Source organism: Pinus tabuliformis, chromosome 4_2 (genome assembly GCF_031772625.1).
Source record: "Pinus tabuliformis cultivar Carrire ecotype Pingquan chromosome 4_2, CPIR1, whole genome shotgun sequence".
Classification (NCBI taxonomy): domain Eukaryota; kingdom Viridiplantae; phylum Streptophyta; class Pinopsida; order Pinales; family Pinaceae; genus Pinus; species Pinus tabuliformis.
The window spans coordinates 387,844,307-387,916,395 of record NC_142304.1 but is presented as its reverse complement, the minus strand read 5'-3'; the positions used below and the strand labels follow the sequence as shown (position 1 = coordinate 387,916,395).

The following is a 72,089-nucleotide window of genomic DNA, read 5'->3' as shown; positions in this document are numbered from 1 at the left end:
TGATGTCGGGGGGTTAAACATCTTGATCCTTTATGAAGCAATATGTATCTCTAGCGTAGGATTTAAAAATAAAATTGGATGGCTTTGATTAAAAATCAAATCAAGGGTTTGCTGGCACGGGTTTTTGTAGGGAGGGCTCATGTGCCCTGCGACTTCGGTAGCTTGTTGTTGTCGGTACTCAAAAGTGTTTAGCGGGAACTTTTTGGAGTTGGAGGGCTTAGATTCTATAGGAATTCTTCCTATTTTTCCTTGTACCACACAATTTGGTGGAAATGTGTAAATATTGTAAATTATGTTTGATTTAATGAAAAAGAAGGCATGACTCTTGCTTTAGCAAAAAAAAAAGAAATTAGTGCCAACTGGCCGCACGAGGTGATCCAGGTGGATATTGGTGGCCAACCGCCAATTCCACTTGGACCCCCACCATTGATTTTTTTAGTTTTTCAGTTTCCTTAATTATAGCACAGTTTACTATTTTTAGCAGTTTTTTTGGGTCCTAAACTTTCGGAGTCGTTTTGAGGCCCTAAACGACGTTTTTTGGGAAATATGTATTCGCCGCACTTTCTTCACCTTCCAAGGTCAATTCTTTGAGCAAACATCTGGAGTAGGTATGGGGTCTCATCTATCCCCTACAATAGCCAATCTATTTATGAAACAATTTGAAAAGAAAGCTCTTGACACCTTCTTGTTAACGCCAAAATTCTAGACTAGCTTCTTTGATGAAATTAGTGCCAATTGGCCGCACGAGGTGATCCAGGTGGATATTAGTGGCAACCCGAAATTCCACTTGGACCCCCACCATTGCTACTTTCAGTTTTTCAGTTTCTTAATTATAGCACAGTTTACTATTTTTAGTAGTTTTTCGGATCCTAAACTTCCGGAGCCATTTTGAGGCCCTAAACGACATTTTTTGGGAAATATGTATTCGCTCCACTTTCGTCACCTTCCGAGTTGAATTCTTCGAGCAAACATCTAGAGTAGGTATGGGGTCTCCTCTATCCCCTATAGTAGCCAACCTATTTATGGAGAAATTTGAAAAGAAAGCTCTTGACACTTTCCTATTAACGCCAAAATACTAGAATAGCTTTTTTGATGAAATTAGTTCCAATTGGTTGCATGAGGTGATCTAGATGCATATTGGTTGCCACCCACCAATTCCACTTCGACCCCCACCATTGCATCTTTTAGTTTTTTAGTTTATGTAATTATAGCACAGCTTACTATTTTTAGCAGTTTTTCAGGTCCTAAACTTTCAGAGCCGTTTTGACGCCCTAAATGAAATTTTTTGGGAAATATGTATTCGCCCCACTTTCTTCACCTTCCAAGGTTAATTCTTCGAGCAAACATCTAGAGTAGGTATGGGGTCTCCTCTATCCCCTATAGTAGCCAACCTATTTATGGGCAAATTTGAAAAGAAAGCTCTTGACACTTTCCTGTGAACGCCAAAATTCTAGATTAGCTTCTTTGATGAAATTAGTGCCAATGAGTCGCACGAGGTGATCCAGACGGATATTGGTGGCCACCCGCCATTTCCACTTGTACCCCCATGATTGCTTCTTTCAATTTGGAGTTTCATTAATTATAGCACATTTTACTATTTTTAGTAGTTTTTCAGGTCCTAAACTTCCAAGGTGAATGATTCGAGCAAACATCTGGAGTAGGTATGGGGTCTCCTCTATCCGCTATAGCAGCCAACCTATTTATGGAGAAATTTGAAAAGAAAGCTCTTGACACTTTCCTGTTAACGCCAAAATTCTAGATTAGCTTCTTTAATGAAATTAGTGTTAATTGGACACACGAGGTGATCCAGTTGGATATTGGTGGCCACCCGCCAATTCCACATGAACCCCCACCATTGCTTCTTTCAGTTTTTCAATTTCCTTAATTATAGCACAGTTTAGTATTTTTAGTAGTTTTTCGGGTCCTAAATTTCCGAAGTCGTTTTGAGGCCCTCAACGACTTTTTTTGGGAAATATGTATTCGCTCCACTTTCTTCACCTTGCAAGTTGAATTCTTCGAGAAAACATCTGGAGTAGGTATGGGGTCTCCTCTATCCCCTATTGTAGCCAACCTATTTATCGAGAAATTTGAAAAGAAAGCTCTTGACACTTCTCTGTTAATGCCAAAATTCTAGATTAGCTTCTTTGATGAAATTAGTACCAATTGGCCACACGAGGTGATCCAAGTGGATATTGGTGACCATTCGCCAATTCCACTTGGACCCCCACAATTGCTTCTTTCAGTTTTTCAGTTTCCTTAATTATAGCACAGTTTACTATTTTTAGCAGTTTTTCAGGTCCTAAACTTCCAGAGCCGTTTTGAGGCCCTAAACAACGTTTTTTGGGAAATATGTATTTGCTCCACTTTCATCACCTTCCAAGGTGAAATCCTCGAGAAAATATCTGGAGTGGGTATGGCGTCTCCTCTATCCGTTGTAGTAGCCAACCTATTTATGAAGAAATTTGAAAAGAAAGCTCTTGACACATTCTTGTTAACGGCAAAATTTTAGATTAGCTTCTTTGATGAAATTAGTGCCAATTGGCCGCAAGAGGTCATCCAGGTGGATAAATGTGGCCACTGGCCAATTCCACTTGGTCCCCCACCATTTCTTATTTTAGTTTTTCAGTTTCCTTAATTATAGCACAGTTTACTATTTTTAGCAGTTTTTCGGGTCCTAAACTTCCGGTGCTGTTTTGAGGCCCTACACGATATTTTTTAGGAAATATGTATTCGCTCCAATTTCTTCACCTTCCAAGGTGAATCCTTCAACCAAACATTTGGAGTAGGTATGGGGTCTCCTCTATCCCCTATAGTAGCCAACCTATTTATGGAGAAATTTGAAAAGAAAGCTCTTGACACTTTCTTGTTAACGCTAAAATTATAGATTAGCTTCTTTGAAGAAATTAGTGCCAATTGGCCGCACGAGGTGATCCAGGTGGATATTGGTGTCCACCGTCCAATTCCACTTGAACCCCCACCATTGATTCTTTTAGTTTTTCAGTTTCCTTAATTATAGCTCAGTTTACTGTTTTTAGCAATTTTCTAGGTCCCAAACTTCTTGAGTAGTTTTGAGGACCTAAACGACGTTTTTTGGGAAATATGTATTCGCTCCACTTTCTTCACCTTCCAAGGTGAATTCTTCGAGCAAACATCTAGAGTAGGTAACAGGTCTACTCTATCCCCTATAGTAGCCAACCTATTTATGGAGAAATTTGAAAAAGAAAGCTCTTGACACTTTCCTGTTCGCGCCAAATTTCTAGATTAGCTTCTTTGATGAAATTAGTGTGAATTGGTTGCACGAGGTGATGCAGGTGGATATTGGTGGCCACCTGCCAATTCCGTTTGGACCCCCATCATTGCTTCTTTCAGTTTTTCAGTTTCCTTAATTATAGCACAATTTACTATTTCTAGCAGTTTTTCGAGTCTAAAACTTCCGCAGCCATTTGAGGCCCTAAACGACGTTTTTTGGGAAATATGTATTCGCTCCACTTTCTTCACCTTCTAAGTTGAATTCTTCCGGCAAACATCTGGAGTAGGTATGGGATCTACTCTATCCCCTATAGTAGCCAACCTATTTATGATGAAATTTGAAAAAAAATCTCTGGACACTTTACTGTTAACGTCAAAATTCTAGATTAACTTCTTTGATGTAATTAGTGCAAATTGGCTGCACGAGGTGATTCAGGTGGATATTGGTGGCCACCCACAAATTCCACTTGGACCCCCACCATTACTTCTTTCAGTTTTCTAGTTTCCTTAATTATAGCACAATTTACTATTTTTAGCAGTTTTACAGGTCCTAAACTTCTGGGGCCGTCCTGAGGTGTTGAACGACGTTTTTTGAGAAATATGTATTCACTCCACTTTCTTCTCCTTGCAATTTGAATTCTTCGAGAAAACATCTGGAGTAGGTATGGGGTCTCCTCTGTCCCCTATAGTGGCCAACCTATTTAAAGCGAAATTTCAAAAGAAAGCTCTTGACACCTTCCTGTTAACGCCAAAATTATAGATTACATTATTTGATGAAATAACTGCCAATTGGCCGCACAACGTGATCCAGGTGTATATTGGCGGCAACCCACTAATTCCACTTCGACCCCCACCATTGCTTCTTTCAGTTTTTCAGTTTCCTTAATTATAGCACAGTTTACTATTTTTAACAGTTTTTTGGGTCCTAAACTTCCGGAACTGTTTTGAGGCCCTAAAAAATGTTTCTTGGGAAATACGTATTTGCCCCACTTTCTTCACCTTCCAAGGTGAATTCTTCGAGCAAACATCTGGAGTAGGTATGGGGTCTCCTCTATCCCCTATAGTAGTGTTACACAGTAATTTGTCACCATTTGTCACCGTCCTTGTTACCCCTCTCCCATACACTGGAGGACTCATTCCGGGACCTGTGAAATGTGACATGACCTGAAACCACTTGCATCATATTCCTGTAAGTATGAGCTTCATATGCCCTGAAGACATCTCCTGCAGAATACCCATAAAAAGACCTCTTTTTGCATTGGCGCGGTTCCACAGTGTACTGCTCGCGCCAATGGGGGAAATCCTCTAAAGAGGGCGCGCCATTGGCACTCTGTCTCAGAGTCGCACTCGCGCCAACCGAATTGGGTAAAGTTTTTAACAAACAAGCTTCTGAAGGTTCTCCTTAACCCATTCACCAACTGAATCTATGTTGAGCTAGGATGGTTTGGCTTCGAATCTCCATAGAAGGGAAGTGGTTTGCCACCTTTCATGGAAGTTTCTAAGTGATAAAGCCAATTCCATTGAAATTGTGATTGATCTTATCTCCTTCCCCTCTATCTATAAAAGCTTGTCTCTATGCCTTGAGCAAGCTAGTTCCAGTAGGGTGCTAGTGATAGTAAGAGTTCCAGGAGTTCAAGAGATTGAAGTTGCAAGAGCCTTCTTTGCATCCATAAGGCAAAATCTAAGTAAGGAGATTCTTGTCACCAAGGAGAGAGAGGCTTGTTTCCCATCCCAACAAGCTTTGCAAGACTTGTGTAGCTGATCACCCAGCCAAAGGAGGGTTTGACGTCAGAACTATGGTTGTATTCTTCTTTGTTGTTTATCAATAATAGATGACTATCATTATGGTTCCACTCTCATTGTCTTTTGTAATGATTGATGTTGAGTTATATCTTTTCTGACTGATATATAATTGCATCTATTGGATTTTATGCTTGTATTCGTGTTGTTCTTTGCATGTGCAGGTGTCCAATCACGAAGATCATGGGGATCGTGACCAGCCGAAGCAAAGGAACGAGGGCGACGTCTCTTCTACGAATATTAGCGTTGGAATCCAAGTAGGTCCTCATCATCCACCTTTAATTTGTAGGTTTTAACCCTGTACAGAAATTACCTGCATACGAATTCTTAAACAAAGAAAATAAACAATGCGAGAGCATAACCCATAAAACAGATATGCACAGAGATTTTTCCCCGGATCCCAAAACCGGGACTACCAGCTTGATTTTTCATTATGTTCCTTTCAATGTTACAATACATATTTATACATGCCGAAGCATCCAATACCATGGACCGAAAAACCATCGCGTCCAATACCATGTGTGAAAATCATGCACAAAACCATAGGTAGGTTCGCCCAACCTAATATAGGGTTAGTCGTGGAAAGAATATAACACAACCCAACATAATTTGCAATTAGGAACTTGCGTGATAGCATTGTTTGATTGTTGCTAGACCTGGTCTGGGCTAGTAGGGATCACCTCTGTCCGTAGAGGGGATTTACCTCCACAACAAGTAGCCAACCTATTTATGGAGAAATTTGAAAAGAAAGCTCTTAACACTTTCTTGTTAACGCCAAAATTCTAGATTAGCTTCTTTGATGAAATTAGTGCCAATTGGTCGCACGAGGTGATCCAGGTGGATATTGGTGGCCACCCGCTAATTCCACTTGGACGCCCACCATTTCTTCTTTTAGTTTTTCAGTTTGCTTAATTTTAGCGCAGTTTACTATTTTTAGCAGTTCTTCGGATCCTAAACTTCCAGAGCCGTTTTGAGGCCTTAAACGACGTTTTTTGGCAAATTTGTATTCGCTCCACTTTCTTCACCTTCTAAGGTGAATTCTTTGAGCAAACATTTGGAGTAGGTATGGGGTCTCCTCTATCTCCTATAGTAGCCAACCTATTTATGGAGAAATTTGGAAAAAAACTCCCGACACTTTCGTGTTAACGCCAAAATTATAAATTAGCTTCTTTGATGAAATTAGTGCCAATTGGCTACATGAGATGATCCAGGTGTATATTGATGGGCACCTGCCAATTCCACTTGGACCCCCACCATTGCTTCTTTCAGTTTTTCAGTTTCCTTAGTTATAGCGTAGTTTACTATTTTTAGCAGTTTTTCGGGTCCTAAACTTCCGGAGCCGTTTTGAGGCCTTAAACGTCGTTTTTTGGGAAATATGTATTTGCTCCACTTTCTTTACCTTCCAAGGTGAATTCTTCGAGCAAATATCTTGAGTAGGTATGGGATCTCCTCTATCCCCTATAGTAGCCAACCTATTTTTGGATAAATTTGAAAAGAAAGCTCTTGACACATTCCTGTTAACGCCAAAATTCTATATTAGTTTCTTTGATGAAATTAGTGCTAATTGGCCGCATGAGGTGATCTAGGTGGATATTCTGGCCACCTGCCAATTCCACCTGGACCCCCACCATTGCTTCTTTCAGTTTTTCAGTTTCCTTAGTTATAGAATAGTTTAGTATTTTTAGAAGTTTTTTGGGTCCTAAAGTTCCAGAGCCTTTTTGAAACCTTAAACGACATTTTTTGGAAAATATATATTCACCCCACTTTCTTCACCTTCCAAGGTGAATTCTTCGAGCAAACATCTGGAGTAGGTATGGGGTCTCTTGCATCCCCAATAGTAGCCAACATATTTATGGAGAAATTTGAAAAGAAAACTCTTGACACTTTCCAGTTAACGCCAAAATTCTATATTACCTTCCTTGATGAAATTAGTGCCAATTTGCAGCAGAGGTGATCCAGGTGGATATTAGAGGCCACCTGCCAATTCAATTTGGACCCCCACCATTCCTTTTTTTCCTCAGTTTTTCAGTTTACTCAATTATAGCACAATTCAATATTTTTAACAGTTTTTCGGGTCCTAAACTTTCGGAGCCATTTTCAGGCCCTAAACGACATTTTTTGAGAAATATGTATTTGCTCGACATTCTTCACCATCCAAGGTGAATTCCTCGACCAAACATCTTGAGTAGGTACAGGGTCTCCTCTATCCCCTATAGCAGCCAACCTATTTGTGGAGAAATTTGAAAAGAAAGCTCTTAACACTTTCCTGTTAACGCCAAAATTCTAGATTAGCTTCCTTGATGAAATTAGTGCCAATCGGCCGCACGAGGTGATCCAGGTGGATATCGATGGCCTCCCACCAATTCCACTTGGACAACCACCATTTCTTCTTTCAGTTTTTCAGTTTCCTTAATTATAGCACAAATTATTATTTTTAGCAGTTTTTTGGGTCCTAAACTTGCGGAGCCATTTTGAGGCCCTGAACTACGTTTTTTGTGAAATATGTATTCACTCCACTTTCTTCACTTTCCAAGGTGAATTCTTCAAGAAAACATCTAGAGTAAGTATGGTGTCTCCTCTATCTCCTATAGTGGCCAACCTATTTATGGAGAAATTTGAAAAGAAAGCTCTTGACACTTTCCTGTTAAAGCCAAAATTCTAGATTAGCTTCTTTGATGAAATTAGTGCCAATTGCCCACACAAGGTGATCTAGGTGGATATTGGTTGCCACCCACAAACTCAACTTGGACCCCGACCATTGCTTACTTCAGTTTTTTAGTTTCCTTAATTATAGCATAATTTACTATTTTTAGCAGTTTTTTGGGTCCTAAATTTCCGGAGCCATTTTGAGGCCTTAAATGACGTTTTTTGGAAAATATGTATTCGCCCCACTTTTTTCACCTTCTAAGGTGAATTCTTCGAGCAAACATCTGGAGTACGTATGGGGTCTCCTCTATCCCCTATAATAGCCAACCTATTTATGGAGAAATTTTAAAAGAAAGCACTCGACACTTTCCTCTTAACAACTAAATTCTAGATTAACTTCTTTGATGAAATTAGTGCCAATTTTATGCACGAGGTGATCCAAGTGGTGCCACCAATTCCACTTGGACCCCCACAATTTATTCTTTCAGTTTTTCAATTTCCTTAATTATAGCATAGTTTACTATTTTTAACAGTTTTTCGGGTCCTTCACTTCCGGAACCGTTTTGAGGCTCTAAATGATGTTTTTTGGGAAATATGTATTTGCCCCACTTTCTTCACCTTCCAAGGTGAATTCTTCGAGCAAACATCTAGAGTAGGTATCGGGTCTCCTCTATCCCCTATAGTAGCCAACCTATTTATGGATAATTTTGAAAACAATGCTTTTGACAGTTTCCTGTTAACGCCAAAAATCTAGATTAGCTTCTTTGATTAAATTAGTGCCAATTTGACACATGAGGTGATCCAAGTGGATATTATTGGTCACCCAAAAATTCCACTTCGACCCCCACCATTGCCTCTTTCAGTTTTTCAGTTTCCTTAATTATAGCATAGTTTACTATTTTTAGCAGTTTTTCGGGTCCTAAACTTCCGAAACCGTTTTGAGGCCCTAAACAACCTTTTTCGGGAAATACTTATTCACCCCAATTTCTTCACCTTCCAAGGTGAATTCTTCGAGCAAACATGTGGAATAGGTATCGGGTCTCCTCTATCTCCTATAGTAGCCAACCTATTTATGGAGAAATTTGAAAAGAATGCTCTTGACACTTTCCTATTAATGCCAAAATTCTAGATTAACTTCTTTGATTAAATTAGTGCCAATTAGCCACACGAGGTGATCCAGGTGTATATTGGTGGCCCAGCCAATTCCAATTCGACCCCCACCATTGCTTCTTTCAGTTTTTCAGTTTCCTTAATTATATCACAGTTTACTATTTTTCGTTGTTTTTCGGGTCCTAAACTTCCGGAGCCGTTTTAAGGCCCTAGACAACGTTTTTCTGGAATTATGTATTCGCTCCACTTTCTTCACCTTCTAATAGGAATCCTTTGAGTGAACATCTAGAGTTAGTATGGGGTCTCCTCTATCCCCTATAGTAGCCAACCTATTTATGGAGAAATTTGAAAAGGAATCTCTTGAAAATTTCTTGTTAACGCCAAAATTCTAGAGTAGCTTCTTTGTTGAAATTAGTGCCAATTGGCCGCAAAAGGTGATCCAGGTGGATATTGGTGGCCACCAGCCAATTCCACTTGGACCCCACCATTCTTTTTTTATTTTTTCAGTTTCCTTAATTATAGTATAGTTTACTATTTTTAGCAGTTTTTCGGGTCCCAAACTTCCGTAGCTGTTTTGACGCCCTAAATGACGTTTTTTGGGAAATATGTATTCACTCCACTTTCTTCACCTTCCAAAGTGAATTCTTCGAGCAAACATCTAGATTAGGTATGGGGTCTCCTCTATCCCCTATAATAGCCAACCTATTTATGGAGAAATTTGAAAAAAAAGCTCTTGACACTTTCCTGTTAACTCCAAAATTCTAGATTAGCTTCTTTGATGAAATTAATACCAATTGAACACACAAGGTGATCCAGGTGGATATTGGTGGCCACCCACCAATTGCACTTAGACCCCCATCATTGCTTTTTTCAGTTTTTCAGTTTCCTTAATTATAGCACAGTTTACTATTTTTAGCAGTTTAATGGGTCCTAAACTTCCGCAGACGTTTTGATGCCCTAAACTACGTTTTTTGGGAAATATGTATGTGCTCCACTTTCTTCACCTTCCAAGGTGAATTATTCAAACAAACATCTGGAGTAGTTATGGGTTCTCCTCTATCCACTATAGTAGCCATCCTATTTATGGAGAAATTTGAAAAGAAAACTCTTGACACTTTCCTGTTAACGCCAAAATTCTAGATTAGCTTCTTTGATGAGATTAGTACAAACTGGCCACATGAGGTAATCCAGGTGGTTATTGGTGGCCACCCGCCAATTCCAATTGGACCCCCACCATTTATTCTTTCAGTTTTTTAGTTTCCTTAATTATAGCATAATTTACTATTTTTAGCAGTTTTTTGGGTCCTAAACTTTCGGTGCCATTCTGAGGCGCTAAACGATTTTTTTTGGGAAATATGAATTCGCTCCACTTTCATCACCTTCCAAGGTGAATTTTTCGAGAAAAAATCTAGAGTAGGTATGGGGTCTCCTCTATCCCCTATAGTGGCCAACCTATTTATGGAGAAATTTGAAAAGAAAGCTCTTGACACTTTCCTATTAACGCCGAAATTTTAGATTAGCGTCTTTAATGAAATTAGAGCCAATTGGCCGCACGAGGTGATCCAGGTGTATATTGGTGGCCACCTGCCAATTCCTATTCGACCCCCACCATTGCTTCTTTCAGTTTTTCAGTTTTCTTAATTATAACACAGTTTACTATTTTTAAGAGTTTTTCGGGTCCTAAACTTACGGAGCCGTTTCTAAGCCCTAAACGACATTTTTTGGGAAATATGTATTTTCCCCACTTTCTTCACCTTTGAAGGTGAATTCTACGAGCAAACATCTAGAGTAGGTATGGGGTCTCCTCTATCCCCTACAGTAGCCATCCTATTTATGGTGAAATTTTGAAAAGAAAGCTCTTGACACTTTCTTGTAAACGCCAAAGTTCTAGATTAGCTTCCTTGATGAAATTAGTGGTAATTGGCCACACGAGGTGATTCATGTGGATATTGGTGGCCACTCACCAATTCCTCTTGGAACTCACCATTTCTTCTTTTAGTTTTTCAGTTTCCTTAATCATAGCACAGTTTACTATTTTTAACAGTTTTTTCGGGTCCGAAACTTCTGGTGCCGTTTTGAGGCCCTAAAAAAAGTTTTATGGGAAATATGTATTCGCCCCACTTTCTTCACCTTCCAAGGTGAATTCTTTGAGAAAACATCTGGAGTAGGTATGGGGTCTCCTCTATCCCCTAGAGTAGCCAACCTATTTATTGAGAAATTTGAAAAGAAATCTCTTGACACATTCCTGTGAACGCCAAAATTCTAGATTAGCTTCTTTGACCAAATTCGTGTCAATTGGCTGCACAAGGTGATCTAGGTGGATATTGGTGGCCACCCACCAATTCCACTTGGACTCCCATCATTGCTTCTTTCAGTTTTTCAGTTTCCTTAATTATAGCACAGTTTACTATTTTTAGCAGTTTTTCGGGTCCTAAACTTCCGGAGCCGTTTTGAGGCCCTAAACGACGTTTTTTGGGAAATATGTATTCACTCCACGTGCTTCACCTTCCAAGGTGAATTCTTCGAGCAAACATCTGGAGTAGGTATGGGGTCTCCTCTATGCCCTATAGTAGCCAACCTGTTTATGGAGAAATTTGAAAAGAAAACTCTTGACACTTTCTTGTTAATGCCAAAATTCTAGATTAGCTTCTTTGATGAAATTAGTGCCAATTGGTAGAACGAGGTGATTTAGGTCGATATTTGTGGCCACCTGCCAATTCCACTTGGACTCCCACCATTTCTTCTTTCATTTTTTCAGTTTCCTTAATTATAGCACAGTTTACTATTTTTAGTAGTTTTTCGGGTCCTAAACTTCCAAAGCCGTTTTGAGGCCTTAAACGACGTTTTTTGGAAAATATCTATTCGCTCCACTTTCTTCATCTTTCAAGGTGAATTCTACGAGAAGACATCTGGAGTAGGTATGGGGTCTCCTCTATCCCCTATAGTAGCGAACCTATTTATGGAGAAATTTGAAAATAAAACTTTTGACACTTTCCTCTTAATGCCAAAATTCTAGATTAGCTTCTTTGATGAAATTAATGGCAATTGGCCGCACAAGGTGATCCAGGTGGATATTGGTGGCCACCCACCAACTCCACTTGGAACCCCACCATTGCTTCTTTCAAGAGAAAGGTCGCGAACAATAACCGTTCTGGATGCAACAATTCCCATTTTTCCCAGTGTTGGGAGACGAAACCACCTCTCGTGTGGTTTCGGTGCGATCGCACCGCTTTCAAGCCGAAGGTGGTTTCGAATTCTAAGCAGTGATACCTTACAACACTTGACACGTCGATGAGGGATGGGTCTGAAAACCACCCTCATCACACAATAAACTTCGATGATTTATGGCGCGCGATTTTCAGCTCCATCGTTCGATCTTTTGAAGCCTGATCTACAATCAGGATTGTGCGTACGGTTTGATGGTGTCGGGGGGTTAAACATATTGATCCTTTATGAAGCGATATGTATCTCTAGCGTAGGATTTAAAAAGAAAATTGGATGGCTGTGATTAAAAGGCAAATCAAGGGTTTGCTAGCACGGGTTTTTTTAGGGAGGGCTCATGTGCCCTGCGACTCCGGTAGCTTGTTGTTGTCGGTACTTAAGTGTTTAGCGGGAAATTTTTCGGATGGAGGTCTTAGATTCTATAGGACTTCTTCCTATTTTCCTTGTACCACACAATTTGGTGGAAATGTGTAAATATTGTAAATTATGTTTGATTTAACGAAAAAGAAGGCATGACTCTTGCTTTAGCAAAAAAAAAAGAAATTAGTGCCAATTGACCGCACGAGGTGATCCAGGTGGATATTGGTGGCCAACTGCCAATTCCAATTGGACCCCCACCATTGCTTCTTTCAGTTTTTCAGTTTCCTTAATTATAGCACAGTTTACTATTTTTAGCAGTTTTTTGGGTCCTAAACTTCCGGAGCCGTTTTGAGGCCCTAAACGATGTTTTTTGGAAATATGTATTCGCCGCACTTTCTTCACCTTTCAAGGTCAATTCTTCGAGCAAACATCTGGAGTAGGTATGGGTTCTCATCTATCCCCTACAATAGCCAATCTATTTATGGAAAAATTTGAAAATAAAGCTCTTGACACCTTCTTGTTAATGCCAAAATTCTAGATTAGCTTCTTTGATGAAATTAGTGCCAATTGGCCGCAGGAGATGATCCAGGTGGTTATTGGTGGCAACCCCAAATTCCACTTGGATCCCCACCATTGCTTATTTCAATTTTTCAGTTTCTTAATTATAGCAAAGTTTACTATTTTTAGTAGTTTTTCGGATCCTAAACTTCCGGAGCCGTTTTGAGGTCCTAAACGACATTTTTTGGGAAATATGTATTCGCTCCACTTTCGTCACCTTCTGAGTTGAATTCTTCTAGCAAACATCTAGAGTAGGTATGGGGTCTCCTCTATCCCCTATGGTAGCCAACCTATTTATGGAGAAATTTGAAAAGAAAGCTCTTGACACTTTCCTATTAACGCCAAAATACTATATTAGCTTTTTTGATGAAATTAGTGCCAATTGGCCGCACATGGTGATCTAGATGCATATTGGTCGCCACCCACCAATTCCACTTCGACCCCCACCATTGCTTCTTTTAGTTTCTTAGTTATTTAATTATAGCACAATTTACTATTTTTAGCAGTTTTTCAGGTCCTAAACTTTCAGAGCCGTTTTGAGGCCCTAAATGACATTTTTTGGGAAATATGTATTCGCCCCACTTTCTTCACCTTCCAAGGTTAATTCTTCGAGCAAACATCTAGAGTAGGTATGGGGTCTCCTCTATCCCCTATAGTAGCCAACCTATTTATGGGTAAATTTGAAAAGAAAGCTCTTGACACTTTCTCGTTAACGCCAAAATTCTAGATTACCTTCTTTGATGAAATTAGTGCCAATGAGCCGCACGAGGTGATCCAGATGGATATTGGCGGCCACCCGCCATTTCCACTTGGACCCCCATCATTGCTTCTTTCAATTTTAGACTTTCCTTAATTATAGCATAGTTTACTATTTTTAGCAGTTTTTTGGGTCCTAAACTTCCAAGGTGAATGATTCGAGCAAACATCTAGAGTAGGTATGGGGTCTCCTCTATCCGCTATAGTACCCAACCTATTTATGGAGAAATTTAAAAAGAAAGCTCTTGACACTTTCCTATTAACGCCAAAATTCTAGATTAGCTTCTTTAATGAAATTAGTGCTAATTGGTCACACGAGGTGATCCAAGTGGATATTGGTGGCCACCCGCCAATTCCACATGAACCCCTACCATTGCTTCTTTCAGTGTTTCAGTTTCCTTAATTATAGCACAGTTTACTATTTTTAGTAGTTTTTCGGGTCCTAAATTTCCGAAGTCGTTTTGAGGCCCTCAACACCGTTTTTTGGGAAATATGTATTCGCTCCACTTTCTTCACCTTGCAAGTTGAATTCTTCGAGCAAACATCTGGAGTAGGTATGGGGTCTCCTCTATCCCCTATAGTAGCCAACCTATTTATGGAGATATTTGAAAAGAAATCTCTTGACACTTCCCTGTTAACGCCAAAATTCTAGATTAGCTTCTTTAATGAAATTAGTACAAATTGGCCGCACGAGGTGATCCAAGTGGATATTGGTGACCACCCGCCAATTCCACTTGGACTCCCACAATTGCTTCTTTCAGTTTTTCAGTTTCCTTAATTATAGCACAGTTTACTATTTTTAGTAGTTTTTCAGGTCCTAAACTTCCAGAGCCGTTTTGAGGCCCTAAACAACGTTTTTTCGGAAATATGTATTTGCTCCACTTTCTTCACCTTCCAAGGTGAAATCCTCAAGAAAAAATCTGGAGTGGGTATGGCGTCTACTCTATTCGTTGTAGTAGCCAACCTATTTATGAAGAAATTTGAAAAGAAAGCTCTTGACACATTCCTGTTAACGCCAAAATTTTAGATTAGCTTCTTTGATGAAATTAGTGCCAATTGGCCGCAAGAGGTCATCCAGGTGGATAAATGTGGCCACTGGCCAATTCCACTTGGACCCCCACCATTGCTTATTTCATTTTTTCATTTTCCTTAATTATAGAACAGTTTACTATTTTTAGCAATTTTTCGGGTCCTAAACTTCCAGAGCCGTTTTGAGGCCCTAAACGATGTTTTTCAGGAAATATGTATTCGCTCCAATTTCTTCACCTTCGAAGGTGGATCCTTCGACCAAACATTTGGAGTAGGTTTGGGGTCTCCTCTATCCCCTATAGTAGCCAACCTATTTATGGAGAAATTTGAAAAGAAAGCCCTTGACACTTTCCTGTTAATGCTAAAATTCTAGATCAGCTTCTTTGATGAAATTAGTGAGAATTGGCTACACGAGGTGATCCAGGTGGATATTGGTGGCCACCCACAAATTCTGCTTGGACCCCCATCGTTGCTTCTTTCAGTTTTTCAGTTTCCTTAATTATAGCACAGTTTACTATTTCTAGCAGTTTTTCGAGTCTAAAACTTCCGGAGCCATTTGAGGTCCTAAACGACATTTTTTGGGAAATATGTATTCGCTCCACTTTCTTCACCTTTTAAGTTGAATTCTTCGAGCAAACATCTGGAGTAGGTATGGGGTCTACTCTATCCCCTATAGTAGCCGACCTATTTATGAAGAAATTTGAAAAAAAAAACTCTCGACACTTCACTGTTAACGTCAAAATTCTAGATTAACTTCTTTGATGAAATTAGTGCAAATTGGCCGCACGAGGTGATTCAGGTGGATATTGGTGGCCACTCGAAAATTCCACTTGGACCCCCACCATTATTTCTTTCAGTTTTCTAGTTTTTTTAATTATAGCACAGTTTACTATTTTTAGCAGTTTTACAGGTCCTAAACTTCCGGGGCCGTCCTGAGGCGCTGAACGACGTTTTTTGGGAAATATGTATTCACTCTACTTTCTTCTCCTTGCAATTTGAATTCTTCGAGCAAACATCTGGAGCAGGTATGGGGTCTCCTCTGTCCCCTATAGTGGCCAACCTATTTAAAGCGAAATTTCAAAAGAAAGCTCTTGACACCTTCCTGTTAACGCCAAAATTATAGATTAGATTATTTGATGAAATAACTGCCAATTGGCCGCACGACGTGATCCAGGTGTATATTGGCGGCAACCCACTAATTCCACTTGGACCCCCACCATTGGTTCTTTTAGTTTTTCAGTTTCCTTAATTATAGCACAGTTTACTATTTTTAACAGTTTTTTGGGTCCTAAACTTCCGGAACTGTTTTGAGGCCCTAAACAATGTTTTTTGGGAAATACGTATTTGCCCCACTTTCTTCACCTTCGAAGGTGAATTCTTCGAGCAAACATCTGGAGTAGGTATGGGGTCTCCTCTATCCCCTATAGTAGCCAACCTATGGGATGACTAATACTTGCATGCAGGACTTCAGTTAAAACTCAAGTGAGTTGAGTTTAGTGGACTGGAGGTGCAGTTAATGGAGTTGTGTTCAGTTTGACTTGGTTAAACTAGTTGTATTTAGTCTAACTGATCAATAGACTAGAGATGAGTTGGGTGAATTAGTTATTAATTAATTCACAAGTTATTAACTCATAATGCAACTATAGAATACATCAGTTAACTCAGTTGCATGTCAGTGCATGTTCAGTTCAGCAGGGACAAGTGTTAGAGGATTAGATTGCTATCAGTTGTGACTATAGTTGTGCATGATGATTTGCACAATCAGAGGGATTGAGTATGCCAATGAATTGGCCAATATCAAGAATTGTAGCCTGTGCTCACGTCCAACAGAGTGTGAGTGATTATTTGCAGGTCAAATACGAGTTTGGTAAGCCATTCTCATCAGTTCTTGAGTAGGTATTGAGCTGGAGAGGCAGGCAAGTAGTGGAATAGATTTGGAGATCAAATCTGAGCTGTATTGATCTGAATTTGAAACTACTTGAAATTTGTTTGCAAGGTATTCAATTCAGAATTAAACATGTTTAAAAGATTTCCATGTCTTGCAGAAAGAAAACACATGAAATTTTCAGCTGTTCATGACCCATTTAAGCATAGCAGAGTTATTTCGTTTTACTGTTTAACACATTAAAACGAATTTGATCTGCAAAATAAATCAACCACAAATGCAAAAGAAGTTGATAAAGCAGTTCACCCCCTCCAGGGCTACGTCTGCTGGGTCCAAAGCTCCCAACCGGGCTTGTCCTTGTTTTTATTAAATGCTCAAATTGAAAATACAGCTGAATAGAAGCATCTACAGGAGAAATAGATGGTAAAAATGAATTTAGAACACTTGAATCCTTCAGGATTGACTATTGGATCAGCTCCAATGGATACCTGCAACCCTATACAGTCTTCACAAAACTGGGCCCTGGTGGCTCCTAGAACTTTCATGGCTCCAAAACCTCTACAAATGACCTCATATGGCTATAAGACCTGCACCAATGGCTTCCGAAAGTCGAAAATACCAAAAAAAAAAAAAAAATTCGTCCAAAACCAACATTCCTAGCCAAAGTTATGGCCATTTAAAGTTTCTCCAGTTTGCCCTAGAAAAACTCCAGCTAACTTTAGTTAACTCCAGATAGCTCCGCCAATTATGGCTGGTCCGCCAAATTTGGCGCTCTGCCAAAATTCCGCCAACTTAACTACAGTTACATTCAATGTTTGGGGTTTGCCTCGGATTTCGTGCACGCAGAATATTCCTTTTTTTATTTTTTTTTTGAAAAATTAAAATTTCTAATGTTATGGACAAATTCTTCTTTTTGCCATAACTTCCTCATACGGCGACCGTTTTTCGAACCGTTTGCGGCGCCGGAATTGGGAAGAAGAGAAATTTCTAGTCATTCAACTTCAAACCAGTTCTAAGCACTTTAAATTTTGACCATTTTACGACACTTAGGACATGAGCACCTGATCACGCCTCCCCATTGGGAAGCTTTTGGACCCCAAAAGCCTTCAACTACCTGTTAAAGAGGTGAGGGTACAGCTCCCTCACTCTGTCCACCTCCATCCACTTTGCCTTGTTCCGTTTGTTGCCTTTGAAACCAACCCGAACATAATCTACACTGCCTCTCCTTGAAGTGCGTGTCCTTTTGTCAAGGATTGCATCTTCTTTCAGCTCATCTAGGAATTCTGGTGAGAAATCTTCTATAGATGGCAGCTGAACAACATTTTCATGATCAGCAATCAAAGGAAGTTCATACAAACGTAAGTTCTCCACATTGACAACAGAATATGTTTGCATGTAGGAAGGCAAATCTAATTGAAAAGCATTATTTCCAACCTTCTTGAGGATTTTGAATGGACCATAACGAATAGGCTTCAGCTTTTTACCTTCTCCTTGCATCCTTTCCTTACTAATGTACAGCCATATCGCATCTCCTTCTTGAAACTTGTGATCGACTCTATGCTTGTCGTGTCTTTCCTTGTACTTGCCTTGACTCTTCTCAAGCTGTTCTTGAATTTGCTGATGTATTTTCTGAATTCTTTCAATGAATGAACGAGCTTTGTCAATGTCACTATGTCCCTCAATGGCAACATCTTTCTCAAGAATGAAATCAAGAGGTGATTTTGGCAAATAACCAAAACAAGCTTCAAACGGTGAGGTGTTTGTGGAAGAGTGCTTGGCACGATTGTAAGCATGCTGTATGTAGTGCAAATGTTCATCCCAAAGCTTGGGATGCTTGCTGCAATAACCTCTCAAGAGGTGCACAATGGTTCTGTTCATAACTTCGGTTTGTCCATCTGTTTGCGGATGGAAATCAATACTTTTCTTCAACTTTGTGTCCATCATCTCCCATAGGTTGGACCAAAAATTCCCCACAAATCTTGAATCCCTATCACTAATAATGGAAGTAGGCAAACCAAAGTGAATCCATACATGATGAAAAAATAATTCAGCAGTTTGTTCAGCAGTTATAGTTTTCTTACAAGGCATAAGTATACACATTTTGCTGAAACGATCAACTACTACATATAAATAATCATGCTGCTTTCGAGATTTTGGCAAACCTCTTACAAAATCCATAGAGATGCTCTCCCATGGTCTAGAAGGTACCGGCAAAGGAGTATACAAACCAAGCTTCCTGTTGCTAGGCTTGCTTGTAGCACATAATGAACAACCTCTTATGAACCTTGAAACAGAATCTACCATGTGAGGCCAATAGCAATACCTCTGTAGATGTGCAACTGTTTTTCTCACACCAAAATGGCCAGCAATAAGAGAAGAATGAGCTTCTCTTATGACATTTATCCTCTCCCCCTGTGGTATACACAACTTGCCCAAATGAAACAACAAATTGTTATGCATGTGATAGTCATTTTCCTCTACATGATTCCCTTTACTCAAGTTAGCATACACATCTTTAAAGTCATCATCAGATGCATATTTTTCTATGTAACTATCATGTACAATGGAATCATTCTTAAGTGAAATAACAACACCAATAATAGGCCTTGAAAGCATATCAGTAACCTTATTCAATGTACCTTTCTTATACCTTATTACCAAATGGAACTGTTGCAAGAAGCCCATCCATCTGAAGTGTCGTGACTATTCTAACTTGCTTTGTGATTGCAAGTACTGTAAGGGCTGATGGTCGGTATGTATAATAGTTTCTTTGCCCATCAAGTAGTGTTTCCACTTTTTGACGCTTTGTACCAATGCATACAACTCCTTATCATATGTAGGATAATTTACAACAGCACCATTAAAAGTTTCAGAATGAAAACCAATAGGCTTACCATACTGTAGAAGAACTGCACCCATAGCATAATCACTAGCATCAGTTTGTATCTCAAATGGTTGTCTCAAATCCGGTAATGCAAGGACTGGAGCTAAACTAATCTTCTCTTTCAAAGATTCAAAATATTTTTGCTGCTTGCCTCCCCATTGGAAAGCATGCTTCACACTTGTCACCGCATGCATAGGAGCTGCTATAGAAGAGAAGTTAGAGATAAACTTCCTCCAATATTGAGCTGCACCCAAAAAACTTCTTACCTCTGTTATGGATTTGGGAGTAGGCCACTTCACAATAGCCTCAATCTTAGCAGGATCAATTCTCAAATAACCTCCTCCTACTATGTGTCCCAAATAAACCAAAGAAGTCTTTCCAAATTCACACTTTGACATTTTAAGAAATAACTGATTCTTCTTCAAAACATCAAGTACTTTTCTAACATGCATGACATGATCTTCTCTAGACTTGCTGAAAATTAAGATGTCATCTAAGTAGACAATAATGAAATCATCAAGAAAAGGACGCAAGACATCATCCATTACCCACATGAAAGTTGCAGGTGCATTGCAAAAACCAAACGACATCACAAGCCACTCAAAGAGTCCTTGTTTGGTTTTAAAGGCTGTCTTCCAAATGTCACTTTCTTCAATTCTTACTTGATGATATCCACTACGCAAGTCTAGCTTAGTGAAATATCGAGCATATTTCAGCTGGTCTAGCAAATCATCTATCCTTGGGAGTGGGTAATGACACTACAACAAAACCAGCGATTAGCATCCCTTTTTACTTCTTTCTTTGCATCTAGAGCCCATTTTTGGTGCTATTTGCATCCATTTATCAAATATGGTGCAAAACTTGACACAAAATTTGCATCAAGTTTTGCACCAAATCTTACACCAAGTTTAGCACCAGGTATTGCAATAGGTTTTGCACCACGTTTTGCACCAAATTTTATACCAAGTTTTGTGTCATCCTTTACACCAGGTTTTGTTCCAGGTTTTGCATCAAGTTTGGCACCTAATTTTGTTTGACATACTTTTGCATCCTCATTTGCATCCACTTTTTGCACCTACACTTGCATCAACTTTTGCATCGACTTTTGCATCCTTTTTTGCATCCTTTTTAAAATCATTTTTTTCATCCATTTTTTCATCCATTTGTGCATCCCTTTTGTGCCAAGTTTTACATCGAGTTTTGTGTCTAGTTTTGCATATAATTTTGCATCTACTTTTGTTGCATCCACTTTTCCATCTTGTTTGGCATCCATATTTACATCCTCTTTTGCATCTATTATTGTACCCACTATTGCATCTAATATTTTTGTGCCACAATTAGTGCCTAGTTTGGCACCTCCTTTTGCACCCACTTTTGATTATAATTTTGCATCCATGTTTGCATCCTCATTTGCGTCTAGGTTTTCATCAACTACTACATCTATTTTTGCATCCCTTTTTGTATCCAATTTTGGACCAGGATTTGCATCGGGTTTTGTGTCTCATTTTGCATCTACTTTTGCATCGACTTCTATTGCATCCACTTTTGCACACAATTTTGCATCCACTGTTGCACCCATTTTAAATTTCACTTTTTGCATCCCTTTTTACATCTTCATTTGCATCATACTTTGATTCTTTTTTTGCATCTATCATTACATCCACTTTTGTTGTGCCACAATTTGCACCATGTTTTGCACTCACTGTTGTATCCACGTTTGCTTCCAATTTTGCATCCATGTTCACATCCTCTTTTGCATCAAATATTGCATCTATTTTTGCATCCACTTTTGTGTCAGGTTTATGCATTGGGTTTTGCATCTCGTTTTGTATCTACTTTTGCATCTACTTACATTGTATCCATTTTTTGCATCCAATTTTGTTTTGCCTGTTGCATCAATGTTTGCTTCCACTTTTACATCCATTTTTGCATCTTATTTTTCATATTTTTTGTCTATTGTTACATCCACTTTTGTTGCACCATATCTTGCACCTACCATTGCAACCACATTTGCTTCCACGTTTGCATCCCCTATTGCATCCACTTTTGTTTCATCCATTTTTGCATCTGCTTTTGTGTCCGTTGTTGCATCCACATTTGTTTCACCACAATTTGCGCCAAGTTTTACACCTACCATTGGACCCATGTTTGCTTCCACTTTTGCCTTCATGTTTGCATCCAAGTTTGCATTGACAACTGCATCTACTTTTGCATCCACTTTTGTATCAGGTTTTTCATGTTGTTGTGCATCTACTTATGTTGTATCCACTTTTCATCCAATTTTACTTCTATTGTTGCCCCCATTTCTATGTTCACTTTTGCATCCCTTTTCCAACACTCATCATATTTTCTGCATTGATGATATTCCTTATGGCATTGACAATTATGAACAATTGATGACAATGTCAATAATATTGACAATGATGAAAATGAAGATGATGGCGATGACATGAATTGTGATTATGATGATAAAGACAATAGTGGTTACAATGACAATGATGATGATGGCAATGATTATGATGATGACGATGCTAATGACGTTGGCGAATCTTCCCAATTTTAGATGTTGTCATTGTCATAATCATAAGCATTATCTTTGGTGTCATCATCATCATTTTCATCTAGGTCATCATCAAAAACTATAATGGCATGAATGATGATGATGATTACAACAATGTCGATAGAAATTACATTAATGATGATGATGGGGATGATAAAAATGACAATGACGATGATAATGGTGGTGATGATGATCATCATCGATCATCTCTCAAAAATAGAGTTGTTATTTCTCTTACGTATATCAATGTGTCCTAAACAACCCTTTTCTAGCACTGATCACATTTTTTGGGTTGATGATATTTCTTACAACATCTACAATTATGAACAATTGCAAACAATGTCCATAATGATGATGATGATGGCATGAATGGTGATTATGATGATAATGTAATGATGGCAATAACAATGACAAGGATGTGATGATGATGACAATGATTATGATAATGAGAATGACCTTACAATCTTATGGATTCGTGAACAATTACTAGTTTCAATACCATCTTCTGGATACGTATTACTATCATACTTTTTAGATTTTCTATCTCTCTTGAGGTATCTTACTATAATGGTGTTGTCAACACTAGAAAGATATCTTGTTGTAATGGTGGTTCTAATGTTAGCACTAGCAAAGTTTTTGTTAAATTTTGGTTAAAAAAAACCGATTTATGCAATTCTTTTGACAATCTATGTAAAAAAGTAAATAACATCCAATTATTTTGACTGTAGTCCCATTGATTATCATGAATTCACCAGTCTGAAGACCATCTTCTACATACATATTATTATTAAACTTTTTGCATTATATCCCTCTTATATCTTGTTGTAATGGCAGTATTAGCACTAGAAAAATATCTTGTTGTAATGGTGATGTTAGTATTAGCACCAAAAAAATCACTAAATTTTGGTAAAAAAAAGTTTATCATTTATTTATTTTTAATTTGGGAAATTTTTGTTTTTATATTTTTTGTTTTTAATTCTATTTTTATGCAGTAATATTTTTTTTGGTTGAATTTTGGTAGTAACTAGTTTTTGGTCTAATCATATGTATTAACCATGTTCTTTATGCTACAAGTCTAATTGTTGGGACAAAATTGCTCTTTCAAATAAGTTGCAAAAAGCATATAAATGGAAGAATAGCGATGACAACTATTTTCATTGTCCAACTGTTCAGTATATCATGTATGAAAATATTCAACATTTTTATAAACAATGGATTAGAGGTGAGTCTGTAATTGTACATAATGTTTGGATGATACATAAAAACAAAGTTTGTTTCATTGATGTGGTTAGGATCTACTTTGGATACGAAACCCTAGGTTTGGAAGTATGCAAATAATGAATTTGGTTTACCTTTGATAACAAATGAAATTTTATTTCTTTTTCCTCGTAAAACCAAGGAAGATATGGCAATAATTCTCGTTAGAAAACTACTTCTTGTTGAAGGTTTATAATTGGTTGCAAAAGTTCAACAATTGGGTATAGAAGTTTTTAGTTGCTATTAGGGAAACAATGTGATTATAGGCTTTAGCAAACATAGATCATTCTTGGTATTTGATTCACTTTGAGAATATAAGTACACCAAAGTGGATTAGGTTATGAGTGGATTGGCAAATCAACCCTTATTTGTTCCTTTTAGTTTTTGAGATATCTCAAGTTCAACTAGTGCTATTAAATGGTTTCAAAGATGTTTGCTAGGGTTTTTCAACAAGGTCACTAGGTCCCAATGTAACATAGATACTTCATATTTGTTGAAAAGTAAAACCCCCACATAGCACTGAATAGATCATTAATGACTACCTAGAGAACTTAGACTAAATTAATCGTGGAAGTAAAAATTACAACCAAATTAATCATGAAAGTAAGAACTACAATTGAAAAAAACACACTTGGTAATATACTAGAATTCATCCTCGCCAAATCCAAAGTTGATGAATAATATGTTAAATCTTTAATGAAACTCATGAAAAATAATAAGCATGTTATCGATATAAGAGTGCATGAACTTACTTAATGTATATTTGTTAATTGGAGATGATGAATATCTAAATAAAGTTGATGAATAATATGTTAAATATTTGATGAAACTCATGAAAGATAATAAGCATGTTTATCCATATAGGAGTGCACAAACTTTCTTAATGTGTAGTTTACGAGAAATTTTTCCAGTGTAAATCACAAGATATATCATTTGTTTAGGTGTTTCGAACCAACCAGTGTGGTTCATCGTCAGGACAAGTTGAAGAATCAGATCCAACTTTGCATGTTAAATAGTTTGAGCAGAGGGGATATTTGCACCTTAGCCTTAACAACCCTTGCCCAAGATGAATCTATTTAATGGACTAGCTTGGATATGTTAGGTCTTGGATTTCTAGAGTACCCAATCAATGCTTAACTCCCTAGTCCTAGCCAAAATTCACTCCTATTGAAGAGACAACTTGAACAATCTTGCTAATAAGATTAACAAGTTCGTTCCTTTTGATTGATTTACAACAAACCTTAATGCCTCTCTTTTCTTATCCTCCTCTTCCATTCTCCAACAAAAACTTATTAATCTTATATCATAAACACTTTATATAGGTAAGAATTGTAATCATTTTCCTCAACTCACACGGTACCTTTACTCCTCAACCCATATAAGTGGACCTAAGTCCATGGCACAACCCATCACACTCTAAGATGGTTCTAATTGTCTCCTCAAAACTAGGACATAACACACCTTAAATGCCAAATGGTTAAGTCATCCCAAATTTGTGGGATTTTTTCCTTCATGGAACACATTCTAGCTAGAGTTGATCAAACACAATGCACTAACACCACTAACACACACTAAAAGTCCTAGATACCCTTACGCTGTGGCACGCACCCAAGCACTTCGACTGCACCTCCATAAAATGCACCTTCAACTTTGGATGTCCCAAAATAGTAATATCCTAACCCAATATGGCCTACTTGTTAGATTTATGTAGTTCCCTTCTTATCAGATCCTTGCACCTCCTTGCACTCCATGGTAATTCTACTCTAATGGTCACCTTCCAAGTTCCAACACTTCCTTTCACATCATGACATAACCACCGATATACATTACAACAACCTCCAACTTCTTTAGTGGGTTGCACATCTATTTCACATTTCTTCTCCATCTTACAAAGTGGTAGTGCCAAGGAGAGAGTATCAAGTTGAATCAAGGATTGCTCACTTAGTACCACTACTAAGTTGCCTTCGTGCAACTTGTCAAATCCCTTAATTTTGTTTCACAAATTCTCATAGGGCTTAACTTGCTTGTATACACTTCTAAGTGAGACTACAATCCCCCAACCTCTCCTCTGCAACCCTTGTTAGAGTCTTCTTAGATGTGCAATCATGCCTCACGCTGAATATAACACTAGCATCCCAAATGTGCATGCTCATTCCATCTTTTAATGCTTCGCTGAAACCACATTATGGCACTGCTTAAAATGAAATGTTTACATCTTAAGACAATGTACCTACTTTGCTTATGACAATCTAAACTATGCAAGTGGCTAAGAGAGGACTATATTTTCCCAGGATGAAAATATAGGGTCTTACAACCCCATTCACACAATAATTTTAATATATTTCACCCGAAAAAAGATACATACCCTACTCCTTTCAAATTTATCATATAATTTTAAGAAATTAACACTTGTTATTAACTATTAAATAGACTTACTATATATTCTCCTTTGTTTGCACCCACCTTATATGTAAAAACATATAAATATTTTCAATACAACCAAATTAAAATCATATTTTTCCATTTAAAAATTATTAAATTGAAATTAAAAAAAATTACACCTAATAAACTTAAACAACAACCATAAAATTATATTATTATTATAAATATTTTATAACCTAACCAATAACCAAAAACATTATATAATTACTTCTTTAGTGATGTGAAAATAAAAAAAATGTATTTATTGTTTTAATAACACCTAATAAACTTAAACAACAACCATAAAATTATATTATTATAAATATTTTCCAACCTAACCAAGAACCAAAAACATTATATAGCTACTTAACTAGTGATGTGAAAATAAAAAAAAGTATTTACTGTTTTTCACTATGAAATTAGCATTTTTGAAAAAGGTAAAGCTTTACTTTTCTTTACAAAACCCCTCCCAACCCAAACTTCGTTTACGTTCTAGAACAAGAAGGAGGATCTGTTTGCTTTTCGCAGGGCGGGAGTGAAAACGAGATTGCAGAGATTTGCAAATTAGGGTTCACCAGTAGCAGACACTCGAACCCCACGATCGGTTCTTCAGTCCATTGACGGCGCCAAGGCATGTTCCATTTTTAACTTCAATGGATTTCCACCCGCACATTCAGTCTTCCACACAGAGAGGAGTACACGCATTTCAGGTTTCTGGTTCAAAATCCAGTGTGTTTTTAGCAGCCACTCTTGTATGTTTAGGTTTTAATCTCTGTGCTGCAATCTGTTATTGTTTGCAGGGATGGCGCTGGCATTTGATGAGTACGGGAGGCCATTTATCATAATAAAGGAGCAGGAGCAGAAGACCCGAATCAGAGGCTTAGATGCTCAGAAGGCCAACATTGCGGCCGCCAGGTCCGTTGCGAGAATCCTCCGCACCTCACTCGGCCCCAAGGGAATGGACAAGATGCTCCAGAGCCTCGACGGCGATGTCACCATCAGTAAGCTTCTCTTCCATTTATTGAATCTCTATTTCTGGGTCGGTAAAACCCCTTAAAAATCTAAAATTCTGAAACTAAGTAGAATTTATTTTAAAAAACTTATGATTCGTAAGTAGCAGTTACTTTAAAAAATTTATAGGTTTTCCGAAAGGAGTGAAATAAGCAAATACTCTGCGATCTGCTTACTCTTCCTCACAAACTGTGAGGCCCGCCAAGCTAGATGCTCTACATACGACGCTGACTGCCTACGAAAGCTCCCGAATGGGTGAATGCGTTGAGTTGTCACTAACATTGAGAGATAGACACTTTCCAGGGATCTACTTGGCGTAGAGGTACTTTTGGCGGGCTTTTCACTAACCAAGAAACTTCGTTTACAAATTATTTTGCTCAAAATAACACCAATTGCTTGACAACAGAAGGTTCATAAAGAAATGGAAATAATAATTTTAAGAAGAATTTCGGAATAAAGAAATAAATTATATAAATGTCCACAAATGATGAAAGGACATTAGGTTAATGGGACTAAAACTATATATTGATGCTGGAGTGCTTAAAGGTATTCGCTGAAAAGGAGAGACTACAAATAAGATTTCAGATTTAACAGAATGACGAATGATAAAATAACAAAGGGGTGATTATCTCAATTGTTTGTAGCCAATGTTGTTGAGCATCTGGCTGGTTCTGGTTACGTGTTAGTAGGTAACCAGTTTAAATCCCCCAGATTTAGGTGCACTAGTCTATGTCAACAGTTTTACGAAGAATGCCATTCACAAATATGGAGAAGCATCTCTTGGATTTCCTTATCAGATTTTCAAGGGTTATAATAACAGATAAACCTGATACAATGAAGACGAGCATCTGGCTGGTTCTAGTTACGTGTTAGTAGGTAACCAGTTTAAATCCCCCAGATTTAGGTGCACTAGTCTATGTCAACAGTTTTACGAAGAATGCCATTCACAAATATGGAGAAGCATCTCTTGGATTTCCTTATCAGATTTTCAAGAGTTATAATAACAGATAAACCTGATACAATGAAGAGGAGACTAATAGCAGAAGCCTAGAAAATAAATAAGTCCTAATTTATCTAAGCATCAAAGGAGAGGTATGCAGGGCCATAAACCAGGCTGGATTCTATCTTGGCAAACTTTATTGAAGCTCATCGGACTGCAAAGTTTGACGGGTTACGTGTGGAAGGGAGAACCCTGGTGATGGGTGTCTGTCTAGTGTCTACAAGATATAAGCTGAAAATTATAGCTTTTGTAAGATAGCATACCTAGATGGCCTTGTGGATTATCTGGATGATCTCAACTGTGCTTGGTAAGGGTGCTTCTGAATCACTGATCATCTGTTATTTTTGCTCATGACTGGTGCATCTACCGGGTCATCGATGCTTCATCCAGCTGAAAAAATGATGCAATCAATCTAGTGGATCTGGGTCTTGAGGACTCATGCATGTCCTGCTCTTAGAGTATTTGGTTTGCTTTACTTTGTTCTTGAATAATGAACTCTGCTTTCACTGTTGTGGGGAGATTCTGGTCTTAATGGATTTTTTGTTGTCATTTCAAAATTTGTAGTGGAGATAGTGGATAAAAGCCATGCACTGCAACAATGCTCCCAGCCAGATAATTTCATTAAATTTTGGAATCTAATAAGAAAAATCGAAATCGAGTAATAGTTTGTGTGGGAAGCAAAGAAAGTGAGAAAAAAAATCTCTTAGCTTTGAGCTTCATTTATGTGTACTTTGTATAACGGCTACTTGGTTAACTTAGTAGGTCAGTCTTTATTATCTAAAATATGCATATTGAAGATTGGATATCACGGCAGTTTCTCCCTCTCATCGCCATTGTCAACATGGTCGTCAGTGAGCATCTCTACATGAACAGAGGATCTATTTGTCCTTTTAATGTTAACAAATTTATAGTTAATTATATAATAAATATTTTGATGTACATGTACATGAGGACTGATTGGCGCCGTGAGCAAATCCAGGCAAGGGTAGGGGGTTCAAGAATTTTAAGGAAGGTTGCCTCTTGTTCATAATTGTTGTGACAATTTTTCTGATTACTGGAGGTTCAAGAATTTCAAGGAAGGTTGCCTCTTGTTCATAATTGTTGTGACAATTTATCTGATTACCTTGACCTCCCTGATTTCAACATACGTGTAACTAGGAATGGCTATAAACCATAGTAGCAAAATTTGAATCCGAATATGTATTCAAATACAACTCAGTATGGAAAATACCTAATAAAGAAATGCAGCATGGTTCCAATATGGAAATATATATTTCTCAGTATGAAAATAAGCGTTTTGTTCCATATTTTAGAAGAATTTCATCCTCAGAACACACTAAAACCAGAAAAAGCAATTTATTCTTTGAAAATTTTGCAATGTAGTTTATTTTTAAGTGTTTTCTTACTGTTGTTTTTATTTTTTTGAGGTTTTTGCTCTGTTTTTTTGGGGCTTATATGTTGATGGGTATCAAAGACATTATAAGGTAAGTGAACTGTTCTGTATCTGCATTGCAGTGAAAACATACTGAATTTTGTACTGTTGCCGAATTTCCATATAATAAAGAGCAATATGACCAAATCTTGCTACTATGCTATAAACTAGATTTCCAGCATTGAAATCCCCTTGTGTATTCAGCTATGGGTCCTGTGGGTCATCTCGACTCCCTCCATGATAGTCCTTAGAACATATTCAGGTTTGTATTTGTTCAATAGAAATGTAGGGAAACAAATATTCCTTTCAAAGGTGTAAGCATTGAAATCCCCTTGTGTATTCAGCTATGGGTCCTGTGGGTCATCTCGACTCCCTCCATGATAGTCCTTAGAACATATTCAGGTTTGTATTTGTTCAATAGAAATGTAGGGAAACAAATATTCCTTTCAAAGGTGTAAGACTCTGTCACCAAGCAATATCTAATGTGCCTAAACATGGTTCTATCAACCCTATGGTTGTCTTGTGGTATTTTTTCTTGCTTCTCTGTTCTACACTACTTGGACACTCCATAACATTTTTCTACATTTTAATCATGCTAATTATAGAATGATTGTTAATTTTAGATAACAATGGTATGTTCTTATACTTTAGAGAAATTTACGTCAATTTTCCTTATTAGCCCAATATAAATTTCCAGATTAGAAATCACATAAATATTGAGAGTATTTACAGATAGAACATAAACAATAAGAATAAGACAAGTCAAGACAAGAGGGCACAATATTTGGCGGATGCTAGAGAAAAACCCCAATGTGGGGAAAACCCTTTGATCAAATCTTCTTATTATTCTTCAAAAGTTCAGCACAGAGAGAGAGAGAGAGAGAGAGTACATCATACAAAATTACTTGCCCAATCACTGTCAAAACAGTCCAGCCAAACAACAGTTAACAAGATGTTGTAACCAGAAAGTTAATGCTAGTCAAACCAACAAAAATCTCCTCCAAATGAGCTCAGCCAAACCCAGTCAATTCGGCCTCATAATAAGATCTTCATCTTCCAAATTTAGTTGAGATTTAATTTCTACACAGCTCAGCTTCGTAGCTTCATTGAACAGCAATAACAGAGCTGCTTGGTATGTTGTTACTACCAAATCTATTACCGATGGCTCTTGGCTCTACACAGTTCATATGGCTCACGATGTATAAGACTTTGTTCCTCTGCATTATGTATAACATTAACACACAGGTCGACTGACACGTTCCTCTACAACAAAGTCAGTTTGACTGAATGGCATCAATCTGCATTGCTTCTCTGTGACATATTTTGGCATTGATGCATAGTTAATATGGAATCGATACTCCATATATATGTAATCTAACCAATAGCGTCAAAATGGCATCATCTTATATGACCATGGAAATAACTCCTAATGAAGACTGTAATCTTACAGAGACCAGCATAAATAAACATGTTGAGTTTAAGATACATAAGGCACTATTGAGTATTTTTTAAGTGACAAGACACCATTGTTGAGAATTCGATGTTTATATGTAATCTAACCAATAGCATCAAATGGCATCATCTTATATGACCATGGAAAGAACCCCTAATGAAGACTGTAATCTTACAGAGACCAGCATAAATAAACTTGTTGAATTTAAGATCCACAAGGCACTGTTGAGTTTTTTTTTTAAGTTACAAGACACCATTGTTGACAATTCGCTGTTTAGATTCAAGTCTAGGGCATATAGTTGGCATAGTAAGAAAAGATATGTTGCTCCCTTAGAACTCACTGATACTTCTCACTGGCACTAGCTAGTAAGGTGACTATCAAGAAGTGAAAGGAACAAATCTCTATGATACCAAAGATCATCTGACTTCACTTCTAAGGAATGTCAGACTTTTGTTGTGTCTTCAATCTCCATAATAAGTCCAGGAGTATCCACCGATCTTCATTCTCTGAAGCATTGATCTATCTCATTGGTATAATTTCCTTTGCCTATCTTCAATATCATAATCAAGGAAGAGCATATGCATGGGCAGATTGTTCTGGCAGTTAGTGATATTGTTGACATCCACTGTCAATACTATTAGCATTTAAAAATCAAAACTATCTTCTACACTTGGGGTTTCAGACAAAGCAGGGTTTCAAATCATAACCAGTCTGAAAAACCATTGGAGTTGGGGGCTCTTTGACTAGGTTCTGAAAGTGCATGCTATTTGTAAGATTGGTGTAATGAAAGGAAGGGTAAAGAGGGTATAGCTAAAGTAATTGATAGGTTTCTGGTGGACACCAAAATTAGGCTATACCTACCTTCAGTGACAATGGAATTCACAACCACCAAACCCAAATTTTATATTTTTTAGGCACTAGCTGGAGTAGTGGATAAAACCACCACTCCTTTAGATCCAAATAATTTTAACTTCTATATCGATCCATCGCCACTTTATGTTATTTCCTTGTAGACGAAGGGATGGAACTCCCTGTCTGAAACATAAAACAGAATTTAAGGAACAGTAGCATGAGTCGAGCAGTGTTCTCTCCTCTGATGAGTTGTGGCACAAAAACTGTGCATTATCTAAGTCCCTCCTCTTTAAGGTAGAACTGGGTGACTGATTAGCTGACCTCCTGGTTAGCTGACCTCGTTGGTAAGTACAACAGAGAAAGTTACACTCAACACTCTATGGTTTGTTTTTTAATCACATTTTCTATGCCTCAATTCAGAGAGTTATGGTGGATTCTCACCACTTTTTTGGTATGTTAGTTTGTTAGATGCCATGTATGGAGAAGTATTACTTAAATGCACTATTATGCACTCTGGAAATTTTTAATTGGCCCCATGGAAGCAACCAGTCAGGTACCTTAATTTATGTGGCACTTTACTTCAAGCAATTAAAATACATAGTCATATTTGGTCGGGTTTAGTGATGACAGATTACATGGACTAAATTCTATGCTGAAATGAAGTATTTCATGGTAAAACTAGGAGTTACTTGTTGAAAATCTGAAATGCCTAGCATCTGATCAGATAATTTTATTAATGTCCAATGAATGAGCATAAATGGATAAATGGGATTGAAGAATATAACCAGTACATGTACAATGTGGGAGTGCAAATGCAACTCCTAGAAAATGCCAAAGCTAAAACTAGGATAAAATAAAGTAAAGGATACAATAATAAATTAATAATAAGACAGCCTCATAAACATGTATATAACAGATCATGTAGAAGGCTAAGTGAATAAGTCCAGGGCACCTGGCGGTTAATGATGTCAAGAATGTCCGAGTCTGATAGCTGACGGTGAGGTGGGTAGACAGTGGTGCTGGCTCGCTATTGGAGTCCTCTGTATCCAACGAGGAGTCTGGCTTCATGATTCTGGGGGAGTGTAGGAGCGAGGGATACTCCCAACATCCAAGGCCAAAGGAAAGTAGCTCTGTATAAGTCTCTGGCTGCTCCGCTGGGGCTGGGGAGGAACCTGTCTGGAACCGTCTGGTACTAAACTCTTTGATGTGCTGGAAGTGAGTGAACTAATGTGCTATTTGGCACCTTCGCAAGGGTCTCGAGGGTACCGGTTGGCCTCCCAGAGGAGGGGGTTAAGGGGAGTCCCGAGGTCTCACTGCTCTACTATCTGAAGTGCCTTGGGACTCAGCTCGTTGTTTGTCGCTCTGATAAATTGGATCAACCTGAAAGTATGATGTGATTGTCCAGATCGTCCTCGAGTGAGGCAGTGTATGTAAGATCTGAGATCTGTGTCTAAATATCTCCCTTATGAATGCAAATGGATTTGGATAAGTTTCCAAAGTGTTCCATGATGTGGTGAACTTGTTTGATTATTAATGTTTTAGGAAAGTGGGTATGCTCGTGTCTGGCCAAACATACAGAATTACAAGGCCTGAAAATTCACATAAAATATTTTAACAATGTGAATTTTTCCATCTTGCGGTGGACTATAAGGTCATTGAGTCAGGGATAATTATATCGTTTTTAAAACTTCTCCTGCAACATATTGGATGCACAACATATGTTTGGCAGGATATGGACTATAAGTGGTTGACATTTGTTTTAACAAGAAAAATCTCTTTGTAAGGCAAGAAGTATTGGTGAATTCTGGCCTTGTGAGAACCAGACAGTTTCTACAATGTCTTGGGATGCGTCATGCACACCCACATTGTTTATTGATCGGTATTGCTAATCTTCAATGTTAAATATTTTGCATCTTATAAGCTCTCTTGAACAACTATTGAAGTACTGGGAATTCTAATCTTGGATGGTGAATACATGCCAGAGGCTGTGGGGATACACACCAAGGTAGTGATACTCAGGCTCGGCTAAAACTCGGCCAGCCTGGGACACAGGTAAACTCGGGGACTTGGAAAAACTCGGTTCTATACTCAGGGAAACTCAGCAACTAGAAAACAAACACAAAATACAGGAAATTTTGTGCAGAACAAATCACAATGAGATTTCCATCTGTAAAATCTATAAAATAAGAATATATCCATCAATTAGTCATCAAATATGATGGTATAAAATTTGTCCCAAAACTGAAATAGAAATCAAAATTTCAAATAGTTTGCAATCCATCAAATAATATCAAGTTCAACAATCAGCCACTGTTCAAATAAACACTCTCTGATTCTGTTATCAAATTGGCTGGTGCAGAGGCTGGTTCTGCAATATGCTTAGATGGGGGTTTCATCCCTAACTGGGCTTTGTTCTAAGCAGGTGGTGTGTCTTGTTACCAAGGTCTACCTTTGTTCCAAGTCTTGGCATCACTGCATTCAGAGCAAAAGGTTATGAAGAATGGGTCATCACAGAATTCTGTCTTGAAATGCTGGAATTCTGATAACAGTTCAGTCTGGTGACTTCTGTATGGAATGTGAAATGCTATTTTCTTCATATGATGTCTGATGAGGTTGGAACCTCTCCCAATCATCCTGGAACTATTAATTATAATATAAAAATTAAGTAAAAGGGTAAAATGGGAAGTATAAAGGAAAATTGAAACTTTTATTTAAGAATTTTATATGATTATTTGTTTGCCTGATATGAAATTCTTCTGCAAGAGACCTTTGCTTGCTTAAGATGAATCACTGACCCCTCAGTTGCTTGGGTCAAGCTCACTAATGAAGTGATCCATTTATTTGGATATCTCATTGTTGTCTGCTGTGACCTCTCTTTTTTCTCATTTTCTCCTATTTTTTAAATTCCCAGTACTTTCTATGGATTGGAAGGCACCCCTCTTAGCTTTGCCACTGCTGCTTGGCCTTGTGCCACTTTACCTGCAAGGCCATTTAGTTGCGTTGTTACAATCTCAATTTATGGATATTTTTCAAGTAGAGTGATCTTTCCTTTTTCACTGACATCTATGAATCTTAGATTGAAATTGCTTGTAAACTATCTGGTCCAACCTACTATAGATGTGCATTGTTTGAGCAACCAGCTCATGGTTTGATGATGTGGCCATAATGATGTCTAAAGTGGCAATATTAAGGTGTCCTGGCTTTTTTACCTACTAGCAGCTGGTTCCAAAACTAGGTGAAAGTTCTGTCTGTTCATATGAGAGTTGGACTGTATTTTTTGTGTATAATTGAAAACATTTTTGCTTGGATAATTACTTTCTAGGAGTTATTCCTGTTGCTATCATAATCCTCAAGGAGGGCTTATGTGTGTCAAGCAAAACAGAAATACTATTTCCTAATGAATGTGGATAAGATATAATGTCCAACAAATGACCATAAATTGGTCAATAGGACTGCTAGGTACAATAGTGTAAGACACAGTGGAGCGCAAAATCTGGTCTTAGAAAATCATGATATAATCAAAACTAGCAAGGCTAAAGCCTAAGAGATGGAGCAGGGAACCAAAGCAATAGTGCAGGTATGGGCAAGTACTGCAAAGAGATGAAAAAAACCAACGCTTCTAGAGGGGATGGCTCGCCTAGAGGTCGACTGACTTCCCCTGATGTTATCTCTCTTAACATCTGAGGCCGTAGGGAAGAGAGACTTCGGATAAATGACTGGTTAGAGAATTTGGAAGAACAGGAAGATCTAGCTGCGTAGAGACGCACTCTCCAGCCCAGTATGGAAGAGATGTCCTGTCCTGTTATGTTATATAAACATTTTGATTTGGTTAAATTACACAAATAAAAATAAAGATAAAATAAAAAAATAGAAATAAAAAAATAATAATTATAATTATTAATTAAAACATTTTGACTCCGTTAAATTACGTTAAAAAAATTAATAAAATTAATGAAATAAAATAAAATAAATAATCTACCATGCGTCGAGAGGGATCAAATCTTTTTTCACTCTAAAAGAAATTTGCACCACAGATTTGATCCCTCTTGGCACTTGGTAGATCTGGAGTTAAGATGGATCTAGGCTAGTTTAATTATTAATTAGATCCATCTTAACTCCAGATCTACCAAGCGCCAAGAGGGATCAAATCTGAGGTGCAAATTTCTTTTAGAGTGAAAAGAGATTTGATCCCTCTCGGCGCACGGTAGATCCGGACTTAAGATGGATATAGGCTGGTTTGAGATTATGTCTTGTTGCTGGGGTGGTGCAACCTGTGGCCAAGATCTGGAGGAGGCATCTTGATTACTTGTGTAGTATGATATGTCCTTGGATATGATGTGACTGGTCAAAGAAGCTGGAAGAACATGAAGATCTGGTTTGAGATATGTCTTGTTGCTAGGCTGAATTCTGGAGGAGCTATCCTAATTATTCGTGTAGCATGAGCTGTCTGGAGATCTGATGTGAGATGTTTTGTAACATCCTGTTGGTCAAGCGCAGAGGGCCTCCTGGTGTCTCACAGATCTGATAGTTGATGTAGTGCTGCTGCCTGTCTCTTGGTACCACTGTATACTGGAAGCACTAGAAAGAAAGCTGTAATTGGCCAGATGGTGTCCAATCTGGGCTTTGGTGGGCAAGAGCTTAGAGGCTTAGTGATGTGCAAGAGATGTTTTCAAAATGAAAACTCCCAGGGAATGACCAGGAGTCTCCTTGGATCTCCCATTCATTAATGGCAGGCTTCGTCAAGCATCCAGGAAACATAAGAACTATTAAAGGGACAACTTCTGAAATCCTGCTGGAAACTGTTTTTAAATGTTAGTCAGCTTGTGTACACTGTACATACGTTTGATGTATAAAATTTACGAAGTCTTATAAGCTTTGGCATTTTCTAGGAGTTTCATTTGCACTCCCACATTGTACATGTACTGGTTATATTCTTCAATCCCATTTATCCATTTATGCTCATTCATTGGACATTAATAAAATTATCTGATCAGATGCTAGGCATTTCAGATTTTCAACAAGTAACTCCTAGTTTTACCATGAAATACTTCATTTCAGCATAGAATTTAGTCCATGTAATCTGTCATCACTAAACCCGACCAAATATGACTATGTATTTTAATTGCTTGAAGTAAAGTGCCACATAAATTAAGGTACCTGACTGGTTGCTTCCATGGGGTCAATTAAAAATTTCCAGAGTGCATAACAGTGCATTTAAGTAATACTTCTCCATACATGGCATCTAACAAACTAACATACCAAAAAAGTGGTGAGAATCCACCATAACTCTCTGAATTGAGGCATAGAAAATGCGATTAAAAAACAAACCATAGAGTGTTGAGTGTAACTTTCTCTGTTGTACTTACCAACGAGGTCAGCTAATGGGTGTCCCTCCATGAGGTCTTACATTTGTGCATTGTTAATGCCAGTAAATGCACACTAGGTTTTGTTCTCTACGTTATATCATTATAAATTAATGAACTATAAGTTCTATGATTTCATGAGTATCAATTTTGATGTTGATGGATTGCCATCACAGGTTTGCAAGACAGAAAGAACAACAATGTGTGGAGCTTTAACAGCAGCTGGGCTTAAAGCCACTTCCGTTCTCAAGGAGCTTGGCAATCGCTGGGAGCATTACTCTGTCATAACTCTGGTTGACTGCAGAAGCCTCGTTGGCAGCAGCCTATCTGATCATAGTGTTGGTAAGGTTTTGCCAATTCCATATTTGCACATTGCTTTATTTTATTTTGAATTACCACTGCTGCTTCAAAGTTTTGTCTAGTTTTCACAGTATGTTTTTGTATTTATTTACAGTTATCGGTTTCTGTAGGTTTAATTTATTTATGGCATGATTTCTTGCACTCTATGAACTGGGTTTTTCTAGTGTGAGCAGTCATGTTGTTCATGGTATATATGTTGTACAGATACACTTGTATTCAGTAAGAAAGCAATTGTGTGTGGTTCTATCAGCTACAAACAGTATTAGTATATCTCAATTTGTATACCCTTTATTTTTTTATTAATTTTCTTCTGATCAGTTGTGTGAATATTTGTATTGCTTCCCTTAACCCTTATTTTGGTTTCTTGTGGGCACGAAGGTTTCTACCATTCTGCTATTATGAATACCCATCATATCAATGAAACAGGGGACTTTTGGGAGCTGGCCAGACAATGCTCAAATGCACTTGATACATCTATGAGGAATCGAAAACATTTCACAGACATGAGTGATGTCAACTTCCTTATGTGCCAAGCAATTCAACATCCTTATTTAACTCCATCATCTTCACTTCGCACTTCACTTATTGTTGTATTTGAAGGTCCCATGGTGGACGAAATGGATGAATTGAAAAGGGCAATAGGTTTAGAGGATTATATGGGATGCTCTTCTGTTCATGGAGTAGGACCTTCTCTTGCAGTTTTTGATACAGTCAGAAATGGAGCTTTGGATTGTGCATGTGTATATCCCGCATCTTTGCATTCCAGAAAACAAATGCAAACTTTAATTAACTGTATGAAGAGTATCCTCATTGGTGCTGCTAAGCTCTGAGAGAAAGTGTCAGGTGCAGACCTTGACAGAAACCTGACTGTGCAAATGGGATAAAGGATATCATCTAGGAAAATCTTATGTAGCCATTGTTTTCGTTCATGCAAAGCAGTGTTTTTTTGTAGCACATACTTTTATCATTAAATACTACCATATGATAAACAACAATCTTATCTATCAATTTGCAAGTATTGTTTATATTTTTCCCTCGTATCTTTTCAGAGTGAGAATCCCAATTTCAATTTATTGAAAATAAAAATACACAAGTGTGGCCAAGCTCGGAATCCTATTGAGACAATAAGATGCAAGAGAATACACTGAGTCCTTATGTCCTTGGAGCACCTACTACATGAGAAAAAAAAAAAAATCACCTAGTTAATTCAAGGAAAATGATATAGCCTAAATCCAAAGAAATGCAGAGGTTCCATCTTTCCATAGGCGCATAATAATATTGTATGCATAAGAGATAACATATACATAACACAAATTTTCTCTGCTTTCTTTTATCTGTTGTCACCCAGATGGCCCTGGTTAGTTTTGTAGTCAAAAGTGGTCAAATCTTGTAGTCAATGGCTACAGAATTATTTGATGTTGTTGTCTGACATAAGGTTGTTTGCCTGTGTTGTAGTTGATCTATAAACTGAAGTATAACTAGAGGTGTTCTAGTTTTCAACAGATATTTTATAGTATCTGAGAATTCATATGTATAGCACAAAGAAGTTCAATGGAATTTTTCACTATTAAGAAATATGTTAATAGATAGTAACCTTGTTTTCCTATTAGTGAACAAACATTTACATTCAGTCGATATACATATTACAGGATTTCAAAACAAAAGGCTCAGAGTCTTTATAGAAATTTCACATATGGAAATTTCATTATGGCTTTCTAGTGGGAGTGATTAGCTTGTTGGAGACCAGAACTTCAGATGCTACCGAATACAAAAAACACTCTGATTTTCTTTTTTGCCTGCCTTTCTCGAAACCTCGTTCTGGATAATCCACTCATCGGAGGTATGAAAGTGAAGGACTTGAAATACCAACCTTCATCTCCCAGATGCTGGGAACTTGGGAGAGAATGCTGGATGGTTTCAAGATCTCACTTCTGTGGAATATGGTTTCAATATTTTCATGCTGATCCTGAGACCCAGGGTGAGCAATCTGTCATTAGCAGATCCCAGTCTTTAAGCAGTTAGTCCTGTTTGGACACTAGGAGATCCCTCTTTAGCTCCTTTTACTGCTTTCATGAACCCCACCCATCTACTCCTGAACCTGGACCACCTGTAACTCCTGCTACTGATCTTTAGTCAAATCCATGAAGGGAGCATGCCAGGAAAGCATTTTTATTGTTGATGGCATAACTGTTGCAAGTCCAATTAGAGAAAAATTGTTTGATATGGACAGCAACAGAAAACATGAGGGATTCATTGACCCTGCCAAAATTGAGGGAAACAATGGCCAGGAAGCTGGAGAGAACCAAAATTTCGAAGTTGGAGAAAATATACAGATTGTGGTGAGCAAGTAGGAACCTTCCCAACTGGATACTCCGTTGAGGATCCATGAGGTTACGCCGGGATATAATATATCAACCTGTTTAAGCACCTTATTTGGCCTGGACTCTAGTATTCGATCCAAAAATTCAGAACTTAGAAAAAGTTACAATATATCCCCTTGTTTAAGTATGAATGAATCTCTTCTAGAAGACACAAAGAAAAGTCGGCAATGAGAGCATTCAGGTATTGAATTTTTCATTAAACATTATTTAGAATGTATTAATACTTATAAGTATCTTAAACATGTATTTGTGTGAAAATAAATTGAATTGGTTTATGTTTAAGGACAAGGCATCCAAGGCGAGGTTAACCAAGACAAAAGTCACTCATCGTAGTGGCCAGAAAGGTTTAAAAGCACTGATAACAACCTTTGTAAGTATATTAAACATGTGATATTTTTTTAATAAATTTTGTACTAGAAGAAAGTCATTGTTATCTAATTTCTCCCTATTTACTGATTGATAGGAACTAAAATATGGAAGACCTCCAAATCATTTGGAAAAGGAGGTGCTGCAGGAAAAGAGATGGGTTGAATTTGTTGTTTGGATGGACTCCATGGTATGTAATCTTAGTTGGATTTCCAATATACTTTTAAACCATATTTTCATTTTATTTTTTAGTACTATTAGATATTATATCTTACTTCATTTTATGGTTAACAATGTATAACAAAAACATGAGTTGTGTTATGTAATTAATACTAACATGTAATATTGATTTTTTTTGTCAGAATGCTATAGGTAATGATTGCCAAGACGATGATCCAAATTATGTTCAACATATATCAGGAGATGATGAGGATGAGGATGAGGATGAGGATGATGGTGGTGAAGGAGGAGATGATGATGATAGTTGCGGTGTTGGTGATGATGTGGATCAGAGTAATGAGGATGGTCAAGATGATCATGAGGATGATCTTGGTGGTGGTAGCTAGGCATGCACATGCATTGTTTTTTATGAAGAAATTATTGTGTAGAATGACATTGTTATGTTTAGATGGGTGTTGTGAATTTACCCTATATCAATGAGACATTTTGATTTTGTAATCATACGATGAGTTTGATTTAAGTATGTTGTTAATTTATCGTAGAATAACGATATTCATGAAATATTTTGATTTGTTAATCATATTTGAATTTTACTTGTTTTGATTAAAAATAATACTGATTTTATTAGTATTATGTTGCTATTTTATACATGTTTTGAAAGTTGTTAATGACACTGTTATTTTTTTGGATGGATGTTGTCAATTTCTCTTAAATTTCTTTACAAATGATTTTGAATTGTGATATCTACTTTAATGATATTTAGAAACTATCATATATTTCACTATGAATCTATAAAGGGGGTCATATATGTAAAGAAAAATATACTCTATATAAGAAGTCAAATGCGGATGTAACCATGGATGCAAAATTGAAAGTAAAATTGGATGTTAAACTAGGAATTAATACAAAATGCAGACAATTGACATACAAAGTGTTTTAAATTAGAAGTGAAAAATTGTGCAATAGTTGACACAAAGAAGGGAACAAAACATGGCATACAAAAGGATATCAAATTGGGCAAAAACAAGGACACATAAATGGGCACCAAATTAGATGCAAAAAAAGACAACAACTAGATGTAAAATAAGATGCAAAGTTGAGCGTTAAAAAGAAGCAAAAAACGTTACAAATTAATATGCCAAATGATGATGCAAATAATGGTGTAAATTTGGGATGCAAACTTGGGTGCAAAAAAGGAAAAAAAAAAGATGTAAGAAAAGACATAAAACAAGATGCAAAATGGGGCTGAAAAAATGTGAAACCAAAGATGCCATATTGGATGTAAAAAATGATTCCTAATCACATGCAAATTTAGGCTCGAACTCAGACACAAAATTATATGCAAATGTGGACACAAAATGAGGCAAAAAAAGATGCAAATTTGGATGGTGAAAACGATGTAAAACTAGACACCAAAAAAATGCAAAATTGGATGAAAAAGTCGGTGTAAATAATGGTGCAACATTGGACACAAGTAGACACAAAAAAATGGTGCAAAAAGGGGCATAAAATAGCTTAAAATTGGATGCAAAACTTGGTGCAAAAACAAATACAAAAGTAGACGTAAAAAATGGCTCTAAATTGAATGTACCATTAGACACAAAATAAGATGCAAAGGTGGACACAACACATGACTCAACATAAGATGCAAATATAAACGCAAATTTGGATGCTCAAAATGATGTAACATTAGATGCAAGAGATGGTGTTAAAAATGATGCAAAATTGGATGAAACAAATGACGCAAAATATGGTGCAAAATGAGATGGGAAAAATGGAGACAAATAAAACATAAATGTGGATGTAAAAAATGGTCCAAAAAAAGATGCAAAAATGGGCACAAAAATGGATGCAAAATTTGGTGCTAAATCAAATTCAACACATGGTGCAAAGATAGGCACCAAAGCTGGTGCAAAAATAGAAGCAAAAACTAGTGTAAGACTAGATACAAAACTTGGCGTAAGACTAGATGCAAAAACTGACACAAAATGGATGCATAAAAAGACGTTAAATTGGATTCAAAATACAGTGTAAAATTGATGCAAATGATGGTGCAAAAATGGAAGCAAAGAATGACACAAAATAGGAAGCAAAAGAGAATGAAAAATAGATGCAAAAAATGACACAAAACTAGAAGCAAAACCTGTCATAAAATAAGATGCAAATCTTGGTTCAAAATTTGACGCAAAAAATGATGCATAGTTTGGTGTAAAAAATGATGCAAAATCTAGCGTGAAAAAGGATGCAAAATCAGGTGCAAAAAAGGACGCTTTAAAAATTGTACAATAGAGCCAGATTTAGCGCCAGGTTGCTCATCACAATTACAAAAAAAATGCACTAAAATCTGGCGCTAAATCTGGCGCAAATCGCTGGTTTTGTTGTAGTGCGATTCTTTACCGTCATCTTGTTCAAGGCCCTGAAATCAACACACATACGCCAAGTGCCATCTTTCTTTGGAATCAATACAATCGGTGACCCACATGGCGAAGTACTTGGCCTTATGAAACCCTCGTCCAACAAGTCCTTGATTTGCTTCTTTATTTCAACATTCTCCATAACAGACATGCGGTACATGCCTATGTTTGGAAGAGGACAATCTGGATGCAAATGGATTTCATGTTGAATCTTCCTCTTAGGAGACAAACCTGTAGGCTCCTGAAACATCTCATGATATGCATCAACTACATCATACAGATCTGATTTAAGTTTTGGATCACAATTGTCAAATGACTCATGATTCACATCAACCTTGGGCTTAATCATAAGAAGAACAAAATTCTTACTTGAATTGACCAGCCTTTTTACCTGTCCTGCATTCACCATCGCTATATTTGTCTTCTTGCGATGAGATCTAACAATGAACTCCTTGCCATCTTTGAATAAATGATATTTGTTTTCATGGCGATCAAAGATAGCTTTCCTGTCAAACAAGTAAGGACTTCCCAAAACAATTCTTGCTATATCAAAAGGTACCACATCAAGTTCAACTGTGTCAATAAAATGTGCAGTAATTGCAAAGCGCAATGTGCACTTTCTTGAAACTTGCAAATTTTCATCCTTGCAAATCCATCCAAGTGGATATGGCTTTGGATGTGGAACGGTCTCAAGTTTAAGCTGCTTGACCAAGTCCTCTGATATAAGGTTTGCTTGTGACCCACTATCAAAAAGTGTGTCAATTTTAGTATGTTTTGAAATCACCCTCACATGAAACAGTTCAATTCTTTCTTCCTCATTAGGAACTTGTACATGGCAGTTTGAGGTACTAGTGCTGGCTTGAGTTTCAAATTCTTTTTCCTTCAAGTTTTTCAATCCCATGGCTGTAATTTTGGTTTCATCACCTGAATCTTCCCCTAAATCTTGTGGTGTAGATGTAGTAGCAGTAGTTTTCTGTTTCCCTTTGGATTTGTTAAATTGAGGTCTTTTTTCAGGATATAATTTCCAACAGTTTTTCTCCTCATGACCTGGTTTAGAACGGTGTTTACAGATCACTTTCTCACTCTCCTGTTTGACAGATGCATTCTTTTTGCCCTTTCCCTTGGAGGTTTTCTCTTTGTTTTTCCCCTTGGGGGGCTTGTTTCTACCCTCTTCAAATGTGTTTTTTCTCCTTGCCTCTAAATGGGTAGCTTGGACACAAACCTCGTCCAGGCTAGTAGGGTTAAACATCAAGATGGTGTGTCTAAGGTAGCTATGCAAGCCACCAATGTATTTCAGCAAGGTTTCTTGGGTCTGCAAATCTACCCCTAACAAGAGAGCTCTTCTCCTAAATTCTTGGGTGTAGTCTTGGACACTCTGACCCTTAAGTTGTCTAAAATTTTGCCAATTCATAATGGCCTTCTACATGTGAGCAAGAGGATAAAACTGTTTTTTAATGGCTAACAGAAATTCAGGCCATGTTAAGGTAACCTTACCAAATTTCTTGATCTCCTCTTTAGTCTTGGCCTCCCACCAGATCAGTGCTGCTCCATCCATTCTCAAAGAAGCCAACTGAATCTTTGTGGCATCATCATGCATATTATGGATCATCAAGTAAACTTCCAACTGCCTAATCCATTTTTCAAGCTTTTCTGCATTCACTTCACCATTAAACATAGGTAATTCGAATTTTACATCAAGCTTCAAAAAAGGACTTTTTCCAGAGGATATATGCTTATGAACAGAAGAAGACGAAGATGAAGAGGAAGAAGGTGAAGATGGGGTGGTGGATCACCATTTCCTCCATGTCCTTTCTTGGAATGATCATCATCCTTCTTACCTCCTGAAGAGCCCTCTCCTTCATGTGGATGTTTGGACCCTTCTCCAGCCAATTTCTCATTTCTTTCTTGGTACAATATCCTCACCATTTCAGTGAGGTCCAAGAAAGCCTTTCTGAAGACTCTTTCTTCTTCTCTTGGATCTGTCTCTGTAGGAATTTCTCCTTCATGTTCAGACATCCTTGAAGCTTCTTCTGAGACTCTTGAGGGTGAAATTGAAGGTGGAGGTGAGGGCTCTCTGGCCTTCCTTAACTAAGGATTCTCTCGTTCTCTAGTCAACTGTCCTTCCCCTCTTTTAAGTTTCAACCTGGTAAGCATCAATACTTTGCAAGACAGTTAGAAGATCTTTGCACAAAAACCCTGAGCTCTGATACCTACTTGATCTGAATTTGAAACTACTTGAAATTTGTTTGCAAGGTATTCAATTCAGAATTAAACATGTTTAAAAGATTTCCATGTCTTGCAAAAAGAAAACACATGAAATTTTCAGTTGTTCATGACCCATTTAAGCATACCAGAGTTATTTCCTTTTACTATTTAACACATTAAAATGAATTTGATCTGCAAAATAAATCAACCACAAATGCAAAAGAATTTGATAAAGCAGTTCACCCCCTCCAGGGCTACGTCTGCTGGGTCCAAAGCTCCCAACCGGGCTTGTCCTTGTTTTTATTAAATGCTCAAATTGAAAATGCAGCTGAATAGAAGCATCTATAGGAGAAATAGATGGTTAAAATGGATTCAGAACACTTGAATCCTTCAGGATTGACTATTGGATCACCTCCAATGGATACCTGCAACCCTATACAGTCTTCACAAAACTGGGCCCTAGTGGCTCCTAGAACTTTCACGGCTCCAAAACCTCTGCAAATGATCTCAGATGGCTGTAAGACCTACACCAATGGCTTCTGAAGGTCGAAAATACCCAAAATCAAAAAAACATTCGTCCAAAACCGACTTTCCTAGCCAAAGTTATGGCCATTTAAAGTTTCTCCAGTTTACCCCTAAAAAAACTCCAGCTAACTTTAGTTAACTCCGCCAAATTTGGCGCTCCTGCCAAAATTCCGCCAAATTAACTGCAGTTACATTTAATGTTTAGGGTTTGCTCGGATTTCGTGGAGGCAGAATATTCCTTTTTTAATTTTTTTTTGAAAAATTAAAATTTCTAATGTTATGGACAAATTCTTCTTTTTGCCATAACTTCCTCATACGGCGACCGTTTTTCGAACCGTTTGCGGTGCCGGAATCGGGAAGACGAGCACTTTCCAGTCATTCAACTTTGAACCAGTTCTAAGCACTTTAAATTTTGAGCATTTTACGACACTTAGGACATGAGCACCTGATCATGTATTGTGTGTAACAGGTGGAGCTGGTACTGGATTGCTTGTGATAAGCATTGTACTTTGTAATGTTACATGATTCAATCAATATAATATACAGATAGTGTGGGGTTTTTAGCGAGATGCTTTCCCCAGGATACATACTGTGTTAATGAGTTTGATTGATGCTTCTATGTGCGCCTGTGAATGTTTCTGCTTCTGTAAATTGATGATCAACGTAGAGGAGATTATGTATTATACATGTTCCGCTTATAATTGTATGATCAGGATAATCTCTGTGAATATGTGTTAAATTATTCAAAATTTCTACAAATTCTAGATTAGTTTCTTTGATGAAATTAGTGCAAATTTGCAGCACGAGGTGATCCAGACAGATATTGGTCGCCACCCGCCAATTCCTCTTGGACCCCCACCATTGCTTCTTTAAGTTTTTCAGTTTCCTTAATTATGGCACAATTTACTATTTTTAGCACTTTTTCAGGTCCTAAATTTCTGGAGCCGTTTTGAGGCCCTCGTTGGAGAGGTAAATCCCCTCTATGGATAGAGGCGATCCCTACTAGCCCAGAATGGGTCTAGCAACAATCAATCAATGCTACTGTGCAAGTTCCTAATTGCAAGTAAAAGATAGGCAATGAACACCTACTTGGATTCCAACGCTATTGTTTGATGAAGAGATGTCGTTCTCGCTCCTTCGCTTTGGCCGGTCATGATCTTCCACGATCCCCGTAGATAGATACCTGCACACACGAAGAGAAACACAAACACAAGCGTGAAATCTAATAAATGCAATTATACATCAGTCAAAAAGGATGTAATTCACATTAACCATTACAAAGACAAATGAGAATGGAACCATAACAGTAGTCATCTATTATTAATCAATAACAGAGAAAGGTACAACCAAAGTTCTGAAGTTGAGTCCTTCTCAAGAGGGTCCAGCCAGCAAGTCTCTTAAGCATTCACCCTTGGAGGTAGATCTCCCAAAACAAAAGCTCTCTCTCACACAAGCAATACTCACAACCTTCCTTAAGCTTCCTCTAGCAAATCCACACTTGTCACACCAACTACCTACTAGCAGCAGCACTCTAAGCACTATGAATTCCACACTATCCAAACTAGCTGCTCATGGCAATGGTAGAGGTTTAAATAGGAGAAGGAGCCTCCATGAATGGTGGGAGGATGAGCTTATCTCCAAGGAAGGTGGCTCAAATGACGAACAGACATGCCATAGAAGGTAGGGCGATATTCACAAGGCCAACAACCAGGTCTGGAGTCATCTGGAAGGCTGGCTGTTAGAACAAACTCGCCCAAACAGGATCAGCGCGGGTGCATAACTGGACTGGAGCGCTGATGTCGCATCTTAATAACGGAGCAGGCTGTGTCAGCGCGACTTAATACAATCATAGGATGCACTGGCTCATGAAATTCGACCAGCGTGGAAAACCCGTGTGCTTCCACGCTGATAGCGCATCAGTTACACTATCAGCCGCAGTCAGCGCGGTTATTTTAATAACAGTCGCGCTGATGAAATAAACTTTGGCAAAGTGGGTCATTTGGCCAGTTTAGAGAGCATGAGCATGGTTATTTTGAATTCATGATACAGTAGGGAGACTGACAGGGAGACAGTGACAAATTACTGCGTAACAGATGCCCCCTAAAGCATGAAGCCCGAGAGAGTGGGAGGGGTGAAATGCTTTACAAAACTGCTGAACTGGAACACCACCAGGAAGAACCGACACGTATGTACAACTGATATCTCGATTACATGTAGTCTAGGCATGGGCGCAGCCATCCAAAAGACATACGAAGAAGGTCTGTGGTATGGACGTAGCCACCCAGCTGGAGAGACCATGATGATAAGAAGGTATGGTCGCAGCCATCCCAAAGACTCAGGTATGGGCGCAGCCATCCATCAATGAGTCATGTAATAACAATCCACAAAATCGCAGCCTGGTTCGCAACAGACAAAAACCAGGGTCTTGCGCTCCATCCCAACCCGAACAAAGTACAAGTCCAAGCATGTGAATACATGAGCTGAAGTCGAACATGCATGAACATCGTCTGATTACCAGCCAATAATGAAAATTGTTAACAGATGCGAGAGGTACCACCAATAATGACAATGGTCCTCAAGGTACTTATAGGTACAATCCGCGGCGTGTGAATCAATGAGCTGGTGTCGAACACCCGCAGAATCATCCGATCGGAGGCCAATGATGAAAACCTCACATCGAACACGAAGAACCTGCCATTGAGGCATGCAGGCTCTAAGGCACCTGAAGGGAGTCTCTAGGTCACTTTCCTGGATAATGAGCTGAAGTCGATAGGAAGTAACCTTGATCGAAGGTGGGCCATAATTTTTCCCACACCATCGACACGAGACAGAGAAGGATAAAATGTTTTGTGTGAGACATCAGAGGGAGGTGGTAAGCTTGCAGAGGCCAACTTCTCTTGAACATATCGGCGGCACGACAGCGGATTTGGCAGTATCTAACATCAAATGAGCAGAGGTCATGGTGACAAGGCAATGAGGAGATGAGAGGTCAAATAGGATAACCCAAACCCACGGAGGCTAGTGTAAAACAAGAAGAGAAATCCCCACCCAGACACGAATGCAGACGAGTGCCATGTTCAAGAGCGACATACTACCGACACGACCATTATTACAGTTTCATTTTCCCCACCATTTCTGGCAGGTACCCCGATTATTTTTGGATGACAAGCTTGACGGGGATAGCATATGCTTGGAAAGCGTCATTCCGATGGTGTCTGATGTCATTAAGTTTTAACGAGTCTGACAAAGGAAGAACTCGGCGTCTTTTCCTGTTTAGAGAGTCTGAAAAGACAGCGGAAAAGAAAACTCCAGGGGGGTCCTTTTTCGTAAAGTTGTGTCTCTCGAGCCCGAAAAAGTATAAAACAATGCTCGAAAGAATCGCCCGACCAGTATGATCAAGGAGTACTTTTCGTAAATAGTGACTTTGACCCGAAAAAGTAGAAAAGCGGTCAGAAGTACGTCGTTTTGGAGCCAATAACGAGTTCGAAACGACAAAAACCCGGCAATCTCTTTAAGTTTAAACGGTCAAAAAAAGAGCGTTAAAGGCGACCGCCTCTCATTTCTTTAACGAGTCGAGAGGGGGACTCGGCAATCTTTTCATCTTTAAACAGTCAGAAAAGAGCTGAAAGCAGACCTCCATTTTTATTTTCTTTAACGAGTCAAAAAGGGAAAAATACTCGGCAATCTTTTCACATTTTACGAGTTAGAAAAGAGCTTAAAGGTGACTCGTCCTAGAGGAACGAGTGGTATAGAGGGTAGCAACTGGTTCCGGTAATGGTGGAACTGCTCAAAACATGCAATGGTCAAGAGGCTGGTTAACAAAACCACTCATTGCTACGGTCCCTCATGAAAGGAAGAACAACCAAGTGAAAGCATATGATCGGCCAAAGAGATGGTGGTGATGGAATGAAAACAACCAAGGCTCATCTAGCAAAATTTAGCGGATAAAAATGGCAATCACGAGATGTAAATCGGGTATGGGTTCATTTTTACACAAGCTTGAACCATGGAGAACTTTGCTTGGATTCGGTTTCATGTTTACACAAGCTTGAAACGAAAAACTATGCTTGTTATGAGTTCGCATGCCCCCAGCATAATGACGCAAATCAAGGTACATGCCCCCCAAGCTTCATTGCATTCAACAAAGTGGATGGAATGAAGGTTCACTCTTGAGATCGATGAAAGACTCGACTTGTATTTTACGAGATCTTAATCAAAAGACTCGATGTGGAAAGGGAGTTGTTTCATTTTTTAATGAGGTTGACACAGTAAAAGAACTATCCTCATAACCCTTGTTTCATTTTTTAACGAGGTTGCCACAAGATCAAAACTATCCTCGGGACACTTTGTTTCATTTTTTAACGAGCTTGACACAAGACAAGGAACTGTGCTCCAAACTCCTTGTTTCATTTTTTAACGAGCTTGACACAAGATCAGGAACTATGCTCCAAACCCCTAGTTTCATTTTTTAAGGAGCTTGACACAGGAAAACGAACTATGCTCCGAACAGACCCAGTTTCATTTTTTAAGGAGCTTGACATAGGAAAGTGAACTATCCTCCACCCGAACTTCATCATAATGAATAGAAAGTCGGGGCTTCCAAGATTGCCCCTCCCGGTGGAAGGGAAACATCTTGGAATTCAGGGCCCAATGCCCCCAGGACACTATGCACGATGGCGGCATCACTGGATCCAGGAATGGGATAGGTGGCCACGTAGTTGATCTGTGGTGGGGTAGATGCAACTGGTGGATAAAAACTAGGAGGGGACGACAACTGCGCAGGAGGCATCGGGGGACTAACGAATGAAAATTGATTGATAGTCACAATTCTTCCATCGTGTGGAAAGCAAACCACACGGAAAAGCGAAGAGACAAGGGCCCCCATAGCATAAACATAGTCGCGACCAAGGAGAAGACTAAAGTCTAAAACACCTTGGGTAACCAAGACGTCTATATAGACGGTTTTGCCTCCCAAAGTAATAGGGAACTTCGGGAGAACTCCTAGAGATGGACAGGCTCCTCCGTCGAAGGCCAACAGATTCTGAGTGACTGGCCCAAGTTGCGGGGAACCTAAAGCTTGCCAAGTAGTGTACGGCATAAGACTGACAGACGCCCCTTCATCCAAAACAGTGCCAGGTACTGCCTTAGCACAGGCATGTACTATGATCTGGAAAGGCATATGGGATGGAAGGCGACCGGCGATCAGGCGATTCCAATCAAAGGAAGCGACCAAACTACTTGGTGGGGGAATCGTATGATTGCCCCCATGTGCTAAAGGAATCGAAGGAGAACCTTCGAGAGCAGCTGGGTTAGGAGAGTCATTTCGGGACTCAAGAGAATCTGAAGAGACGAGAAGAACATGGGCGTGATTCTCTTCCGAAACAGAGTGAGCGAGCGGCGAACTCGAGTCGACACTCTTTCCGACCAATGGTTGGTCTGGAACAGGCTGGGGACAGCCGGGTTCGGGAAGAGGAGGCTGGACAAGAGAAGAATATGAATCAATCTCTTTGTCAGCAGGGAACGATCTGCGGCTACAGAGAGACGTTGATAACCAACGGGAAGTTGGGGTGAAGGGGTTGTAAGACCTTCCAAGACAACGGAGGCTTTATCCATGAGTGGACAAAGGTGAAGGGGATGATTACCTTCACAAAGTCTACAGGGGATTCAAATCTTCCCTTTTCCCTTACCTTTATGAGTCGATAGCCGAACATCGCAGTGAGCCTCAGTGGATGATGAGGGGTGGGCCGGATCACGAGACCATACTTCTAATACCCTAGGGATGCTAGGACAATCGCGAAGAAGATGGTCCTCCTTGCATAATCAACAAGGAAACTTGACCTTCCGCGGAGGAGCGGAAGGTGGCCTGACTTCAGGTGTACTCGGAGTAAGAGCTGTACTCCTAGCCTCTCTCTTAGGAGACTTCTTCTTCTTGGTCTTCTTCTTCTTCTTCTTAGCCACCTGGTTATTCGAATCGAGACTTTCACCAGGTGAAGTACAAGAGGAAGACGTAGAAGTAGGCGTCGAAGGGGAGAGATCCACCTTAGGATCAACATGATGTTGTTCAGGTGGAGGGACTGATGGACTAGCAGCCGATACGGCAGGGACCAAAGAGGTTGAAAACAACCAAACAGGTAACCCGACAGTTAACCTCGGAAGGGATAACGTTGCCATATAAGGAGCACCAACATTCCCGAGAGGAGGGAGATGACCAGGATTCCCGTCAGGAGGGGAACTTGGGTTGGTGAACCCCGTAAAAGTTTCCATGGCAAACAAAAAGAAGCCTACTCAAGCTAACGCACACAAGATCTAACCAGGTGATGTTAACGTGGCCGAATAAATTTTTAAGACACAGGAACTAAACTTGACCTTTTCATGTTTTAAGAGTCGAGCAAAGGACGAAAAGATGACTCTAGTCTCCTTCGAATGTTTAATGAGCATGAAGTGACAAGACGCTCACTGGCACCTTTTCTTTTAAGGAGTCCGAAAAGGATCAAAAGTGACTACTCTGGAGACTCTAGGCGAAGGGTTTACCAAGCAATCCGTAAAACTGCTTATACACCTTGGCAATCGTATGAGAACCAAGGACTTTCCGTACTACAGTCAATCTTCCTGAATGCTGTGTTCGGTGCGTTACGGTTCATAGGGCGGCAGACTCGGCTTCCTATGGATCAAGGATAAAAGCCTAGTGGGGTCTCCCTATATACGTGACGATACGTGGGAGCACAGTCCGTGTTAGACCACAATCGAGTCACAGTAGGAGGAATCACCCAACCGTAATGTGAAACAATAGTGACTATGTTTAAAGACGCCAGAACACATCTCTAGCCTAGACCTCTAGATGTTTGCATTAAGTTCCAATGCGTTTTTAGGTTTATTCAGTTTATTTTATGGTTGATCTTGAATTAAGTTTCGGTTTCAGGCCTTATCGTGTGATCTCTCACAATTACCTAGATGCAAACTACATGCCAAAGAATATCATTTCGTTCGATGAATTCTAACTATGAGAGGGTTAAGAGTTTTCAATCAAACAAAATGAACTCAATCAATCAAACAATCTAATGCAGCTAATGACAAAGAAATGAAATTTTTCTTTTGAGAACACAAATCAATGAAATTCTCTTCTTTTCATTAACTATTGAATGCAAAAGACATTAGTTTGATTTCTTTTTCTATGGCACTGTGCACTTAAAATGAATTTTGAGAGACAGCAACACCGAGTAAAGAGAAATAAAATCACTCAATGAAAAACACAACAAGCGTGAAAAGAGCCGATTGAACCCAAGCAACTGTGATCTGTGTCTGGGTAGTGAAACAATCCGAGGACTGGTTCAACGACAATCACCTAAACAACCAAGCAAAGAAAGCAAAAAGAGGAAGGTTTCCGAAATAGCAAAGGCAAGCAGCAACGAATCTTCGTGAACGAGTGATAAAACAAGGTCAATCCAGTGAAAACGGGATGATGGCACTAGGTCACAGGACACAAAACAAGATTCGTCCGACAAGACTTCGCAAGCAAGTGCTTCACAATTCAAATAATAAAAATCAAGTCATAAACCAGGTAGAAAGAGTAGGAGATAGTCAAACCAACAGGCTCAGGAGGCAAAATTGAAACAAATTCAATTCTACAGGATCAGCGCGGGTAACACTCAGCAACAATGCGCTGACCAGAAGTCACGCGTAGCAACAAAGCGTTGTCAGCGCGGAAGCACACGACTTAAGCGCGCTGGTTCGATTTCAGAACCGTCGCGACTATTTTACGTACAAGCGCGATGACCACGGAGTCAAAGAGACAGCTATGCGCTGTCAGCGCGACTGTTTTGATATAAACCGCGCTGAGGCTAAAAAACAGGCAGAATCAAGCCAAAAACTCCCAAACCAAGGCAAGAACTCTTTAAACAATTAAGACACCTCCCAGACTGAACCAGGAAGTCTAAAAGCAGAGAACTAATCCCCAATTTTTGAAAAGAGAGTAACAATCAAACTCAAAACAAGAATGAACAAAAAGAGACAAAGGCCAGCTCCCCAGCGGAGTCGCCAAATTGTTGGAGAGGTAAATCCCCTCTACGGATAGAGGCGATCCCTACTAGCCCAGAATGGGTCTAGCAACAATCAATCAATGCTACTGTGCAAGTTCCTAATTGCAAGTAAAAGATAGGCAATGAACACCTACTTGGATTCCAACGCTATTGTTTGATGAAGAGATGTCGTTCTCGCTCCTTCGCTTTGGCCGGTCACGATCTTCCACGATCCCCGTAGATAGATACCTGCACACACGAAGAGAAACACAAACACAAGCGTGAAATCTAATAAATGCAATTATACATCAGTCAGAAAGGATGTAATTCACATTAACCATTACAAAGACAAATGAGAATGGAACCATAACAGTAGTCATCTATTATTAATCAATAACAGAGAAAGGTACAACCAAAGTTCTGACGTTGAGTCCTTCTCAAGAGGGTCCAGCCAGCAAGTCTCTTAAGCATTCACCCTTGGAGGTAGATCTCCCAAAACAAAAGCTCTCTCTCACACAAGCAATACTCACAACCTTCCTTAAGCTTCCTCTAGCAAATCCACACTTGTCACACCAACTACCTACTAGCAGCAGCACTCTAAGCACTATGAATTCCACACTATCCAAACTAGCTGCTCATGGCAATGGTAGAGGTTTAAATAGGAGAAGGAGTCTCCATGAATGGTGGGAGGATGAGCTTATCTCCAAGGAAGGTGGCTCAAATGACGAACAGACATGCCATAGAAGGTAGGGCGATATTCACAAGGCCAACAACCAGGTCTGGAGTCATCTGGAAGGCTGGCTGTTAGAACAAACTCGCCCAAACAGGATCAGCGCGGGTGCATAACTGGACTGGAGCGCTGACGTCGCATCTTAATAACGGAGCAGGCTGTGTCAACGTGACTTAATACAATCATAGGATGCGCTGGCTCATGAAATTCGACCAGCGCGGAAAACCCGTGTGCTTCCGCGCTGGCAGCGCATCAGTTACACTATCAGCCGCCAGTCAGCGCGGTTATTTTAATAACAGTCGCGCTGATGAAATAAACTTTGGCAAAGTGGGTCATTTGGCCAGTTTAGAGAGCATGAGCATGGTTATTTTGAATTCATGATACAGTAGGGAGACTGACAGGGAGATAGTGACAAATTACTGCGTAACAGCCCTAAAAGACGTTTTTTGGGAAATATGTATTCGCTCCACTTTCTTCACCTTCCAAGGTGAATTCCTTGAGCGAACATTTGGAGTAGGTATGGGGTCTCCTTTATCCCATATAGTAGCCATCGTTTTTATGGAGAAATTTGAAAAGAAAGCTCTTGACACTTTCCTTTTAACGCAAAAATTCTAGATTAGCTTCTTTGATGAAATTAGTGCCAATTGGCCACACGAGGTTATCCAGGTGGATATTGGTGGCCACCTACCAATTCCACTTGGACCCTCACTATTGCTTCTTTCAGTTTTTCAGTTTCCTTAATTATAGCCTAGTTTACTATTTTTAGCAGTTTTTCGGGTCCTAAATTTCCGGAGACGTTTTGAGGCCCTAGATGACGTTTTTGGGAAATATGTATTCGTTCCACTTTCTTCACCTTCCAAGGTGAATTATTTGAGCAAAATTTTGGAGTACGTATGGGGTCTCCTCTATCCCTTGTAGTAGCCAACCTATTTAGGGAGAAATTTTAAAAGAAAGTTATTGATACTTTTCTGTTAACTCCAAAATTATAGATTAGCTTTTTTGATGAAATTAGTGCCAATTAGCCACACGAGATGATCTAGGCGGATATTGGTGGCCACCCACCAATTCCACTTGGACTCCCACCATTTCTTCTTTCAAGTTTTCAGTTTCCTTAATGATAGCACAATTTACTATTTTTAGCAGTTTTTCGGGTCTTAAACTTCCGGAGCCGTTTTGAGGCCCTAAACAACGTTTTTTGGGAAATATGTATTCGCTCCACTTTCTTGACCTTCCAAGGTGAATTCTACGAGAAAACATTTGGAGTAGGTATGGGGTCTCCTCTATCCACTATAGTAGCCAACCTATTATGGAGAAATTTGAATAGAAAGCTCTTTACATTTTCCTGTTAACGCCAAAATTCTAAATTAGCTTCCTTGATGAAATTAGTGCCGATTGGCTACACGTCGTGATCCAGATGGATATTGGTGGCCAACCGCTAATTCAACTTTGACACCCACCATTGCTTCTTTCAGTTTTTCAGTTTCCTTAATTATAGCATAGTTTACAATTTTTAGCAGTTATTCGGGTCCTAAACTTTCGGAGACGTTTTGAGGCCCTAAACTACATTTTCTGGCAAATATGTATTCCCTCCACTTTTTTCACCTTCCAAGGTGAATTCTTCGAGCAAACATCTGGAGTAGGTATGGGGTCCCCTCTATCCCCTATAGTAGCCAACGTAATAATGGAGAAATTTGAAAAAAAAGCTCTTGACACTTTCCTGTTAACGGCAAAATTCTAGATTAGCTTCTTTGATGAAATTAGTGCCAATTGGCCGCACGGGTTGATCCAGGTGGATATTGGTGGCCAACCCCAATTCCACTTGGACCCTGCCATTGCTTCTTTCAGTTTTTCAGTTTCATTAATTATAGCACAGTTTACTATTTTTAGCAGTTATTCGGGCCCTAAACTTCAAGAGCCATTTTGAGGCCCTAGACGGCATTTTTTGGGAAATATGTATTCGCTCCACTTTCCTCACCTTCCAAGGTGACTTCTTTGAGAAAAATGTAGTGTAGGTATGGTGTCTCTTCTATCCCCTATAGTAGCCAACCTACTTATGGAGAAATTTGAAAAGAAAACTCTTAACACTTTCCTGTTAAAGCAAAAATTCTAGATTATATTCTTTGATGAAATTAGTGACAATCGGCCGCACGAGGTGATTCATGTAGATATTGTTGAACAGTTAAAAATTCCACTTGGACCCTCACAATTGCTTCTTTCGGTTTTTCAGTTTCCTTAGTTATAGCATAGCTTACTATTTTTAGCAGTTTTTCAGGTCCTAAACTTCTAGAGCCATTTTGAGGACCTAAACGACATTTTTGGGAAATATGTATTCGCCCCGCTCTGTTCACCTTCCAAGGTCAATTCTTCAAACAAACATTTGGAGTAGGTACGGGGTCTCCTCTATCCCCTATAGTAGCCAACCTATTTATGGATAAATTTGGAAAAAGAGCTCTTGACACTTTCTTGTTAACGCCAAAATTCTAGATTATCTTCTTTGATGAAATTAGTGCCAATTGGCCGCACGAGGTGATTTAGGTGGATATTGGTGGCCACCCGCATCCACTTGGACCTCCACCATTGCTTCTTTCGGTTTTTCATTTTCCTTAAGTATAGCACAGTTTACTATTTTCAGTAGTTTTTTGGGTCATAAACATCCGGAACTGTTTTGAGGCCCTAAACAACGTTTTTTGGGAAATACGTATTTGCTCCAATTTCTTCCCCTTCCAAGGTGAATTCTTCGAGCAAACATCTAGAGTAGGTATGGGGTCTCCTCTATCCCCTATAGTAGCCAACCTATTTATGGAGAAATTTGAAAAGAAAGCTCTTAACACTTTCCTGTTAACGCCAAAATTCTAGATTAGCTTCTTTGATGAAATTAGTGCCAATTGGACACACGAGGTGATCCAAGTGGATATTGGTGGCCACCTACCAATTCCACCTTGACCCCCACCATTGATTCTTTCAATTTTTCAGTTTCCTTAATTATAGCACAGTTTACTATTTTTAGCAGATTTTCGGGTCCTAAACTTCCGGAGTCGTTTTGAGGCCGTAAATGACGTTTTTTGAGAAATATATATTTGCTCCACTTTCTTCACCTTCCGAGTTGAATTCTTCAAGCAAACATCTGGAGTAGGTATGGGCTCTCCTTTATCCCATATAGTAGCCAACATATTTATGGAGAAGTTTGAAAAGAAAGCTCTTGACACTTTCCTATTAACGCCAAAAGTCTAGATTAGCTTCTTTGGTAAAATTAGTGCCAATTGGTTGCACGAAGTGATCCAGGTGGATATCGGTGGCCACCCGACAATTCCACTAGGAACCCCACAATTGCTTCTTTCTGTTTTTCAGTTTCCTTAATTATAGCACAATTTACTATTTTTAGCAGTTTTTCGGGTCCTAAACATCCGTAGCCGTTTTGAGGCTCTGAACGACTTTTTTGGGAAATATGTATTCACCCTCCTTTCTTTAACTTCCAAGGTGAATTCTTTGAGCAAACATCTGGAGTAGGTACGGGGTCTCCTCTATCCCCTATAGTAGCCATCCTATTTATGGAGAATTTTGAAAAGAATGCTCTTGACACTTTCCTATTAACGCCTAAAATCTAGATTAGCTTCTTTGATGAAATTAGTGCCAATTGAATGCATGAAGTGACCCAAGTGGATATTGGTGGTCACCCACAAATTCCACTTCGACCCCCACCATTGCTTCTTTCAGTTTTTCAGTTTCCTTAATTATAGCATTACTATTTTTAGCCATTTTTCGGGTAATAAACTTTTGGAACCGTTTTGAGGCCCTAAACGACCTTTTTCGGGAAATACTTATTCGCAGCACTTTCTTCACCTTCCAAGGTGAATTCTTCGAGAAAACATGTGGAATAAGTATGGGGTCTCCCCTATCCCCTATAGTAGCCCACCCATTTATGGAGAAATTTGAAAAGAATGCTCTTGACACTTTCCTGTTAATGTCAAAATTCTAGATTAACTTCTTTGATTAAATTACTTCCAATTAGCCACACGAGGTGATTTAGGTGTATATTGGTGGCCACCAGCCAATTCCTCATGGACCCCCACCATTGCTTCATTCAGTTTTTCAACTTCCTTAATTATATCACAGTTTACTATTTTTAGCAGTTTTTCGGGTCCTAAACTTCTAGAGTCGTTTTAAGGCCATAGACAATGTTTTTTGGGAAATAAGTATTCGCTACACTTTCTTCACCTTCTAATGTGAATCATTTGAGCAAATATCTAGAGTAGGTATGGGGTCTCCTCTATCCTCTATAATAGGCAACCTATTAATGGAGAAATTTGAAAAGAAAGCTCTTGAAACTTTCTTGTTAATGCCAAAATTCTAGATTAGCTTCTTTGTTGAAATTAGTGCCAATTAGCCGCATGAGGTGATCCAAGTGGATATTGGTGGCCACCCGCCAATTCCACTTGGACCCCCACCATTGATTCTTTCAGTTTTTCAGTTTCCTTAATTATAGCACAGTTTACTATTTTTAACAATTTTTCGGGTCCCAAACTTCCGGAGCCGTTTTGAGGCCCTAAATGATGTTTTTTGGGAAATATGTATTCGCTCCACTTACTTCACCCTCCAAGGTGAATTCTTCGAGAAAACATCTGGATTAGGTATGGGGTATCCTCTATTCCCTATAATACCTAAACTATTTATGGAGAAATTTGAAAAAAAAGCTCTTGACAATTTCCTGTTAACTCCAAAATTCTAGATTTTCTTCTTTGATGAAATTAATGCCAATTGGCCGCACGAGGTGATCCAGGTGGATATTGGTGGCCACCTGCCAATTGCACTTTGAACCCCATCATTGCTTCTTTCAGTTTTTCAGTTTCCTTAATTATAGCACAGTTTACTATTTTAAGCAGTTTTTCGGGTCCTAAACTTCTGCAGCCATTTTGATGCCTTTGAGCAAACATCTGGAGTAGTTATGGGGTCTCCTCTATCCCCTATAGTAGCCAACTTATTTATGGAGAAATTTGAAAAGAAAGGTCTCGACACTTTCCTCTAACGCCAAAATTCTAGATTAGCTTCTTTGAAGAGATTAGTGCAAATATGCCGCACGAGGTGATCCAAGTGGTTATTGGTGGAGACCCGCCAATTCCTATTGTACCCCCACCATTTCTTCTTTCAGTTTTTCAGTTTCCTTAATTATAGCACAATTTAATATTTTTAGCAGTTTTTCGGGTCCTAAACTTCCAGAGTCATTCTGAGGCGTTAAACGACTTTTTTTGGGAAATATGAATTCGCTCCACTTTCCTCACCTTCCAAGGTGAATTCTTCGAGGAAACATCTGGAGTAGGTATGGGTTCTCCTCTATCCCCTATAGTCGCTAACCTTTTTATGGAGAAATTTGAAAAGAAAGCTCTTGAAACTTTCCTGTTAACGCAAAAATTCTATATTAGCTTCTTTGACGAAATTAGTGTCATTCGGCCACACGAGGTGATCCATGTGGATATTGCTGACCACCTGCAAATTCCACTTGGACCCCCACAATTGTTTCTTTCGGTTTTTCAATTTCCTTAGTTATAGCACAATTTACTATTTTGAGCAGCTTTTTCGGGTTCTAAACTTCTAGAGCCATTTTGAGGCCCTAAACGACATTTTCGGAAAATATGTATTCGCCCCACTATCTTCACCTTCCAAGGTCAATTCTTCAAACAAACATCTAGAGTAGGTATGGGGTCTCCTCTATCGCTTATAGTAGACAACCTATTTATGGATAAATTTGGAAAGAAATCTCTTGCCACTTCCCTGTTAACGCCAAAATTCTAGATTAGCTTCTTTGATGAAATTAGTGTCAATTAGCCACACGAGGTGATCCAGGTGGATATTGGTGACCAACACCAATTCCACCTGGACCCCCACCATTGCTTCTTTTAGTTTTTCAGTTTCCTTAATTATAGCACAGTTTACTATTTTTAGTAGTTTTTCGAGTCCTAAACTTTCGGAGCCGTTATGAGGCCCTAAACGATGTTTTTTGAGAAATATGTATTCGCTCCACATTCTTCACCTTCCAAGGTGAATTCTTCGAGCAAACATATGGAGTATATATGGGGTCTCCTCTATCCCCTATAGTAGCCAATCTATTTATGGAGAAATTTGAATAGAAAGCTCTTGACAGTTTCCTGTTAATACCAAAATTCTAGATTAGCTTCTTTGATGAAATTTGCGCCAATTGGCCACAAGAGGTGACCCAGGTGGATATTGGTGGCCACCTGCCAATTCCTCTTGGACCCCCACCATTACTTCTTTCAGTTTTTCAGTTTCCTTAATTATAGCACAATTTAATATTTTTAGCAGTTTTTCGGGTCGTAAACTTCGAGAGTCATTTTCAGGCCCTAAACGACGCTTTTTGGGAAATATCTATCTGCTCCACATTCTTCACCTTACAAGTTGAAATATTCGGGCAAACATCTGGAGTAGGTATGGGGTGTCATCTATCCACTATAGTGGCCAACCTATTTATGGAGAAATTTGAAACGAAAGCTCTTGACACTTTCCTGTTAATGCCAAAATTTTAGATTAGCTTCTTTGATGAAATTAGTGCCAATTGGCCACACGAGGTGATAAAACTGGATATTGGTGGCCAATGGGCAATTCCACATGGAACCCCACCATTTCTTCTTTCAGTTTTTCAGTTTCCTTAATTATAGCACAGTTTAATATTTTTAGCAGTTTTTCGGGTCCTAAACTTCGGGAGTCGTTTTGAGGCCCTAAACGACGTTTTTTGGGAAATATTTATTCCCTCCACTTTCTTCACCTTACAAGTTGATTTCTTCAAGCAAAAATCTGGAGTATATATGGGCTCTCCTCTATCCCCTATAGTAGCCAACCTATTTATGGAGAAATTTGAAAAGAAAACTCTTGAAACTTTCCTGTTAGTGCAAAAATTCTAGATTAGCTTCTTTGATCAAATTAGTTCCAATTGGCCACACGAGGTGATCCAGGTGGATAATGGTGGCCACCCGCCAATTCCACATGGACCCCCACCATTCCTTCTTTTAGTTTTTCAATTTCCTTAATTATAGCAGAGTTTACTATTTTTAGCAATTTTTTTGGGTCCAAAAATTCCGGAGCCATTTTGAGGCCCTAAACGACGTTTTTTGGGAAATATGTATTAGCCCCACTTTCTTCACCTTCCAAGGTTAATTCTTCCAGCAAACATCTGGAGCAATTATTGGGTCTCCTCTATGCCTTATAGTAGCAAACCTATTTATGGAGAAATTTGAAAAGAAAGCTCTTGACACTTTTCCGTTAACGCCAAAATTCTAGATTAGCTTCTTTGATGAAATTATTGCTAATTAGTCGCACGAGGTGATCCACGTGGATTTTGGTGGCCACCCGCCAATTCCACTTGGACCCCCACCATTTATTCTTTTAGTTTTTCAATTTCCTTAATTATAGCACAATTTACGATTTTTAGCAGTTTTTCAGGCCATAAACTTCCGGAGCCATTTTGATGCCCTAAACGTCGTTTGTTCGGAAATATTTATTCGCTCCAGTTTCTTTACCTTCCAAGGTGAATTCTCCAAGCAAACATCTAGATTTGGTATGGGGTCACCTCTATCCCTTATAGTAGCCAACCTATTTATGGAGAAATTTGAAAGGAAAGCTACTTGACACTTTCCTTTTAACAACAAAATTGTATATTAGCTCCTTTGATGAAATTAATGCCAATTGGCCACAGGAAGTGATCTAGGTAAATATTGGTAGTCACCAGCCAGTTCCACTTGGAACCCCACCATTACCTCTTTCAGTTTTACAGTTTCCTTAATCATAGCGCAGTTTACTATTCTTAGCAGTTTTTTTGGACCTAAACTTTCTGAGCCGTTTTAAGGCCCTAAATGACGTTTTTTGGGAAATATGTATTTGCCCCAATTTCTTCAGCTTCCAAGGTGAATTCTTCAAGGAAACATCAGGAGTAGGTATGGGGTCTCCTTTATCCCCTATAGTAGCCAACCTATTTATGGAGAAATTTGAAAAGAAAGCTCTTGACACTTTCTTGTTAACGCTAAAATTCTATATTAGCTTCATTGATGAAATTAGTGCTAATTGGCCGCACGAGGTGATCCAATTGGATAGTGTTGGCCACTCGCCAATTCTACTTAGACCCCCACCATTGCTTCTTTCAGTTTTTTAGTTTTCTTAATTATACCACAGTTTACTATATTTAGCAGTTTTTTGGGTCATAAACTTCCGGAGCCCTTTTGAAGCCCTAAACGACGTTTTTTGGGAAATATGTATTCGCCCCACTTTCTTTACCTTCCAAGTTGAAATCTTTAAGCAAACATCCGGAGTAGGTATGCACTCTTCTCTATCCCGTATAATATCCGACTTATTTATGGAGAAATTTGAAAAGAAAGCTCTTGACACTTTCCTATTAACGCCAAAATTCTAGATTAACTTCTTTGATGAAATTAGTGCCAATTGGCCGCATAAGGTCATCCAGGTGGATATTGGTGGCCACCCTCCAATTCCACTTAGACCCCCACCATTGCTTCTAACATTTTTTATGTTTCGTTAACAATAGCACAGTTCACTATTTTTAGCAGTTTTTCAGGTTCTAAACTTTCGGAGCCGTTTTGAGGCCCTGAAGGACGTTTTTTGGAAAATATATATTCGCCCCACTTTTTTCACCTTCCAAGGTGAATTCCTCAAGAAAAAATCTAGAGTACGTATGGGGTCTCCTGTATCCCCCATAGTAGCAAACCTATTTTTGGAGAAATTTGAAAAGAAAGCTCTTGAGACTTTCCTTTTAACGCGAAAATTCTAGATTAGCTTCTTTGATGAAATTAGTTCCAATTCGCTACACGAGGTCATCCGGGAGGATATTGGTGGCCACCCGCCAATTCCACTTGGACCCCCACCATTGATTCTTTCAGTTTTTCAGTTTCCTTAATTATAGCACAATTCACTATTTTTAGCAGTTTTTCGGGTCCTAAACTTCCAGAGCCGTTTTGATACCTTAAATGACGTTTTTGGGAAATATGTATTCGCTCCACTTTCTTCACCTTCCAAGGTGAATTCTTCGGGTAAACATATGGAGTAGGTATGGGGTCTCATTTATTCCCTATAGTAACCAACCTATTTATGGAGAAACTTGAAGAGAAAGCTCTTGACACTTTCCTGTTAACAACAAAATTCTAGATTAGCTTCTTTGATGAAATTAGTGCCAATTGGCCGAACGAGGTGATCCAGGTGGATATTGGTGGCCACCCGCCAATTCCACTTGGACCCCAGCTATTGCTTCTTTAATTTGTTCAGTTTCCTTAATTATAGCAGAGTTTACTATTTTTACCAGTTTTTCGTGTCCTAAACTTCTGGAGCCGTTTTGAGACCCCAAACAACGTTTTTTGGGAAATATGTATTTGCTCCAATTTCTTCACCTTCCAAGGTGAATTATTTGAGCAAACATCTAGAGCAAGTATGTGGTCTCCTCTATCCCCTATAGTAGCGAACCTATATATGGAGGAATATGAAAAGAAAGTTCTTAACACTTTCCTCTTAACGCTGAAATTCTAGATTAACTTTTTTGATGAAATTAGTTCCATTTTGCCACATGAGGTGATCCAGGTGTACATTGGTGGCCACTGGCCAATTCCACTTGGACAACCACAACTGGTTCTTTTAATTTTTCAGTGTCCTTAATTATAGCACAGTTTACTATTTTTAGCAGTTTTTTCGGGTCCTAAAATTCTGGAGCCGTTTTGAGGTCCCAAACGATGCCTTTTGGGAAATATGTATTCGCTCCACTTTCTTCACCTTCTAAGGTGAATTCTTCGAGCAAAAATCTAGAGTAGGTATGGGGTCTCCTCTATTGATCCAGGTGGATATTGGTGGCCACCTGCCAGGTCCACCTGGACCCCCACCATTGTCTTTCTCAGCATTTTCAGTTTCCTTAATTGTAGCACCGTTTACTATTTTTAGCAGTTTTTCGGGTCCTGAACTTCCGGAGCCGTTTTGAGGCCCTAAACGACGTTTTTTTGGAATTCTGGGGCGACCGAGCCCTATGTTACCTCCCAAAGTGGTAGTACTCGGATAGATCTTTCTAACGAGCTATCGTACGCGTCAAACGGAGATCGTATGCCAAAGTTACGACCTCGGGAAATTGATGTACCAATTTACCCAAACGGGGCCCACAATTTGGCGTTTCATCTTCTAGGGTTAGGTTTCGGTATGTGAAGGGTTTTCCATTGTTTCTCAACAATAAATAGGCCTTCGAGCCTCATTGTAATACAGTTCAGAGGCATGTAGCCATCACATCTCTTCTCAGAGATAAGCTACCATCGCCCTAGCTAGTTTATTGCCATTTCTGTTTGTAAGCATATGTCAGTATTTTCCATTAATGAAATGAAGTATTATTTCCGTTGCATCTTTGTGTATATGGTTATCCCTGTAATTTGTTGCGTTCCTACTTAAATCTGGATCATCTATACCCTATAGTAGCCAACCTATTTATGAAGAAATTTGAAAAGAAAGCTCTTGAGACTTTCCTGTTAACGCCAAAATTCTATATTAGCTTCTTTGATGATATTAGTGCCAATTGGCCGCATGAGGTGATCCAGGTGGATATTGGTGGCCACCTGGCAATTCCACTAGGACCCCCACCATTTCTTCTTTCAGTGTTTCAGTTTCCTTAATTATAGCAAAGTTTACTATTTTTAGCAGTTTTTCAGGTGCTAACCGTTCGGAGCCTTTTTGAGGCCCTAAACGACCTTTTTTAGGCAATATGTATTTGCACCACTTTCTTCATGTTCTAAGGTGAATTATTCGAGCAAACATCTGGAGTAGGTATGGGGTCTCCTCTATCACCTATAGTAGTCATTTTAAAGAAAGCTCTTAACACTTTCTTGTTAACTCCAAAATTCTAGATTAGCTTCTTTGATGAAATTAGTGCTAGTTGGCCACACGAGTTGATCCAGGTGGATATTGGTGGCCACCCGCCAATTCCACTTGGACCCCCACCATTGCTTCTTTCATTTTTTTAGTATTTCTGGTACTAAACTTTCGGAGTCATTTTGAGGCCCTAAACGATATTTTTTGTGAAATATGTATTCGCTGCACTTTCTTCACCTTCTATGGTGAATTCTCTGATCAAACATCTGGAGTAGGTATGAGGTCTCCTTTATTCCCTATAGTAGCCAAACTATTTATGGAGGAATTTGAAAAAAATGCTATTGAAACTTTCATGTTAACGCCAAAATTCTAGATTAGCTTCTTCTATGAAAGTAGTGCTAGTTGGCCACACAAGGTGATCCAGGTGGATATTGGTGGCCACCCATCAATTCCACTTAGACCGCCACCATTGCTTGTTTCAGCTTTTCAGTGTCCTTAATTATAGCACAGTTTACTATATTTAGTAGTTTTTCGGGTCATAAACTTCAAGAGCCGTTTTGAGGCCCTAAACGACGCTTTTGATAAATATGTATTCACTCCACTTTTATCACCTTCTGAGTTGAATTCTTTGAACAAACATCTGGACTAGGTTTGGGGTCTCCTATATCCCCTATAGTAGCCAACCTATTTATGGAGAAATTTGAAAAGAAAGCTCTTGACACTTTCCTATCAACGCCAAAAGTCTAGATTAGCTTCTTTGATGATATTACTGCCAATTGGTTGCATGAAGTGATCCAGGTGGATATTGCTGGCCACTCACCAATTCCACTTGGACCCCCACCATTGCTTCTCTCATTTTTTTAGTTTCCTTAATTATAGCACAATTTAATATTTTTAGCAGTTTTTCGGGTCCTAAACTTCCGGAGCCGTTTTGAGGCGCTGAATGACATATTTTGGGAAATATGTATATGCCCCACTTTCTTCACCATCCAAGGTGAATTCTTCGAGCAAACATTTTGAGCAGGTATGGGGTCTCCTCTGTCCCCTATAGTAGCCATCGTATTTATGGAGAAATTTGAAAAGAAAGCTCTTGACACTTTCCTGTTAACGCCAAAAATCTGTATTAGCTTCTTTGATGAAATTAGTGCCAATTGGACACATGAGGTGATCCAGGTGGATATTGGTGGCCACCCGAAAAATTCCACTTGGACTCCCATCATTGCTTCTTTCAGTTTTTCAGTTTCCTTAATTATAGCACAGTTTACTATTCTTAGCAGTTTTTCGGGTCCTAAACTTCTGGAGCCGTTTTGAGGCCCTAGACGATGTTTTTGGGGAAATATCTATTCACTCCACTTTCTTCACCTTTCAAAGTGAACTCTTCGAGCAAACATCTGGAGTAGGTATGGGATTTACTCTATCTCCTATAGTAGCCAACATATTTATGGAGAAATTTGAAAAGAAAACTCTTGACACTTTCATGTTAACGCCAAAATTCTAGATTAGCTTCTTTGATGAAATTAGTGCCAATTGGCCGCATGAGGTGATCCAGGTGGATATTGGTGGCCACCCGCCAATTCAACTTGGATCCCCACCATTGCTTCTTTCAGTTTTTCAGTTTCCTTAATTATATTAGAGTTTACTATTTTTAGCAGTTTTTCAGGTCCTAAACTTCCGGAGCCGTTTTAAGGGTCTAGACGACGTTTTTTGGGAAAAATGTATTCGCTCCACTTTCCTCACGTTCTAAAGTGAATTCTTCAAGCAAACATCTAGAATAGGTATTGGGTCTCCTCTATCCCCTATAGTAGCCAACATATTTATAGAGAAATTTGAAAAGAAAGCTCTTGACACTTTCTTGTTAACGCCAAAATTCTAAATTAGCTTTTTTGATGAAATTAGTGCCAAATGGCCACACGAGGTGATCCAAGTGGATATTGGTGGCCACCCGCCAATTCCTCTTGGACCCCCACTATTGCTTCTTTCAGTTTTTCAGTTTCTTTAATTATAGAACGGTTTACTATTTTTAGTAGTTTTTCGGGTCCCAATCTTCCAAAGCGGTTTTGAGGCTCTAAATGAAGTTTTTTGGGAAATATGTACTCGCTCAACTTTCTTCACTTTCCAAGGTGAATTCTTCGAGCAAACATCTGAGGTAGGTATGGGGTCTTCTCTATCCCATATAGTAGCCAACCTATTTATGGAGAAATTTGAAAAAAAAGCTCTTAACACTTTCCTATTAACGCCAAAATTCTAGATTAGCTTCTTCGATGAAATTAGTGCCAGTTTGTAGCACGAGGTGATCCAGATGGATATTGGTGGCCACCCGACAATTCCACTTGGACCCCAACCATTGCTTCTTTCAGTTTTTCAGTTTCCTTAATTATAGCACAATTTACTATTTTTAGTAGTTTTTCGGGTCCTAAACTTCCGGAGTCGTTTCGGGTCCTAAACTTCCGGAGCCGTTTTGAAGCCCTAAACGACGTTTTTTTAGAAATGTGTATTCGCTCCACTTTCTTCACCTTCCAAGGTGAATTCCTCGAGCAAACATCTGGAGTAGGTATGGGGTCTCCTCTATCACCTATAGTAGCAAACCTATTTATGTAGAAATTTGAAAAGAAAGCTCTTGACTCTTTCATGTTAACGCCAAAATTCTAGATTATCTTCTTTGATGAAATTAGTGCCAATTGGCCGCACGAGGTGATCCAGGTGGATATTGGTGGCCACCTGCCAATTCCACTTGGACCCCCACCATTGCTTCTGTTAGTTTTTTAGTTTCTTTAATTATAGCATGGTTTACTATTTTTAGCACTTTTTCGGGTCCTAAACTTCTGAAGACGTTTTGAGACCCTAGACGACAGTTTTTGGGAAAAATGTATTCGTTCCACTTTCTTCACCTTCCAAGGTGAATTCTTCGAGTAAACTTCTAGAGTACGTATGGGGTCTCTTCTATCCCCTATTGGAGCCAACCTATTTATGGAGAAATTTTAAAAGAAAGCTCTTGATACTTTCCTGTTAACTCCAAAATTTTAAATTAGCTTCTTTGATGAAATTAGTGCCAATTAGCTGCACGAGGTGATCCAGGTGGATATTGGTGGCCACCCACCAATTCCACTTGGACTCCCACCATTGCTTCTTTCAGTTTTTCAGTTTCCTTAATTATAGCACAGTTTACTATTTTTAACAGTTTTTCGGGTCCTAAACTTCCGGAGCCATTTTGAGGACGTAAATGACATTCTCTGGCAAATATGTATTCGCCCCACTTTCTTCACCTTCCAAGGTGAATTCTTCGAGAAAACATCTGGAGTAGGTATGGGGTCTCCTCTATCCCCTATAGCAGCCAACCTATTTATGGAGAAATTTGAAAAGAAAGCTCTTGACACTTTCCTGTTAATGCCAAAATTCTATATTAGCTTCTTTGATGAAATTAGTGCCAATTGGCCGCACGAGGTGATCCAAGTGGATATTGGTGGCCAACCCCAATTCCACTTGGAGCCCCACCATTGCTTCTTTCAGTTTTTCAGTTTCCTTAATTATAGCAAAGTTTACTATTTTTAGCAGTTTTTTCGGGTCCTAAACTTCTAGAGCCATTTTGAGGCCCTAAACGACATTTTTTGGGAAATATGTATTCACTCCACTTTCCTCACCTTCCAAGGTGAAGTTTTGGAGCGAAAATCTGGAGTAGGTATGGGGTCTCCTCTATCCTCTATAGTAGCCAACCTTTTTATGGTGAAATTTGAAAAGAAAGCTCTTGAAACTTTCCTGTTAACGTTAAAATTCTAGATTAGCTTCTTTGATGAAATTAGTGCCAATAAGCTGCACGAGATGATCAAACTGTATATTGGTGGTCGCCAGCCAATTCCACCTGGAACCCCACTATTTCTTCTTTCAGTTTTTCAGTTTCCTTAATTATAGCACAGTTTACTATTTTTAGCAGTTTTCGGGTCCTAAACTTTGGGAGTTGTTTTGAGGCCCTAAACGACGTTTTTTGGGAAATATGTATTCGCTCCAGTTTCTTCACCATACAAGCTAAATTTTTCGAGCAAACATCTGTAGTAGGTATGGGGTCTCCTCTATCCCCTTTAGTAGTCAACCTATTTATGGAAAAGTTTGAAAAGAAAGCTCTTGAAACTATCCAGTTAGTGCAAAAATTCTAGATTAGCTTCTTTGATCAAATTCTTGCCAATTGGCCGCACGAGGTGATCCAGGTGGATAATGGTGGCCACCTGCCAATTCCACATGGACCCCCGCCATTCCTTCTTTCAGTTTTTCAATTTCCTTAATTATAACAGAGTTTACTATTTTTAGCAATTTTTGGGTCGTAAAATTCCAGAGCCATTTTTAGGCCCTAAACGACGTTTTCTAAGAAATATCTATTCGCCCCAATTTCTTCACCTTCCAAGGTTAATTCTACCAACAAACATCTGGAGCAGGTATTGGGTCTCCTCTATCCCCTATAGTAGCAAACCTATTTATGGAGAAATTTGAAAAGAAAGCTCTTGACACTTTCCCGTTAACGCCAAAATTCTAAATTAGCTTCTTTGATGAAATTATTGCCAATTAGTCGCATGAGGTGATCCACGTGGATTTTGGTGGCCACCGCCAATTCCACTAGGACCCCCACCATTTCTTCTTTCAGTTTTTCAGTTTCCTTAATTATAGCACAATTTATTATTTTTAGCAGCTTTTCAGGCCGTAAACTTCCTGAGCCATTTCGATGCCCTAAACGACGTTTGTTCAGAAATATTTATTCGCTCCACTTTCTTGACCTTCCAAGGTGAATTCTTCAAGCAAACATCTAGAGTAGGTATGGGGTCACCTCTATCCCCTATAGTAGCCATCCTATTTATGGAGAAATTTGAAAAGAAATCTCTTGACACTTTCCTGTTAACAACAAAATTGTATATTAGCTTCTTTGATGAAATTAGTGCCAATTGGCTGCACGAGGTGATCTAGGTAAATATTGGTGGCCAACAGCCAATTCCACTTGGAACCCCACCATTGCTTCTTTCAGTTTTACAGTTTTCTTAATTATAGCACAATTTACTATTCTTAGCAGTTCTTCTGGTCCTAAACTTCCGGAGTCCTGTTGAGGCCCTAAATGACGTTTTTTGGGAAATATGTATTCACCCAACTTTCTTGACCTTCCAAGGTGAATTCCTCGAGCAAACATCTGGAGTACGTACGGGGTCTCCTCTATCCCCCTAGTAGCAAACCTATTTATGGAGAAATTTGAAAAGAAAGCTCCTGACACTTTCCTTTTAACGCCAAAATTCTAGATTAGCTTCTTTGATGAAATTAGTTCCAATTGCCCGCAAAGGTGATCCGGGTGGATATTGGTGGCCACCCGCCAATTCCACTTGGACCTCCACCATTGCTTCTTTCAGTTTTTCAGTTTCCTTAATTATAGCACAGTTTACTATTTTTAGCAGTTTTTCAGGTTTTAAACATCTGGCGCTGTTTTGAGGCCCTTAGCGATGTTTTCTGGGAAATATGTATTCGCACCACTTTCTTCACCTTCCAGGGTGAATTCTTTGAGAAAACATCTAGAGTAGGTATGGAATCTCCTCTATCCCCTATAGTAGGCAACCTATTTATGGAGAAATTTGAAAAGAAATCTCTTGACACTTTCTTGTTAACAACAAAATTCTAGATTAGATTCTTTAATGAAATTAGTACCAATTGGCTACACGAGATGATTCGGGTGGATATTGGTGGCCACTCGCCAATTTCAATTGGACCCCCACCATTTCTTCTTTCAATTTTTCGGTTTCCTTAATTATAGCACAGTTTACTATTTTTAGCAGTTTTTCGGGTCCTAAACTTCCGGTGTTGTTTTGAGGCCCTAAACGACGTTTTTTGGAAAATATGTATTCGCTCTACTTTCTTCACTTTCCAAGGTGAATTCTTCGAGCAAACATCTAGAGTAGGTATGGGGTCTCCTCTATCCCCTATAGTGGCCAACCTATTTATGGAGAAATTTGAAAATAAAGCTCTTGAAACTTTCCTATTAACGCCAAAATTCTAGATTAGCTTCTTTGGTGAAATTAGTGCCAAATGCACGCATGAGGTGATCCAAGTGGATATTGGTGGCCACCTGCCAATTCTACTTGGACCCCCACCATTGCTTCTTTCATTTTTTCAGTTTCCTTAATTATTGCACAGTTTACTATTTTTAGCAGTTTTTTGGGTCGTAAATTTCCGGAGCCCTTTTGAGTCCCTAAACGACGTTTTTGGGAAATATTTATTCGCCCCACTTTCTCTACCTTCCAAGGTGAAATCTTAAAGCAATCATCTGGGGTAGGTATGCACTCTCCTCTATCCCATATAATAGCCAACTTGTTTATGGAGAAATTGGAAAAGAAAGCTCTTGACACTTTCCTGTTAACGCCAAAATTCTAGATTAGCTTCTTTGATGAAATTAGTGCCAATTGGCTGCACAAGGTGATTGAGGTGGATATTGGTGGCCACCCACCAATTCTACTTAGACCCCCTCCATTGCTTCTTTCAGTTTTTAAGTTTCGTTAATTATAGCACAGTTCACTATTTTTAGCAGTTTTTTGGGTCCTAAACTTCCTGAGTCGTTTTGAGACCCTGAAGGAGGTTTTTTGGAAAATATATATTCACCCCACTTTCTTCACCTTCCAAGGTGAATTCCTTGAGCAAGCATCTGGAGTACGTATGGGGTCTCCTCTATCCCCTATAGTAGTAAACCTATTTATGTAGAAATTTGAAAAGAAAGCTCTTGACACTTTCCTTTTAACGCCAAAATTCTAGATTAGCTTCTTTGATGAAATTAGTTCCAATTGGCTGCACGAGGTGATTCGGGTGGATGTTGGTGGCCACCCACCAACTCCACTTGGACACCCACCATTGCTCCTTTCAGATTTTCAGTTTCCTTAATTATAGCACAGTTCACTATTTTTAGCAGTTTTTGGGTCTTAAACTTCCGGAGCCGTTCTTAGACCCTAAATGACATTTTTTGGGAAATATGTATTCACTCCACTTTCTTCACCTTCCAAGGTGAATTCTTCGGGTAAAGATCTGGAGTAGGTATGGGGTCTCCTCTATGCCCTATAGAAACCAACCTATTTATGGAGAAACTTGAAGAGAAAGCTCTTGACACTTTCCTCTTAACATCAAAATTATAGATTAGCTTGTTTGATGAAATTAGTGCCAATTGGCCGCGCGAGGTGACCCAGGTGGATATTGGTGGCCACCTG

The 72,089-nt window shown here is 38.9% G+C and overlaps 1 protein-coding gene and 1 long non-coding RNA gene across 3 annotated transcripts; both read left to right on the top strand.

The window, feature by feature from the left end:
* The first annotated feature begins 26,226 nt into the window (after positions 1 to 26,226).
* Positions 26,227 to 38,044, top strand: LOC149169594 (uncharacterized). Of its 2 annotated transcripts, XM_089428741.1 has the most exons (4): positions 26,227 to 26,447; positions 26,538 to 26,776; positions 37,025 to 37,190; positions 37,587 to 38,044. In XM_089428741.1, the coding sequence occupies exons 2-4, from the start codon at positions 26,540 to 26,542 to the stop codon at positions 38,036 to 38,038; spliced, it is 855 nt and encodes a 284-aa protein (XP_089284867.1). In that variant the 5' UTR covers positions 26,227 to 26,447; positions 26,538 to 26,539; the 3' UTR covers positions 38,039 to 38,044. The 2 variants fall into 2 exon arrangements, with proteins under 2 accessions (XP_089284867.1, XP_089284868.1); XM_089428742.1 differs by lacking the exon at positions 26,227 to 26,447 and having other exon boundaries at positions 26,600 to 26,738.
* Positions 38,045 to 38,848: 804 nt separating this feature from the next.
* LOC149169593 (uncharacterized) lies at positions 38,849 to 40,655 on the top strand. The gene is made up of 4 exons (XR_016259800.1): positions 38,849 to 39,770; positions 39,873 to 39,959; positions 40,053 to 40,145; positions 40,318 to 40,655. It is a non-coding gene; the product is annotated as an uncharacterized LOC149169593 (long non-coding RNA).
* The last annotated feature ends 31,434 nt before the right edge of the window (positions 40,656 to 72,089 follow it).

Bases quoted from the DNA above. Each gene is read 5' to 3' on its own strand.
- LOC149169594 (XM_089428741.1), top strand. From the start codon at position 26,540: ATGGCGCTGGCATTTGATGAGTACGGGAGGCCATTTATCATAATAAAG. The intron at 26,777-37,024 runs GTCGGTAAAACC...TTGCCATCACAG, and splicing joins TATTGAATCTCTATTTCTGG to GTTTGCAAGACAGAAAGAAC. The intron at 37,191-37,586 runs GTAAGGTTTTGC...GTGGGCACGAAG, and splicing joins CCTATCTGATCATAGTGTTG to GTTTCTACCATTCTGCTATT.